Raw genomic sequence first — 72089 nt, forward strand, 5'->3', positions numbered from 1 at the left:
CAAAGGATTCTGAAAAATACTGAGTCATTCAACAGAGCCAGAGATATCTCTCCAAAAGTTGTTTAAATAATTGAATTGTCCCCACTAATTTGAGATGCCACAATTTTCAGCTAATAAAATCTAATATATATTTGGGTCTGCTCCTGTTCTGTTCTTTTCATATTCCCATACCATAACCACTTTAATTTTTATAAAATCATGATATGTTTATTTTCTATTAAGAGTATCTTTCTCCATTCGTGATTATTTTTCTACAAAGTTCCTGGTTACTTTTGCTTATTTATTTCCCCACATGAACTTGAGCCATCAACTTTCCCAAGATGTTAAAAAATTCCTGTTGGTAATTTTTTGGGATTACGTTGAATTTATAGTTTATTTTAGGGAGGGTGGATATGTTAATTCTTATACAAGAACATGATAGAGGCCTAGTTTTTTAAAAAGTTCTGTTGCTACCATGACTCAGCTTGATTTTAGATTTGTAAATATTTGGTTTACCAAAGTATCTTGAAGCGGTTTTTGAAGGTTGTATATTCCTCTCTTGTCTTTAGGAGTTTGATTTTGTTTTTGTTTGCCCTTGTTACCAGTTGCTATATAACAATATATCCCCCAAATAGTGGCCATAAACAACAACCAAATTGTTGTTTGCACACAATTCTGCAATGTGAGGTGAGCTTAGTTGGTCCTGTTTCCTTGATTTTTGGTCTGTTGGACTTAATGGTGGTCACCCATGTGGCTGCATGCAGTTGAGGTGGCTGGAAGTTGGGTTCTGCAGGGACCAGGGGATGGCTGAGCTTCCCTTCCTTTCTCTTTGCCTCAGGGCCTCTCCCCTTCCACCTGATTTCTTCAGCAGAGTAGCTGGACACCATGCACGATAGCTCAGGGATTTCAAAACGGCAAAAGCAGAACCTGCCAGGCCTCTTGTCTTAAGCTTGGACTTGGTACGTCGCTTCTACTATATACTTTTAATTCAGCAGATTGCAGCCAGCTCAAATTCAAGCAGGGCTGGGGTAGGGGACATGCAAAGGACATGAATACTTAGAGGAATTGATGGGTCTACTACACTATTCCCAGTGCACTTTCAATGGGACGATATCTCCAGTACCTACCTAACACAATGTTTGTCTCATACGGGGGATGGGGGGGGGTCCCAGCAAACATTTGTTGACTGAATATTACTGAAGCATCTGGCTAATGCTGCCCATATAAAAAGCACCAGTGGAAATGTAGACGTTCAGGTTCTGAAGTCAAAGTTGAAGCAACTACCTGCAATGTCACACTTAGAGTGGCAGTCTTTGCTTCTCTGATATGATGGGGTCTTTCCATATCAAAGTAGAAGCCATCCTACTTCTCAGAAGTCAACACCTAAAATCTTTTTTTTTTTTGAGTCTATTCAAAACACATATTGAACTAATAAATTGCAGAATTTATAAGAAATTCTCTGAGGGGAGTGGTTAGTGTGGAGGGAGGTCCTCTTCCAGTCTTCCTCTTCCAGAAGAGGCCGTTTCAGGAAAACTTTGAAAGATGGGAGAAGACAATGGTTGACTGGGAGTGCCATGGGCAAGCATTATGAGCTTTAAAAAATGTCAGAGGCACAAAAGGCAGATGAATGAGATGGGGCGGGGGGGGGGGGGGGGGGACAAAGAAAGGAGGGCCAATCTGGGCCAGTGTTTGAATGAGTAGCCCAGGCACTTCCTGCAAAAGTTTGGCAGTGCCTCTGCCAAGGTTGAGCCTTTGATGAGGAGCCTGAGCTCAGAAGAGCATTTCGGCACTGTCACTCCATGCCTAGGGTTCCCTCCCGCTCTGAGGCTTTCGGGTTAGGTTGAGTTTGAGGCATGGGGAGAACATGGCTGTATCTCTTAGGTTCCTGGGTACTCTGGTGCAACAGTGCACCATCTCAATGCCACCACATTTAAAAGTGGCTTCCTTGGGAAGAAACAAGGAAATGGATAGCAATTTGGGTGATCCCCTACTACCTAGAGCTACCCAGTGGAGTAAAAGCAGTGCCTAAGAAGTCGAGTTCCTTGAAGTACACAGTCCCCAGGACGTATCCCACGTAGGAGAACATACTGCCAGGGGCACTGGGCCCCTCACACTGTTCTTTGTGGCTACCCCTTTCAAGATGTATGTGGGGAGAAGTGGCTGGGAAATGGGCAGGAAGCCTCCATTCCTTTCTCTACTTGATCCACCACCACTGAGTAACAGGCAAATTCCTGGAACTGTCCTTACTGATATTTTGTGGCTCTTATTAGGAACCCACTCTTGAGTCATACAACCAGTAAAGCTCACTAAATATTTGCTAAGTGCAGAATCCTAAGCCAGGTCCAGAGAGGAGGAACATCAAGTTCAGAACTGAAAGGAAGTCCCCCAAGCCAATTCGACTCAGCTCCTGGCTTTCAGGGAGATGAACTTTAAATAACCAAGGAAACTAGTTGTTAGGAAATATGCCTTGCTCTCAGCCTCAAGGGCCACTGGAAAAGGATGAAACAACTGGAAAATGAGAATGAATTGACTGGCCCCTGGGAAGAGTGGGTTGAGATACACTGGTTCTGTAGGCGGAGGTGAGAGGCCACTGATTCTTTGCCTCTGCTGGAGAGAGAATAAGAGGAAATGGGTTTGAAGAACAGCATGTGGAACCAAAAATAAACACAAAGAACTGCTGACCATCAGCACTATTAAGTTTGGAAAGCTGAAGGCATTTCAGAGTCTTTAACAAAACAAAAGTATCAGGTATGGTCCTGCCTAAACTCAGCATAAAAAGAGCAATCTCTCCAAAATCTCTCTGTAGGATCAGCAGTTATCTCTGGGTAAAGAGATTATGGGTGGTTACAGTATATTTTAACTATTTGTTAATTGAATGTATCATAATTGTTAATTATCAAGAATTATTATCATGGCTGCACGTGGTGGCACATGCCTGTAATCCTAGCAGATTGGGAGGCTAAGGCAGGAGGATTGCAAGTTCAAAGCCAGCCTTAGCAACTTAGTAAGACCCTGTCTCAAAATTTAAAAATAAAAATAAAAAGGGCTGGGGATGTGGCTCAGTGATTAAGTTCCCCTGGGTTTAATCCTCAGTGCCTATATATATATATATATATATATATATATATATATATATTCATGGCTATTTTCTGTAGCTTTTTCTAATTTCCTATAATGCATTTAATTTAATTAATTTATTTATTTGGGTGTGGGTACAGCGGATTGAACTCAGGGGCACTTGACCACTAAGCCACATCCCAGCCCTAGTTTGTGCTTTATTTAGAGACAGGGTCTCACTGAGTTGCTTAGCTCCTCACTTTTGCTGAGATTGGCTTTGAACTTGCAGTCCTACTGCCTCAGCCTCCCAATCCACTGGGATTTGAGGCATGTGCCCTGCTGTGTTTCATTTTAATAGTAATTTAAGAATATTTATTTTTAAAACTCCCTTCTAGTCTTATATGGCTTCAAAATTTATAGTTCAGTTTTTAATCAAGTCATGCATCCATCACCTGCCTTCATAGTTAAGGATAATCACTTCCAGTGGGATAATCAAGAAAGCCTCCACAAAAGGGATCATTTGAGACACATTTAGCACAAATAGGATTTTGGTTGACAAAGAGCATTTTAGGTAGAAGGTGTGTCATGGCCCAAAGTGTACAGGCAAGAACTGCTTAGCTGGGAAATAGCCAGGCACTGACATGGATGGATTCAGTCAATCAGAAGAATCCCAGTGAGGCCTTGAATGTTATGTTAAATTTTTAAAATTTTATGTGTCAGAAAATGAAGAGTAATTGAAGTTTTTGACCTAAGTGTGTGTCTAATTGCTTGTGGCCCTGTGTCATGTGGAGATATACAAGGAGAATTATGCAGAGACATACCATGACTTCTCTATTCAGATGAATCAACAGAGGTCATCACATATGTGGAAATGAGAACAAAAACAAAACAAAAACAGAAACAAGAAAAAAAACTAAATTAGGGACTGGGGTTGTGGTTCAGTGGTAGAGCGCTTGCCTCCAACGTGCAAGGCCCTGGGTTCGATCCTCAGCACCACATACAAATAATAAATAAATAAATAAAATTTAAAAGGAAAAAAACTAAATTAGTTTTATGAAGTGGTGCATGCCTGTAACCCCAGGGACTTAGGAGCCTGAGGCAAGAGGATGGAGAGTTCAAAACCAGCCCAAGCAACTTCTCAAGGCCCTAAGGAATTAGCAAGATTCTGTTGCAAAATAAACAAATAAATAAATAAAAAGGACTGGGGATGTGGCTCAGTGGTTAAGTGCCCCTGAGTTCAGTCCCCAGCAGCAAAAACAACAGCGGCAACAACAAAAACCCCAAAACATTAGATTTGAATATTTGATAATGATTCAACTACATGTTTTAAAACGTACAATTAGAGAGGAAAGAAAACATTTGATATGATGATTAATTTCACTAGAACTCAGGAAAATGCAAAGAGTAGGATGACATTTTACACGTACTCTACTAGCAAAAATGAACATATTTCACAATGATAGAACAACTAGGCAAAAAGGCAGTGAGAATATAGAACTCAACACCATTAACTGACAGGATCAAGTTGATTTTATAGAACACTATACTCAGCAACAAAGGAACACACATTCATTTCAAGTGGCTGTGGAACATAAATTAAGATAGACTATATCCTGGGCTATAAAATAAACCTTAACAAGTTAAAAAGAATTAGAATTATCCCAATCATATTCTCTGATCACAATGGAATCATAATGGAATCAAATCAGTAACAGAAAGACAGCAGGAAAATCTCCAAACACTTAGACTAAGCACTCTTCTAAACAATTCATGGATAATATAGGTTTCAAGGAAAATTAAACAAACAAACAAACAAAAAACCTTGAACAGAAAGTCTGGAAATAAAAACATAGTATGACTACATAGAAAATCCCAAGGAATCTACAAAAAAATCTCTTAGAACTAGTGAGTGCAGTAAGCTCACAGAATACAAGATAAACCTACAAAAATCAATTACATCTTTAGATGCAACACTGAAATTAAAAATAAAACACCATTTGTAATCAATGGAAAAAAATGATTAGTTGTGGGGCTGAGGTTGTGGCTCAGTTGTAGAGTGAGCGCCTACTATGCTTGAGGCACTGAGTTCGATCCTCAGCACCATATAAATGTAAAATAAAGACATTGTGTCCACTTAAAACTAAAAAAAAAAATAGTTGTAAACCTAATAAAATGAGAGTAGGACTTGTATGCTAAAAGCTATACAATGCTGACAAAGGAAATAAAAGAAATAAATAGAGACATCTATTGTGTTCATGAATTCGAAGACTCAACCTGGTCAGTTCTCCCCAGATTTATATACAGTCTGCATTGCCTAATGATCAGGGTATGTTCTGAGAAATTCAGTGTTAAGTAATTTCATCATTGTGCAAACATCACAGAATGTACTTACACACACTTAGGAGGTCTAGCCTACTACACACATAGGGTACTTTACACACACACACACACACACACACACACACACCTCAAAGATCAAATAGCACATACACATGATTAAATCAACCATAACAGAAAATAATGTGATCAATACAAGATGTATAAGGCTGCTACTGTTAACACAGCACACTGTTATACTGTAAACTTTTTTAATAACTGGAAGAAATGCACTCTAAAATAATGATCAAAAAGTATAGTGTTCCCAGACATCCCACTCCTTAGTATTTTTCCCAAAGATCTAACATCGGCATACTATAGCGGCACAGCCGTTATCAGTGTTTATAACAGCACAGTTCACAAGAGCTAGATCATGGGATCAACCCAGATGCCAGTTAATACATCTATGGATTAAGAAATTTCGGTATATTCATACAATGAAGTTCTGCTCAGCCATTAAAGAGAAATGATGGCATTTGCTGGTAAATGAATGGAAATGGAGAATGTCACGATAAATGAAATTAGCCACACTCAGAAACTCAAAGGTCAAATGTTTTCTCTCATGAGCAGAAGCTAGAGAAAAACAAAGGAAGGAGGAAGAGAAGGATAAGATAACATAAAGAACCAATCAAATGCAGATTAAATTAATTAATGCAAACTAATTAATAGGTCAAAAGGAAGTCTAGTAGAGTAGGGGAAGGAAAACGGGAGGGGGAAGGAGGACAGGAAGAAAAGGGGGAGGGAAAACGGGGGGAATCACAAACTAAAATCTATTTCCATGCATTTATGAGTTTGCCAGGATGAACCCAACTACTATGTATAACTATAAAGCTCTAATAATAACAATAGTATAGTGTTACCAAAACATGGCCATTTATTATCAAGCATTATATGCTACATATAACTGTATGTTGTACTTTTATACAACTAGAAGCACACTAGGTTTGTTTATACCAGATCAACATAGACACATGAGTAATGTCATATGCTGCCATATGATGGCCACAACTCAGTAGGCGATCTTCTTATGCTAATTACATTTTAATCTTAATATCTACATTTGAACAAGTTTTATTAAAGAGGGTCTCCCCGTGATATTATCTCCTATAATCTTACAGGACCACTGTCATATAATGTAGTCTGTTGTTGATCAAAACATCACTAAGTGGTACATGACTATCCATGTTAAACAAAATTCCTGTTAAAATCCCAGAAATATTTTCTGTAGGTATACACGATTGTCCTAAAATTTATATGAAAAGGCAAAGGAACTAGAAAAGCTAAATAATCTTTTAAAAAGAAGAAATCAGACTATCCAATTTAGGCACATTATACAGCTATTGTAATAGAGATTGTAGAGTCTTGGCAGAGAAACAGGCACATCAATCAATGAAACAGAATAGAAAACTCAGACTGCCACAAATTTGGACAACCTGGTTTTTGACAGTAGTGCCAAAGCAACTCAACAGAGGAAAATAGCCTTTCAACAAATGGTGCTTGAGTAGTTTGACATTTATATGTAAAATAAATAAACATCAACCTAATTACCCAGTTATAGGAAAATAAACTTAAAATGGACCTCACATTTAAGTATAAAGGGCAAAAATATAAACCTTTTAGAAGAAAAAAGGAATACACAAGATTTTGGCTTCAATTCCCAGCACCATTGGAGAAAACATCTTCAGGGTATAGTGCTGAGCAAAGAGTTCTTAGATTTGGTACCAAAAGTATAATCCATAAAAGGAAAAACTGATAAATTGTACTTAATCAAAATTAAAAATTTTGCTCCATGAGAGACTTTGTTGAAAGGATGAAAAGGGATGTTACAGAATGGGAAAAGGGTTGAGTTGTGGCTCAGCGGTAGAGCACTCGCCTAGCATGTATGAGGCCCTGGGTTCAATCCTCAGCATCACATATAAATGAATATATAAAATAAAGGTATTGTGTCCATTACAACTAAAAAAAAAATTTTAAAAACACAATGGGAGAAAATATTTGCAAACCATACATCTGACAAAGGACTGGTTCCTAGAATATATAAAGTACTCCTGAAACTCAATAATGAAACAACAACAACAAAAAACCCCAACTACAAAATGTACAAAAGACAGAAGCATTTCATGAAAGAGCATATATGGATGGCAAAGATGAAAAGATATTCAACATCATTAACCACTTGGGAAATGCAAATTAAAACCTTGATGAGATATCACTAAACAACTATCAGAGTGACTAAAACTTTTTTAAAAAAGTGATAACATCAAATGTTTGAGAGCATTCAGAGAAATGGATATCACTCATACATTGCTGGTGAGAATTTAAACAGAGCCTGGAAAACGTGTTGGCAGTTTCTTTAAAAACTATACATTCAACTATTCTATGATCCAGACATTGCACTCCCAGGCATTTATTTCAGAGAAATAAATACTTGTGTTTACACAAAATCCTGTATTATGAATGTTTGTAGTAGTTTTATTTGAAGTAGCCAAGAACTGGGAAACCATTCAAATGTCCTTAACAATAAATGATAAACTTTGTTACATTTATTGTATGGAGAAGTATTCTGAGTGTAAAGAAGCCAATCTCAAAAGGTGATACTGTAAGATTACATTTATATGCAACATTCTTTTTTAAAATATTTTTTTAGTTGTAGTTGGACACAATACCTTTATTTTTTTTTTTTTTAATTTTTATGTGGTGGTGAGGATCGAACCTAATGTCTCACATGTGCTAGGCGAGTGCTCTACTGCTAAGCCACAACCCCAGTCCCACAAGCAGCATTCTTGAAATGACAGAATTACAGAAAGGGAGAAACAGATTGGTGATTGCCCAGGGTTGAAGAATGGGTAGGGCAAGCATGGTTGGAAGTGGTTGTGCCTATTAGAGGGCCACATGAGTGCTCCTTAGGTGATGGAAGGTTCTGTATTTTCACTGTCGATATACTTCCCAGTTTTGATACCAGGCTATAATATTGCAAGATTTTCTATTGGGGAAAACTGAGTACAGGACATACTAGGTCTCAAGGCAAGAAAATCTATGGATATCCTAAAATCACAAAGTTTAATTTTTAAAAAGCAACAAAATGATAATGATGTAGATGTATATTTATTTTCGTTGGAAAGATATTTATGATGCTTTTAAGTGAAAAAGTAAGTTTGAGTATGATTCCATGCACATAAATACACACACACATGCACATGTGCATAGAAAAATGTGAGAAAGCAAGAAATGCCAAAAGATAAGTATTAACCTACTTATCTCTGTGTGGGTGATTGGATTATGGGGAGTCTTTTTCTCCTATAATCTTTTCAATTGATTCTAAATACTATTATATATGACCAAGTATCAAAAATATTAAAAATTATAAAATTAACTAGCTGACTAGCCAGCTAGCTAGCTATTGCCTTAAATGTCACTGACTGTTGAATAACAGGGATGAAATTATTTTTTTATTCTAAAAAAAGCCACAACAAATTACAAATTTTAAAAGATGGCAAGTCCCCCAAATTAAGAAAATTCTATATTATTATTAATTTCTATAATACTTTTCCTTGCATTTCTGAGCTAGTTTTAGATCCTCTCTTTCTAGAGAGACTAAAAAGATAGTTAGACTTTTCACATAGTGAATGAAAATTAGAGTTTAAAAAATATTTGAGGGGGCTGGGGTTGTGGCTCAGAGGTAGAGCTTGCCTTAGCATGCCTGAGGCAATGGGTTCGATCCTTAGCACCACATAAATATAAAATAAAGACATTGTTTCCACCTATAACTAAAAAAAAAAAACAAAAAACAAACAAAAAATATATATATATATATATTTGAGGGATGGAAATGTAGCTTAGTGGTAGAGTGCTTGCATGCATGAGGCCCTGATTTCAATCCCTAACCAATGCAAAAAAAAAAAAAAAATTCAGATAATTTTTTTCAGCCTTACTACATGTTATTTATTAGTAATATCATGTAATTTTCTTAGAGTTGTCAAATTTGGGGAAATCTATTATTTATTTATTTACTTACTTACTTACTTATATGTGGTGCTGAGGATCGAATCTAGTAGTGCCTTACATGTGCTAGGCAAGCACTCTACCACTAAGCCACAACCTCAGCAAAATCTATTAACTTTTAAAAATACATGAGTTGGCATTTTTCAGGGCATTTTATGTCTTCTTTTCCAGTAATTCATCTTAAATCTTATAAATGATAAAACTCATTAAACAATTTGTCACTGATACCCTCATTATAGTGGCTTATTATGAGCTTGGCATTATTGTTACCAATGTCAGTATTTATTTGTGCTTGTACAACCTCATTATTGGATCATCAAACCATTCAAACACCTGTGCACTGCTTCCAATTGATGTTTATCTTTTCCTCTGAATGAACTATTGCTTCAGGTATAGTCTGGGAAATTTGTTATTATAATTTGCCTATGAATGTCAGAAAACTTTCTCATTATTTCAATTGCTTATCCTTATCTGCTTTTCACATTTACTGAATTCTGTATATTTTTTTCAGTTCTTTGAATTTACAAATAAATATAGAGATAATAAAAAATGGTGTTATTCATCTGTGAACAAGTCTGTAATTCTATCTTGTTTATTGAGATGCTCTACAACATATTTTCAAATGGTAAAGTGTCAAATTCAAGCTTTATGAAATGTATCACTCCTGTTAACAAGAAAGAAAAAAACCCCTAAGTTACATTCATAATTGTATAAGCTGTATTGTTGATTTCATTCCTGAAAGAAGAGAATTCTGTTTTGACAAGATGTAAACAAGAACCGAATTCTCTGCTTACAATCCTACATGTGTGATGATGTGAAGAATTTCAAATGTACACCTGCTGGGACTGCACATTTCAAATGTGGTTTCTCCTTCACCACCCACATATTTCTGGCAGTATAGGATATTTTTATGTCTTAGTACAAAATATATTGTTGGCTGGGTGTGGTAGCGCATGCCTGTAATCCCAGCAACTGGGGAGGCTGAGGCAGGAGACCAGTCTGAGCAATTGATTGGTGCCCTAAACAACCTAGTGAAATGCTATCTCGAAATAAAAAAATTTCTGGGGCTGGGGATATATAGCTCAGTTGGTAGAGTGCTTGCCTCACATGCACAAGGCCCTGGGTTCAATCCCCAGCACCACACACACACACACACACAAAAAATGGGGAGGTGGATCGGGATGTGGCTCAGTGATTAAGTGCCCCTGAGTTCAATTCTCGGTACAAACAAATATATATATAGTGTTGGGTGGTTTAGCACAGTGAGTGGTGGGAATATTCCTGGAGGCCATATAACTAGCAAAAATGTGACTTCAGACAGAAGGTACTGGAACCACATGCATATACCCTAATGTGCAAATATGTCTGATTAGCTCTCCTATGCAGGGTCCCCCAAATACCTATAGTAACTCCTACTGAGGAGACTGAGTGAGTGATGAGGTGAAAACAAACAGTAACCGTAACCATGAAGGTTTAAATATCCCATTTTTGCAAATTTTATTAAAATTCATTACCCTGTGCACACATTGCTAGTTCCCTTCTGGGCCATGACAAGGACCTGTCTAAGTGAGACATCGTGAAACTGAAGCTCACTAACTTCCAGCAAATTTGCCTCAGCCTCTGCTCTTGCCAATATCGTCCGAACTCCATCCCCAGTCTCCTGGATTACTGCCATCACCTCCTGTGTCTTCCTTGCCCCTTTCAGTCTATTAACACTTAAACCAGGTCATGTTATATGTCTGCTCAAAAGCCTCCAGTGTTTCTCATCTCACTCTAAGTAAAAGCCACGCAGTCCAGAAGGCTCTGCATGACCTTGCCTCTTATTGTCATTCTGACCTCATTTCTTGGTATCCACACCTTCCTGGATCCACTGCAGACACATGAACCATGAATCTCCTGCAGTTTCCTGAATGGCCAGGCATGCTTCCACTGGGCTTTTGCATTTGCTGTAGGTGCAGCCTGGCCCACTTCTCCCTGATGTTCACCCTACTCCTAACCCCTAGTTCTTGTCCTGGTTTCATATTTCTCCATAAAACATATTTCCCAACCACCTAACACACTACATTTTTTTTTTTTTTTTTGGTCTGTATCCCTCTTCTACAATGTGGGCCTCCCGAAGCATGACTCTTTTCTTCACTATCATATTCTGGCACTTAGAACCACGGCCAACACACAGTGGCTGGCTTCTTTCTAGTAAACACAGTGATCTCTGCCTTCAACTTTTATTCCTTAGCCACACCAGAAGCTGACAAGACCATCTTCTGAGAAAGACCAGTGAGAGTACAATTACCAAAAGGTCAATTTCCCTAAGAGAAAAGCAAAAGTGAACTAGTGACAGAATTTTCTAGCATATGAGTGACTTGCTTTCATAAAGAGCTGACTTCTTGTGAAGTGACTCACCACCAGTGGTATTGACCACTGAACTATAAACCTCCTGTACCTCCTTCTCCTGTCCCCAAAGATGTAATCCAGGGTCATTGTGGTGTTAATAGAAAATTGCCAAATTGTATAATTTCTCTTCTAAGTGTAAGAAAAGAAATATAAATAAAAAAGAAGTAAAAGAGACATTTGAATTTTTTTTCTTGTTTCTCTTTTCTTCTTTGTTTTCATTTTTCTTTCTCCTTCTGACTTAAGAGGGATGAAATGAACCAGAAAATATTGCAGAAAGGCAGGAAAACAGACTGGTAGGACATACTCTTCTTGATCAGAGAAGTGCTGGCATTCCCATGTGGCAAATGAGCGTAGTACCAGGGAAGGGAATAATATGAACATATGTGTATTACTTATGAATATGAAATGTTTGAAGAATGTGAACACAAAACAGTTTTCCAAAAAAGTTTAAAAGACATTACTTAATATTTCAAGAAGAATTCAAAAGAAATTACTTAATATTTCACTATCACAAGAAAAATGCTACCACCTTGGTATAGTTTCTTCCAATCTTTTTTCATATGCATAGATTTTTATACATATGAAAATTTATAAAAATGCTAGGTAAGTGCTCTACCACTGAGTCACAACTTCAGCCCCTTTCTGATTTTTGGTATCTTCATTTTTTTCCCCCTCTCTTTACCTCACTTCAAATGAATCTTCCATATAACAAATTTGTCCGAATTCTTGTAACTTTTAAGGGTATATTCTATACTGTGAGATAATTTGGTAAGCTATTCAACTATAATTGGACATTCATATTACTTACAAAATTTCACTCTTAAAATGTTATGAACTTTTAGTGAATAGAGTATTTTTCTCCTGAGTATATTCAATGATCTTCCTGGGATGATTTTACAGAAGTGGGAAAAGTGAGTCAAATGATGACTTTTATAGTTCTTAAAAGTTATCATACAATTGCTTTCTAATAGATTTGCACTGATTTATAATGATGCCGGCAACCATTTACTAATTTCCAGTAGATATTTTGCCAATTTAATATTTTAAAAGGATTCTTATTTTCACATGCATTTTCTTCTCTATTTTCCTTGATTATTTTCTCTGTTGGGAAATGCCAGTTCATTGTCACTGGTGCAATTTACCTTTGTGGGATTGTCTCAGTATTTTTCTGATTCCTTTTCTTTTTTTATTATTAAATGATGGGAATGACTGAGTATAAAGGCTTTTTTTTTTTAAGCCTCAATGAACATTTATTTATTTATTTATGGTGCTGAGGATCGAACTCACATGCCTCACACGTGCTAGGCAATTGCTCTACCACTGAGCCACAACTTTAGCCCCTTTCTGATTTCTTTTCATGGGCTATATTTAATAGTTTAATCCTTGATCATAAGCACTATATGTTTCCAATTTGTTTTAAATTTCTAATTATGCTGCCACTGAAAACAGTTTAACACTTTACATAGTTTAGATCTTACCAATGTTATTTCTCTATCAAGCATAGTTTTAGAAAATCCTCTCCTTGTCCTAATCCCAGGACATTAATATGGACTTATTTCTCCCTGATTTTTATTTCTGTATCTATTTAATCCACTAATTCTGATGTATGATATGGATATCAAATTGATCTCTTCCATTAAGCATAACATAAGGAGAACCCTCATCCTATATGAAGAGTTCTTTTGTGCTGGGACATAGTCCCAGGAACCAGGGGGAGAGACATGGGAAGGAGTGGCTCCAAAGAACTTAGAATGTGGTGTTGTTCAGCAGGAACAGAAAAGGTAATGGAACGAAGCATGGAAGTTCACTTAAATGTCCAATGGGTTTTTACCTTGCCCTTTCCTTTCATAACCAACACTGGGGAATGAAAGCACTTCTGAACATTATGAAATCTGCAACAGAGGTTTTCTTGTTTTTTTAGAGTCCTTTGAATTTTTCAAGAAAGGCGACTCTCAGTTAACTACTGCAAGCGCTTGTGTGCAGAGCGCTGTGCTAGACACATTGTGTGTTCTGAGATGCAAAAGTAATATCCCAAGGCAACCGTGAGTTAAGTTCAGTGATGAAATAAAACGGAGATGAGAAAAGAAACCTAGGCAGAAAACCCGGGGTACAATGGCTCAGCCCTGCAACCTTGCTAGTGTTGTCTGCAGCACGATGTCTATAGTGCTGCGACCATTCTCTGTCCTCCCTTTGCCTCGCACCTCCTCCTCTGTCCTCGGTTGGCCGAAGCCCCTGTCAGAATCTCCACTAGCTTTCTTGCCAGCAGCCAAGCAGCCAAGTTCATGCAAGCTCCTCTGAAAGTTTTAGCAAAGGGAGGGTCTTAAATCCTGGCGGAGAGCCATGTACACTAGAAATCAGACAGACCGGTCTATTATCCACACACTGCTGGGCCCGGGCCAAAGTGACTCCCACAGAAGGCACTTCTGAATTAGGTCCCACCGGTCCACCCAGATTCGAGGCTATCTTTGTTTCTCGATGCTCACAGCAAGTAGAAGACAAACTTGTAACCACTAGTTTTCCTTTGCTGATTACAATCATCTTGGCTTCTTATTTTTAACAGGTAGGCAAGTGGAGGCAAACACTCCATACCTCTACCCGTGTCCAGTATGGCATGAGAGTGACATCCACACAACTAATCTTGTCACACCTGCCACCTTAATCTGAAAAAAGATCTAGTCCTTTCAAACTTAGCGTGGCGGGCCCACATCCCCGAATCTGTCAAGTGACGTCCAACGCGGCAGATTTGCTTTCAGAAAAGCCTGTCACCATTTCTGCCCCTGCTCACCCTCCACTCAGGGAATTCACCCAAGGTGCCGCCCCGCCTAGTTCTCTGGCCCAGTCGGGAGGGACGAGGTGAAAAAGCATAGGTGCTCTCCGCAGAAAAGCCCTGGGACGCCCGTGGCTTTGGGGTGTGCAGTGGGACTCTGTGAAGCCGGCTGACCCCGCCTCCCGGACTGCGGAAGGAGTGAGAGTGGCTCTCCCAGGTGACAGATCGCCCTGGAGAAAGTCCCCCCCCAGGCTGTGACCCGCGCTAGGGGGTGGCGGGGAGGCGTGGCCCATGCGCAGGAAGATGTCGTGATGAGACTGGGGAAAAAAACCACCAACCCCAAATCCACCCACTTGAGTTTCCCAACTCGAGTTCCTCTAGAGCGTTCGAAGGACCCCAAAGGCTGCGCCGTGCCTCCCTGACCCCCACTCGCCCGGCGTCACCTCTTGTGGGTGGGCTTCGCGTTCCCCCCCTGGGTTTCAGAGCCACCACGTGACTTCCATGAAGCAAGGGGCCGCTGCGGAAAGCCGCGACAGGGGTGGGATTTGGGACCCCGAGGTGCCACAACTGGGCGGGGAGAGGAGGAAATCAGGCGGGGGTGGGAGACAGCGGGGGCGGGGCGGACTTGGGGACGGGAAGGACAGCGTGCTGGGCCTGGGGGAGGGGTGGGGTGGCCTCGCGATCGCGCGGTGCGCGGAGGAGCCGGGAGAGCGGGAAGCCGAGGGGGCGGGGCGGAGGGCCGACGGCCGGCAGGTGCCGGGGTGCGAGGATGCCGAGGGCGCGAGAGCACCGGTAGGCAGTGCCCCGCGTGCAGGGCGCCGCGGGCGGGGCGGGCGGCCGCTGCTCCGCCAGGCTGCTCGGCGGGGCGGGGCGGAGCAGAGGAGCGCCCGGCATGTCGCAAGGGCTCCTGACCGACAGTAGCGTCCTGCAGAGGAGCGTCGCAGCGCCTGGGAATCAGCCGCAGCCGCAGGTAGTGGACGAGGCGCGCAGGGAGGACCTCAGGGGCTCGGGGGCACTGATGCCTAGCTGGGCTAGGGGCGAGGGACGCCGCGGGGAAGCAGGAGGTGGGTGCTGGAGTTTCCGGGTGGTGACCGCTAAGGTGCGGGGGTGTAGGGCGCATCCCCTAGCACCGGACAACTGAGAGTGGGGCGGGAGGTGGGGGAGGACTCTGGGGCCCCCGATGTGTCCGGTCGCCCAGCTCAAGCTCGGTGTCCGCGGCGCCTAGGATAGCTTCAGTGCCTCCGACCGTGAAGACCTGAGGGCGCCTATACCTACACGGGCCCGGCAACCTGCGCTCACCCGCACGTGGGGCATCTGGCGCAGCCCGGGTCCTGCGTGGCGATCAGCTCCCACTCCACTTTTCGCGTGCTTGGCTCTCACCGGTGGCTCCAGGAATGAGCTAGAGCGCCAGGTGGGGGAATTCGGTCCAAAGACTGAATTTGCGGTTCGTCCCCACGTCCCCACGTCCCCACATCCAACCTCCTTGTTGCCGCCCATATGGGGAACAGGATGGTTCAGCTAGCAGTATGCGATAGGGACCCCTCCGCGAGCAGATTTCACCCCAGAGCTGGTGAAAACCCCTTACGCCCATCCAGTCAGTCCTCTGCGTTGTCCCCAGCAACTTTTACAACTGCGCCAGACAGGAAACTGAAATCATGTTTCCCGCCGAGATGGCCATTAGGAGGCATTGCACCCAGCTGCTTTAGGATCTGGATTGAGTCTTTCATTCTTATGGCTGCCCCCTCCCAAGCACCTAGTGTCATCGAGTGACACTAGAATGTCACAGAGATCTGAGTTTGGGTCTCACCTTGGACACGCAGGCTCAGTAATCTTGATAATTTGATGATTCCAAGCCACAGTTAACCCACCTATAAAAAATATAACAATATAACTCAGGGTTTTTATGAGGTCTAAATGAGATATTGTTAACTTCCTGACTTTGCAAACCTTTCTGCCTTAATTAAATGTTCCTGTCAGGTTGGCAGGTGTGACCACATATGATAGGTGAGGGTTACCAGTTTAGAGGGTTAGCTCCCGGAGGGTAGGATGCATGTCAATCCTGTGTGTCCTATGCCTTTTTTATTATGGAGAATAGAAAGACATGATTTAGTGACAAGCACTGTCGGAGATTCAATTAAAAATAGCAACCTCAACAAAGACTAGTAACTGCTGGAGAGCATACTGTGTATAGGGAGTTTTAGGACAAAGTCTAATTGCATGGTACACTAGACCCAAACCTCAGGCCTTTTGGCAGAAAGCAGCAGAGGTCAATGACCCGTTGTTCTGGGCTTGTATTTCTAGTGCCTAGGAGAATGCCTGGCACATGGTAGATGCTCAGTTATATTTATTGAAAGAATGAATGTATCACACTTAATGAGAAAATTGGAAATTCAGAAAATTTAAACCATTTACCCAAGGTCTTATTGATAATACAAAATTAGGATCAGTGAGATTGTAAAGTTTATGCTAAAGTTCCATATTCTACACCACATGTCCCTGCCCTGTGATGTTCAGGATATGTACTACATTTTTACACCATCTCTGTACCCTGCAGCATTGTCTCCAGGCCACTTCTATTTATTATGTATGTTGTTTATTCTTCTCCTTTTATTTTTGCATATGTTGGAAATTCTTACCTTCAGTAATTGGAGAGATGGTGTGTCTTTCTTATTCAGAATATAAGACTAAATAAAACGATAACTGAAAATATCATTATTAGGTGCTTTTGATATTTGCTTTCATTAATAGTAATAATTGAGGAGCTTTCTTTGATCTGTACCCCATTCACCTCTTGTTTTTTAAAACCCTTAAGGGTAATTTTTTTTTCTCCCTTGATATCTTCTCATGGGGTTCTGGAAAGCAAATATTGCTGTTCTTTTTCGTGTTTCCTATAATGAATGAAGTGTCTTTACCATGGTAAGTGTGTTATTCTGCCTGCCTGTTTCACAGTACCTCTTGAAGGATTTGACTCCATTTGGCTGAATCTCATTGATAGCAAGGCTTTCAGGACATATCATGGATTTGATTTTTTATTTACTCTGACCTCCAAAGCAAAATATCAGTCAGGCATTGTTCAAATGAGCACATTGTTAGGGGTGTGCATTGGTAGAGTTATGTAGTTGCAATCAGTTACAAGTATGTAACCATGATTTGCCCGTAGTATCAAAAGTACCTGCTAGTGTGTGATGGTGTAAGAGCTGACACACAGCAAGTTCCAGAGAGCAGATGGCCTCCAGTTTTCCCAGGCTCAGATGAGCAACACTTACACCACAACTCTTCCAGGCCTACGCCTTTGTGGGATAGAGGTTTGTGAACGTTGGTTTGGAGACCAACAGACCTGAGTTCCACTTCCCACTTACCCCCATATTAGCTGTGATACCTGGAGCAAGTTCCTTAACCTATCTGAGTTTCTTATTCCTCATCTTTCTTTTATAGAATCTAGGGCCTCACACATGCTAGGCAAGCCCTTTATTACTTAGCTACAGCTTCAGCCTGCAGCCCTTACCTTCCCCTACCCTAGTACTGAGGATTGAACCCGGGGCCTCACTCATGATAGCAAGCACTCTACCGCTGACCTGTATTCCTAACCTTTTGCAAATGTTATTTTGAGACAGGATCTTGCTAAATTGCCCAGGCTGGCCTTGAACTTGTAATCATCCTACTTCAGCCTTTCAGGTGTGCACCCCCATACTTAGCACCTCCAGCCCTCTTATTGCTCATCTTTTAAATGACAGCCACAGTACACATTTCTCAGGGCGGTCTTGGGGACTAACAGCTAAGCAGAGGCCCAGCATGCAGTGAGTGCCCCTTAAAAGCTATCATTAGCCCACTGATGGAGCAACATCAGTAATAAAGGAAATGCTGGCGCTCGGTGAGTGACATTCAGAGTGAAGAAAGAGGGCAGAGAAAGGCAAGGCAAGGGGCATCGACATCACACCCCCCCAAATGTCATCCCCCAGAGTCCTGAGGATGATGACAGGAAGGTCCGAAGGAGAGAAAAAAACCGAGTTGCTGCTCAGAGAAGTCGGAAGAAGCAGACCCAGAAGGCTGACAAACTCCACGAGGTGAGACTGTGTGGTGGGGCAGAACCATATGAGAGCCATGAGGAGGAGCCACGCTCTGCCCATAACACTGTCCTTGTCACTACTAAATTCTGCACACATCTGATTCTGCTGGGTCTTTCCAGCCCAGTGTTCTGATTCTTTGTTTGTGGACCTCTTCATCTCTCTCCAGTCCACTGGGTGCCTCTCACATTTAAGTTCCTTGCATTATAAAACAAGGCAAAGTGCCCCCTTCTTTTTTTTTTTTTTTAATATGATGCTGAGGATTGAACCCAGGGCCTCTAACATGCTAGGCAAGCGCTCTACCACTGAGCCACAACCCCAGTCCCCCAAAATTCCCCTTCTTGATTCTGATTGCCTTTCAAGTTCTTGCTCCATTTCTTTTCTTCCTTCACTTGTCTGTTTTTTTGTTGTTTTTTTTTTGGGGGGGGTTTGTTTGTTTGGTACTGGGGATTGAACCAGGGGCACTCAACCACTGAGCCACATCCCAGCCCTATTCATTTAGAGACAGGGTCTCACTGAGTTGCTCAGTGCCTCACTTTTGCTGAGGCTGGCTTTGAACTTGCAATCTTGTTGTCTCAGTCTCCTGAGCCGCTGGGATTACAGGTGGATGCCACCGCACCAAGCACACCTCTTCTTCTTAAAAACAATATCCACTTTTAGCTGTGGGTGTAGATCAGTGGTAGAGTGGGTAGAGTGCCTACTTCACACACATGCAAGTTACTGGGTGCCATCTACAGTACTGAAGAAAAAAAAAAGAATAGCTTATGCTTGCTATCTCTGTGCCTTTGGTTTCTATTGATTCCTCTTCTATGATTTCATTCCTGCTTCTCCTTCCTCTACCTAATGCATGTAGACACATATACCCCTGCAGAAGTCGCTGTCCTGGAGGACAATAGGAGCTTCATCCTGTTTTTATCCTCCTTGATCTTGCTGAAACTTTTGACACCTTTCACTCATTCCTTCTTGAAGCTTTCTCCTCTTGCCTCTAAAAGACTGCATTTCCTAGTTATCCTGATCCTCTTCATCTTTTTTTTTTAAATTTCTTTGTTAACTTTTCTATCTTTGTTTTCTTAAATGATGGTGTTGATCAGGGCTTCAGACTCTGCTGTTTCTTAATCTCACACTGGAAGATTTATTTATTTATCTACTAATCTGTTCTTCAGAACATCAGCTTCAAACATTAATAAATGCCCTAGACCCAAACCACACCATTTGCTTAGATGTCTCCAGAGGGTCTGCTGCAGTCTCCTGGGATGAACCACATTCATAATGGAGTGCCAAGTCTGTTCACTCTGAGACTGTCTTCACAGGATCTTCACATTATAGTTAACCAGCTACTTTTCTTATCATTCATATCAGAAGCCTGGTGTCTGAGTCTGTTTTCTGTTGCTATAACTGACTGCCACAGGTTGGGTAATTTATAAAGAATAGTTTATTTGGCTCAAGTTCTAGAGTCTGGGATGTTCAAAAAGCAAGATGCCATTATTGCTTTGCATCTAGTGAGGGCCTTCTTGCTGCATTAAAACATGGCAGAGGGTATCACATGATGACAGGGCAAACAAACCAAAAGAATTTGTTTTATAAAAAGCCATTCTCATGATAACCCATTAATAGATTAATCTTTTCACAGAAGCAAAACCTTCATGATCCTATCACTTCCCAAAGGTCTTACCTCCTAACACTACTGCATATAGGACCAAGTTTCCAATACATGACTTTTCAGTGGGCACATGCAGACCCCAGACTGGGATTTATCTTCAACTATTTCATTTTCCTCAATCCTTAAGCATAAACCCATGGAATCCCATGGCTGGGAATGACAACTGTGCATACCAGGAACTGACCTCAAAAGCACTTGAGATCTATCCAAGGAATTTCCTGGCAGTCTCTGCATGGAGTAGATGTGCTTAATTAAAGATTTTAGCTTCATTATTTCCTGCCAAGCTTTCTCATCATAGATTGATTCAGCAAGAACATTCTGGAAAATTGACAGCACAGACACTCATGTATAATTGAGAAGGAGAAGAAAATTTTTGAAAAAGTCTTCTAGCAGTGCACAGAGAACAAATTCTGAATGCACATATCCCAGAGAGACAAGACACACCAATGTAAATTTATAGTGTGGCAAAGTTACAGATGTCAGATTCTTTCCTGAGTAGCATAGCTGGCCCTATAAAGAGACTAGAGTGTCCAGACTAGGGTCAGGGAAGTCCTTTCCATCCTTTATTCTGTAAAATTTTTACAGAAGAATTGCAATACCCTTTGCCTCCTTTCTTCCTTCCCCCTTGCTCCTGAGGCAATTGTGGTTCTAGCTTCATGTTACCAAATATCCCCCAGAGGGGGCTTGTGGCTCACAGTTAGTGCATGGTCCTTCATTCAGACCATGTATACTGGTCTTAACAGCTGAACAACAAGAGCCCTTGAGAAGTTTCTAGTCCAAGTCAGATGCATTATCAATTGTAAGTCCTGAGTGATTATGTATACAGTGGTGGCTAAGTGTCTTGAACAAGATCTTTCAGGGAGTAGGTCAAGTAGATCTAGTCTACAAATATTTATTAAGCACTCCTGTGGGCAAGACGTTACTTTTGGGTCACAAAAAGAAGAAGATCTCATTCCTCTCCTTGGGAATTGCAAGATTTCCCACTGAAAGCATGTTATTATTTTTTTTTTTTTACTGTTGCTGTAACAAATCCTTACAAATGTGGTGACTTAAAACAACAAATTTACTATCTTAGAGTTTTGGTAGTTGGACCTTTTGAGATGCTTGTCCCTGAGCTAAAAGCCAGATGTCATCAGGGCTGCATTCTTTCTGGAAGCTCTGGTGAAGATCTGTTTCCTTGCTTTTTCCAGCTTCTAGAGGCTTCCATGATCCTCAGGTTGTGATCCCCTTCCATCTTCAACTTTGACCCTCATGATCACATTATACCTGCCTAGGTAATCCAGGACAATCTCTCACTTTACTCTGCTTAATTGCATCTGCAAAGTCCCCTCTGCTATGTGAGGCGACACAGACACAGGTTCCAGAGATCCAGATATGGACATCTTTGAGGGGCCATTATTCCATCTACCACAGAAGGTAGAATGAATATTCATAAAGCTTATTGGCTGGAGATGTAGCTCAGTGGTAGGACACTTGCCTAGCATTTGAGAGGTCCGGGTTCCATCTCCAGCACTGAAAAAAAGAAAGAAGAATATTCATTTGGCTCTATTACATTGTCAAAAAAAGACCCCCAGATGAAGCATGGGTTCTCTCTCAATCTCTAACATTGTTGGATTTGATAATCAAGTGAACCAGGTGTCTGGGAACCACATTTACCCCTTTATATTCCCTCTTTTTTAGTTCTTTAATTTAATTTTCTTATTTGTTTTAATTAGTTACACAGGACAGGAGAATGCATTTACGCACTTTGATATATCATACATACATGGGATATAATTTCTCATTTTTCTGAGTGTACGTGTTGCAGAAGCATATTGGTCATGCATTCACATTTACACATAAAGTAATAATGTCTGTTTTATTCTACAATCCTTTCTGTCCCCACATCCCCTCCCATCACTTCCCTCTACCTAATCTAAGGTAACTCTATTCTTTTCTAGTGCCACCCCATTGTGAATTAGCATCTTCATATTAGAGAAGACATTTGGCCTTTGGTTTTTTGGTATTGGCTTATTTCGCTTAGCATAATATTTTCCAACTCCATCCATTTACTGGCAAATACCATAATTTTCATTCTTCTTTAAAGCTGAATAATATCCATTGAGTATATATACCACATTTTCTTTATCCAACCATCTACTGAAGGACACCTAGGTTGATTCCATAGTTTAGCTATTGTGAATTGAGCTGCTATTTTCTGGTTCCTCTTGAACCATGAGGCCTTCCATGGGCCCCCTTGCCTTTCCTCTTACCCATAGACTCTGTTGCCTCACAGTTTTGCTTCTGTCCTTTCCAGAACTGGTGTGGCTTGATCTGGAGCCCAGTCCCTACAGGAAAGAACACCCCCTTCTCCTCTTCCTCAGTGTGGCCTGAGGCATACGTCAGAATATACACCACTGGCCGATCACCTCAGCAAGGCAGCCCTGTTGAGAAACACAGTGTCAAAGTCAGGACAGTGGCTCCCTCTATATACAGACCCCAAAACTACCCCTTACCTTACCTCAGTAGCTACACACAAAGAAGGTATCAGGGGGTAAGCAACTAGCTTAGGAAAGTAAAAATGCATCCCAAACTTTTACTGAATGAGAGGAACATTACCTCTGGACCAAAAGGTTCCTCATGAAAAATCCCTTCCCTGTGGATTCCCAGCCTCCTACTAGGAAGGCTTCATGATTACAGGAATCCCTTTTCTGTATGGCCAGCAGTTTAGTGGTAGGACTTTAAACGACTAAATCTACATACTAGAGGTGAAGATGACTATAGAAAGAATGTGGTGAAGAATTACTAGGCTCCAAGTGACCTGAGGGCAGAATACTTAGCACACTTATGTGGGTCACAGCAGAAATCCCCTGGAGACACCTGGGGCTCCCAGGTAACATCCAGGAAGGAGTCAATGAGAGCAAAACCCACCAGATCACTGGGAGGTTTTCAGGGGCTCAGGAAGCTGCTTGGTCCCTGCTAAAGATAGTAGTCCTGCAAAAGGACTTTCCTCATTGGCTCCCCTATCTCAGCACTGTGTGGAATTCCTAATGTCAAAGTAGCTCAGACTCTTCACTTGCCTTTCTTGAATACCTCCATGGGTAATAATCAGAGCCTGCTTTGTTTAAAATTCCCACTTTTCTCTTCTGTTCACCTTACTCACACACCCAGTTATTTTTGAGCCCCTGTCACCTCTAGCAACCTGAAAACATTCCTTCGGCTTCCACTGTTTTGAGTTTCTTGGCCATTTCCCTCTGCTTCCAGTTCTCCATCTTGAAAGCCAGATGATTCCATCAAAGTGAGATAGGCCAGGGGAACCCGGGGAGAGAAGAGCTGGGCTCACTTCTCAGAGTGTCCCCCAGGCCATGGGTCAGTGGCTGGCAGTTGGACTGTGGCAATGAGAAGCAGTTCCCAGCAGGTGTCTGTGACCCTCTCTGTTCACCGTTTTCAAATCATCCCTTCACTGCGCTTACGCCTCTTGTGGGCTTTTGACCTCCATCCATCTCTGAACATCTGGCGCACACCGGAATCCACATTCACAAGTGGAACCCAAGTGATGGGCCAGGCTCTCTGAGAGGAGCTGGAAGGTGGCTCAGAAATGGGTCAGATTGGTTTGACCAGGCACCCAAACATGTCAGACTGAGAAAGAATTTTGAGTCAGAAAAGGAAGGCAGCAATGCCATCCCCGAGAGCCCTAAATGTCACAAAACTGACAAAGTACTTGGGCAATACCGTTGTGGTATGTGTTGCCATGGTTTTTTCAGACATTGCATGTTTTAAGAGAATGTTTCATGTCAGTACCCAGTTGGTTCAGAAACTGATTATGACACTAATTTTTACAGTCCTTGCTGATGACACAGCATCTGCTGGGAAGTGCATCAGCTTAAGGCTTGGGAAGGGGTAAATTGTAAAGTCCTGAAATCTCATGGCCTCTTACTTCTGGTAACCACCACAGGGGAATTCAGGCCCAGCCGCTGCCAACCAAGAGCAAAATTGCTGATGCTGCCTGAGAGTTGCAGTTGACCTGGACATAGGCATCTGATCCCAAGTCTATGTGACCTTGGACATGTCACTGTGCCTCGCAGAGCTTCAGTTGGCTCACTTATGAAAACTGGGTTTGTGTTTGGCTGTATCCTCCTGGTGGTCTTTTCCTACCCCTCCTTTCTTTCACACCAGAATTATTATCTTTGGTCCTCGGTACCCACATCAGCTTCTCTACCAATCTCAATTCCATCTTCTCCCTTAGAAGACTGAACCCTGGCAACCTCCAGACAGTTCCCCACTCGACCTCTTTGAGTTTTTTTCAGCCTCAATACTGTTGACATTTGGAGATAGACAATTTCTTGTTTGGGGGGCTGTCCTGTGCACCGTAGGACACAGAGCAACATCTGCCTCAACCCACTGGATGCATATCACCTCCCTCCCCTATCTGTGAAAAAACAAAACTGTCTGCAGACATCAGCAAATTTTCTCAGATGTCCTCAACTGGGGACTGCCAAAATTGCCCCAGCTGAGAACCACTGCCTTAGGCAGCTTAATTTCTGAGGCAGAACTGGGATTTGCAGTGATTTCACTGCCTCTAATTTTAGGTCTCTGCTCTGAAGCTATGACCTGGCAAATTCCCAGGGTGGCAGCACAGTGACCTGAAACCTCCCTCCCGCAACAGGTTCACAGGTCACCAGGATTCAAGCTAGACGGATCATCTCTTTGGAAATCACATGAGTTTAATGTTTTCTTCTCATTCCTTATTTATGTTAAATCTAGTCATCTCTTCTTTGCTGAAGCGGGTTTTCATTCTTTCCCTTTTCTTTCCGTTCAGTCTTCTTGGCCCCTTCTTCCTCCCTTTCTCAGCTTCTCTTCATTTTTATAGAATTGGTCTCACCTGAAGAAATTCACTGCTTCTCTCCTTATTCCCTCAGCTCAGTAAAAGTCCCTCAGCAGATTTATGAGTAAAACCTAAATCCCAGAAGAGAAAGTCCCTGTGGAGAAGGCAGACGAGGGGCCTGCTTGGTGGCTTGTGACAGGCAGCTCTGAAGACTTTCCGAGCAGAGGTTTGGGGAACGTAGTAGTGGTACCTCAGGAAGGTGTTAGGCCTCAGGGCTTCTTGTGGCTTCCAGAGACAAAGCTCAGAAACTCAGAGAGAAAAAAAAAATAACCGTAAAATGGCAGTTTTGAGATATTCTGCCTGAGGAAGAAAACTACCTGTTCTTTGGAATCTAGTTAAAATGTTATCTCATTGGAACCATTCAGATCTACCATCAACTTTACTTGAAGGTGAAGGGCAGTTCCAGTCACAGAGTAGAGTGTGTGTGGCCTGTGTGTGTGTGAGTGTGTGGTGTGTGTGTGTGAGTGTGCGGCGTGTGTGTGTGTGTGTGTGTGTTTATGGGCATGTGCAACCTCTTTCATCTCTCTGATGCATGCAAGCTCCCTGTGATGCCACAGTCTCTATTCCTGTCTTTTCATCCAGACCCTCGCCTTGCCCATGAAGGGCTTGTTGCTGAGTTTATAGACTGAATTCTGACTCCAGGTCTGGAGCTGGTCAGAGGTCAGAAAAGATCACAAAGAACTGGGGATGGTGGGCAAGGAGAGGGACTGAAGGCAGAATGGGCCCAATGTGCTAGTAAAGCCAAACTGACTCTGAGAAGCCTGGTTCAGGAGCAGGGAGAATGAAGCCTGCTGTCCTGGGCAGTATTTTGGAACACCCTGCAAATCTTTCCATAATGGGCAGGAGGTGGAGGAATGGCTGAGATGATCTCCGTGCCACTCCTCTGGGGCCCTGGGTTCTGAAAGGGAGGCAGGTACTCAATGGGGAGGAAGGGAGGGAAGGGCAAGAGAAGACAGAGGATAAGGTTTAAGGAGTTGCTGAGCTTCTAGATGCTGGCTCTGTGGTGCATGGAGTGGAGGTAGAGAAGAGGGTAGCAGAAGATCCTAGGTGTTAAGCATTTCTGATCTTTGAGGAGAGATTTTATTTACTATAAGAGAGATTGAAGATGATACAAGACCTGAATAGAACTCATAATAAAAGATGTAGGTTTTATAGAAGCTGCAATTAGAGAAACCTTCCTGGAGGTAGTGGGCCTATATGGGAAAAAGAGGAAGGTGGTCCACTTGAGGAGAACCTCATGAGCAAAGGGGCAGGGATGAGAACTTGCAGTTTTCTTTAGGGGCTATCAGATAAGACTTCCTTAGTGATACTTTTCTTAAAGATCACTATCAAGAAAGAAGTGTGATGGGTAATAAGAGGGGGTCCCCAGCTCAGAATCTGCCTGGGGCAACAAAGCCTAATCATACAAATCAAGCTACATGTGAATGAAAACTACTTTGTAGCAAAATTTAAATACAGTTGTCAGCCTTGAGATAGTTGCTGTTAGCATACTGGAGGGTTCTGTCATGAGTTGGTGTTGGAGAACTTAGTGATGACTTGGATGAAGAAAAGAAAGAACTGCTTATCAAGTTATTGGATGGCTTAAAATGGTCCATGAGATGAAACAATTATGATTCCAATAGATTTTGCTTGGCTCAAAGAAGCTCAAATGCACAGAATGAAATTCAGGGGAGAAAGATGTAAAGCTGTACCCTTCAGGTCCAGAATATCAATCATCACCCAAGTAGAGACAGAAAAACAGCACATGCTGACGGAGCTCTCTGAAAGCTCGTGGAGAATCCCCAGCATCTTAGGTCTGGTGCACAGGAGGCCTCTGCCAGGAATTTTCCCTTTGCATGATCCCCAGAATCATGCACTGCATTCAAGGAGTAATGTTTTCTCAGAGATTCTGGCAACTTGGAATGTGTGTCAGGGATGATGTCCAGGAGAGCAGAGGCATTGGTAGTCCTGCCACAAGAAACTCAGAGAACCTGAGACAGTTGGGCTCAGAGAATACCTAAGGGGAAGTGGTGTGGGGCTGTCCCTACCATTTCAAGAACTGCAATGTTGAAAAAAAGTATTAGATTTACTCTATGTGGTTCCATTAGGTGGAACCCAGCCCAATAGGTGGGTTTGAAGAAGAGGGAGATTTGGGATTACTACAACAAACAGCTTTTTCTAATAGAGCTGCTCAGAAATGACAAGGGCTATCCTTTGAAGGTGGGACTGCCCAGCCCAAGATAGATGCGGGGGCTAGTTACCTATGGAAGGTTTCTACATTGTGTGGGTTGTGCAAAGGGTACTCTTTGATTCCCTGCAGTTCTAAGCCTCTGTGAACTCTGATATGGTGGAAACAACAGAATAGTGCCGGAGCAAAACCACATGCATTCATGCTTTGATTTGGGCAATCAGCAAACATTTGCTACCTTCTGAGTCTGTTCTGGGTGCTGGGGGTAGGTGCTGGGGGTGTAGTGCGAATCCAGCAAAGACCTTCAGAAAGCAGATCAGCCAGCCTTGGAGGGGACTGACACAAAAGGATCTAAGGGAACTTTCTGAAGTGGTGGAAATGTGTTATTGATCAACATGGGCATATACATTTGTCAACACTCATTGAAATACACATTTAAAATAGATGCATTTTATTTTTTATAAATGTTTCTTTGATGGGACTCAGTAGCTCCCCCTACAGTTCCAGTTATTCAGGAGGCCGAGGCAGGAGGATGGCTTGAGCCCAGGAGATCACTACAGGCATCAGCAACAAATTCCGCAGTGGAATCACCAGGTTGCCTAAGAGGGGGGGAACCCCTGCTGGTCAGGAGCAGAGCAAGCCAAATCTCCTTAACGGAGGAGTAGTGGGATACTGGAACAGCCCCGGCAACATAGTGAAACCCCTCTCTCAAAAACATGAAATTAAAAAAACATAGTTAATTGATTGATTAAATGAATTATTCCTCACTAGAGTTGCTTGGAAAAAAAAAAAAAAGCTCTGATCCTTTCATCCTAGAAGGAGGAGAAGAAAACATAAGCCAACATACCGTTAGCCAATAAATGTGAACGGTGGAGGGGACAGGGGTCCAGGATAAGGCTTTTTCCGGCAGGAGGTGAGCTTCGCTGTGCGCTTTAGAGCTGCTGGGAGGCCAGAGGAAGGGAATGCAGTCTCAGAACCCAGTTGCCTATTGCCTTTCCTCGACAGGAGTACGAGTGCCTGGAGCAGGAAAACACCATGCTGCGGAAGGAGATCGGGAAGCTGACGGAGGAGCTGCGGCACCTGAGCGAGGCGCTGAAGGAGCACGAGAAGATGTGCCCACTGCTGCTCTGCCCCATGAACTTTGTGCAGGTGCCTCGGCCGGACCCAGTGGCCAGCTGTCTACCGCGATGAAGCCCGAGGACGCTCCTCCTCTGCTGAGCGAGGAGCCTTGATCATTTCCACACCTGGGGGAAGAGGTTCCCTCTGCGTCTGCGTGCAGGGTCACCTGTGGCCAGGAGCTCCAGGGCCAGTCGTGGCCTTCGCAGCCTGGCTCAGGGTGGCAACCTGTAGGCACCTGACTCTTCGTCCTGGAGCAGCAAGCAGAAAGGCCACCAGCTGAAAGGCCACCCTCAGGACTCACTTATCTGCTTTGGCAGCTAGTAGGTTTCTGCAGGATCATTTCCTCTAGAATTGGGATAATAATAAAGATGGATATAGTCTCTCCTTTCTCCAAGTTGTTGGAATTTAGGAGCACAGTACAGTTCCTCTTTCTGGGGTGGTCATCTTCCCCGTGTCCTTTCATAGCTCTTGGGTCTCGTTTCCCTCTCCCGTTCATCTCCTCCAAAGCCACATCCATGATAGTTGGCGGAGGCACCCTTGTGGGGGCTGTGGCAAAGCATAAATGGGCAGGATTTCGCTGCACCCCTGCGTCTTCAGAAGTCATTGACCCAGCTGGCCCTACATCTTGGCCAGCTCACACCCATGCTAGACTGTCATGTAAGATTTTCCATTCCAGGACTTTTTTTCCCAACTGCTGTGTCTATTCCCAGGTCACCTTTCCCTTCTGTAAGTAGGTATAGGATCAGAGGACAAACTTACTTTATATTAGCCTGAATCCCTGGAAAAGGAAATCTGTCTCCTTATTTATGATGGGGAGGAATTTATGATGGGAGATGAGAAGAGGAATATTTTTTTTTCTTTTTGATACTGGGGATTGAATCCAGGAGCACTTTACTACTGAGCGATCTCCTTAGTCCTTTTTTTTTTTTTTTTTTTTTTTTAATTTTGAGACAGAGTCTTGCTAAGTTGCTGAGTCTAACCTCATGTGATCCTCCTGCCTCAGCCTCCTGGAGGAGCTGGGATTCCAGGAATGTGCTACCATGCCAGGCAAGGAACAATTTTCTCTCATAAGTTCTGTCCAACTCTATTCTCTTAGGAAAGGTTAGAACCAAGCCAACCCAGAAAATCTGGGAAGGTGGTCCCCGACCTTCTTCAAGGGGGATGTGGAGGGTGGAGCTATCCTGTCATAACCAGAACAAGAAATGAGAACAGAAAGGAAAATGCTTTGTTATAAATGTAGATGGTTACAAAAGTAGAAAGGGAGAAAAACACCTTGCAGACCCTCCCAAGGTAAAGGACTTGCTAGCTCCAGACATAGAGGTTATCAACACCCCCTCCTCTCCTGGGAGGCTCCCCCTTCTGGTGGAGGTCTGCCTGGTCACCTTTAACTTGCATAAGCTCAAGGCTGCAAAATCCCCTCTTTACGCATTGGAAGGCTGGTGCCAGAGAACAGGGCTAATGCTTACTGGAAGCACCAACCAAAACTTCCTGAATTCGACTGTTTCAGGTGCATGGTGCATGTTTTTAGTACAAGAGACACGAAAGTCATCCAGTCTATCCCTTCACTCTGCAGATGAGGGATGCAGGTGCATCGAGGGAAAGGGACTTGCTCAAGGCCGTTCATGGAGAGCTGCAGAACCAGGCTGAGAACACTGGTGGTCTGACTGCTGAGCTAATAGAGTCAGGCTGAGTTGTGCAAAAAGGATGTGAGTCAGGGCGGATCCTGTTCCGCTGGTGTTCAAATGTGGCATGTGTTGGCTCAAGGCTGGCCAGGACCGTACAGTCCAGGTGAACAACCCATCTGGGTAAAGTGGACTCAGCCGGGTCCCAGGGGCCAATGTGGCTGTGAGAATGGACACATAAAGCTAGCATTGTGCAGCAAACATTTTTCTACTGCTGTTTCAACTCCAGCACTGGCAGGCCCTGCAGGAAGCACTGGCTGTCAACTTTGGTTGGTAGGATTTGCCTGTTCTTGAGGATCCCTCTAGCTGACCTGATTTCTAAAACTCATCTGTTCTGACTGCTGACCTGCTCTGATCCCTTCTGTCACTGCTGTTCGACTGGCTACTCTCCCACTTCACAGCTAACCCCAGGTGTCCATGCTCCCATGGGACTGATTTTTCTTGAGCCCTGTGACCTGTGTCCCCAAGACCTTGGAGTCTCCCCACCAGCTCTTATATTTTGACTGGAGATTTAGGGAGGAGAGTGTGCACAGAGGATGGGTGAGGGCTGCATCCTGGAGATGACAGTGCATGATTCTCCTCCCATGGCCACCACAGTCCACTGGCAGAACTCAGTCACATGGAGTTTGGCTAAGTGCTAGGGGGCTGGGGGAAGGAACTGGTTTTGGTGATTCTCAGTCTCTGGCATAAGATCTAGCCTTCACTTCCACCATTTCCCAGAGATTCTCCACTTGGAGGTCACCAGTAAGCTCTGATTTCTAAGCCTAATGGCCATAGCTCAACCTTTATCTCTTTCACTTCCCAACAGCCAATACTGGTGGCTCCTACCGTCCTTCCTCTTTCTCCCCCTACTTCTTCTCAGGATAAAGGGGCTCCTTTTCTTGTACCCTCAGTCACTATCCCTATGCTGCTAACTGCTACCTCTGTACCCAGAACCCAGGTCTTTCTCCTAAGGACAGACTGTACATCCAGATCCCCAGGAAGTGCCTCTCACAGAGTGTCTCACAGTGTGTCCTGCTCAACATGTTCTAAGCTCTGACAGGGATTCACCATCTTCCCTTCAAAGATGCTTCTCAGGTTGTTTTTATATAACAAAAGCCTCCATCATCCAGCTGCTCAGAAATTGATTTATTCCTTCAGTCCCCAAATTAATCTACAAGCCCTGTCAATATCCCCCAAATCCACCCACTTAGCTCTAATATGCTAATTGCTTTGTCTGCTCTCAAGAACTTTACTCAAATTAGCTGCTGAACTTCGGTGACTTCCTCCCTCTCTGGCTGTGTTTTCATTGAAGTTGAACTTGAATTTAGGAAGGACCAAGACTGCCTCCACTTTTGATGTTAGAACCGTACATTGAGAAGCAGTGAACCAAAAATAGATTAACTTAGGGTGCTGGGGGTCAAGTGCCCTCCAAGATAACTGGAGATGGACAGTCGTTTCAAAACCCAAATGTTCCCTGAAAAAGTAACAATTCCATATACACCTGAGAAACTATTTTCTAGGAGAGACAAGAGATGTGGACAAGTTGAAGGGAGGGAAGAAGGTAGTGGGGGACCCTTGTGCTGAGGGTTGTATTTTCTTGGTTCCATGCACACTGCTGCTTGTTCCAAACATCTGAATGAAGCCCCAGAGTGTCTGTCTGCTGGGTTGGGGTGAGGGGAGGCATTGAGACAGGTCCTCTCAGCATAGAAAGTGTTGCAGAGGGAGGAAGCCCCTCCTTCACACCCACACAGCCACACCACTTCCTGTCCGCTATCCTGCCCCGTTTTGCACCAGCCTAGCCTTGAAGCTTGGGGTTTCCATCACTAAACTGGGGCCCCAAATTTTGACCCCAAACCTTGGTTAACAATGATGACTCTAACAGACTGGAAAGCGAGAGACTAAAAGCCCCTCTCTTCTTTCCCATCACTGCTGGGGTCTCCACAAACCCACGTATATTTACTGACACCAGGCTGTGGGCTTTGCCCCAGAAAGAGCTAGAAGAAAAGGGGCAGCCCTAACTCTCACTGACAGGCCTTCCCTCCCTCAGTACCCAGGAAGTCCTGTCAGAGTCATCCCTTGTGCAAGAAGGAGGCTTGTAAGAGAGACCCAGGGAGCAAAAGCAAGAAGGGAGAATGGAAAGGAGGAAGGAAGGGTAACAGAAAGAGAAGACGGTAGTGGGGACCCTTGTGCTCTGAACCTCATCATCCCTTCTCCTGAAGATGTTATGCTGAATCAGGGGCGCTGTGTCGTAGGAAGCCCCTCAGTAATGAACTTTTCTAGACTGCCCATCCTGATGAAATTGTCCCACCCTATCTCTCTCGGTGGGGAGACGGGTGTGGTCACCACTGCCATCACAAACATCATCATCATTAGCATGGCCCATACCAAACGTCAGTACTTAGCAGGTGGTGGTGTGCTTGGTGTGGACACGCTTGACTGGCTCATACCCTGAGTCCTGGCTGTGTTCAGGAAAGCCTCTGCCCCTTGAGACAGTTCACCAGCACTTTGGGGTGTTCTAGCATGACCCTTTCTGGTACAATATTCTTCAGAAGATCAGAAATGTCATCACAGATCAGAACTGAAGACTACTAACCCAGAATTTTGACCACAGCCCTGAGGGAAAGTGCTAGGGAGAGTCCAGTGTTTGCATCCTGAAAGACCAGACATGCTCTTGGAAGTTCCCTGATTTCCCTGAACAATCTGCTACCTAATCCATCCATACGTTATCAAGATTTCTGGAACAGGTTTTGCAATTGTCTTGGATAGGGTCTATCACCTTCTCTGCTCTGAATCTGCCTGGTACCATCTGATCTTGGGAAGTCTAGTTCTTGAGCACTGGAGCACTGGTTGCCCAGAAGCCTAGAAAGCAGGATCCGAATTTGTGAGAATTCACGGAGCTTCATAGAAGTCTTTCCTCCAGGCCAGTGGCAAGGCAAAAAAGAACCTTCCAGAATGTCGCAAACCCGCAGAAGGCTCAATTCACCAGGCAGTACTTTTTGAAATTGAGAAAGCAAGTAAGTTTGAGAAACACCGGTGATGGCCAGTGTCCTGAGGTTAGAGAATGGGAAGAACAAGTGAATGTACTTCACCCACAGCTCTTCAACGGTCCCAGCAAATACGTGAATGAACTATTAGTTAGTGTCTAATCATTTTTATTCGCAACGCCCCATTCTAATAATTAATTTCTTAGGCAAAAACAAATGAATAGATTTTCATAAAAATAAATACTAAAATAACATTTCTAGATATAAACAAAATTAACTATTACTTATTTATAATTTTCAAATTAACTACTGGTCAAACAACTAGTGGTTAAATACCTATTGTGAGGAGAGGAGGGAGTAAGATCAGAAAGGGAAAAACACCCCCATACACACACCTTAAGGAGTCCCTTAGCAGAGAACTTCTGAACTCTCCACCCCCAGGTCTGTCTCAGTCTGAGCAGAGGAAATCTAATGATTTACTGTTAATGATTTACATGGTCCATTGTTCCTACCGTCCTTCATATGGGTCGGCATATGGGTCGGTGTGCCTGTTGTAAATTAGGAATTCCCATAAATCAGTGGTAAAGTTGCTTAAGAAAGGCCTCGTCGTCATCGTAATGATGAATGTGAAAATAGATCCTTCATGACAAAGGACACGTGAGACCAAAAATACAGGACACAAATCTCTTTAATTGTATTTTGAATTCCACTGAAATATTGTAAATACCATTGCCACATTTTTATTTGTTCTACAACGATGACTATTTACATCCTTAATATTTACTTAAAACTACCTGATTTATTGTGTACACACAGAGGTGTTGGATACACAAATCATCAGTAGTCCTGGTCAGGGCAGGAATGGATGGACTTCAGAGAATTTGGTAGGTTGGCCTTGCAGGGGACAAGTTCAAGGGGAAACTCTGCTTGTCCAGAACACAGGTTATCTGACCATAGACTTTCAGTGTCCTTTAGCTATAGGATAACTCTGTAAATTGTAACTGATTGATAACAATACAAAATAATTCTTATCTGTATACATGCAAATGATGTACTGCCCATAAACAGGTCAATTTACTCTCCTCCCTTCACCTTCCCCAGAAAAACCAACTTGTCTCCCTTTGCCCATTCATTTCTGCATACTAAGTGTGTAAATGTGCCTGTCCCTCAGATTCTCTTTTGAACTGGTTATAACTGCCTGGTTCCCTTGTTGATGAATGATCTTCAATAAATAAAAACATGGATACCTACACATTTTCTATCTGAAAAGAGCCAAGATTTTGCCTCCTTTTTTTCTTAAATTTATTTTAAACAATGTCAAAATGATCTCAGTGACATTAGTAGATCATAATTTACTCCCATGTGTAAAGAAACACCCAGAAAAAAAAACAGGCAGTGTTATTTTTATTTTTTTTTAAATTTTTTTTGAGTACTAGGGATTGAACTCAGGGACACTCAACCACTGTACCACATCCCCAGCCCTATTTTGTATTTTATTTAGAGACAGGGTCTCACTGAGTTGCTTTGTGCCTCACTGTTGCTGAGGCTGGCTTTGAACTCTATGATCCTCCTGCCTCAGCCTCCGAAGCTGCTGGGATTACAGGTGTGCGACACCACACCTGGCTCAGGCAGTGTTATTGATGATGAGTGACATTTCCATGAGCAGAGGTCTCAGGGCCAACTTACCTGTTCTGCTCTCCTGGGGAATGGTACCTTGAATCAGGTCCTCAAATGTGCTGTTCATCCCCCTCATTTTCTCTCCAACTCCTAAGTGTCCTTCAGGTCACAGGTTAAATGTTACTTTCACCAAAGGCTTCTTATCCCCTGGCAAATCTGATGAGAAGCTTTCCCCCTGTGCTTCCCATGACTCTGCCTGTGAGTCATGATGTGCATCCTATGTCATCCTATCCATTGTCATTGCTCATGAAAATGAATGCATACCAAAATAACTGGAGGGCCGGGGTTGTGGCTCCGTGGTAGAGCGCTCGCCTAACACGTGTGAGGCACTGGGTTTGATCCTCAGCACCACATTAAAAACAAGTGAACAAAATAAAGGTTCAGTGTCCACCTACAACTAAAAAAGTGAAAGAAAGAAAATGACAGGCTCCCCATGTGGAAGATTCCATAGTACCTTGAGGCACCTGCTCTGTGGTCTGCTTCAGAAAACTTGGACTTAACGGAAATCTTTGTGCAAATGTTTCCCTTTCTTCTTCTCCCAGGGACATAACACCTGTTCTCCTTATTATATATATATTCATTCTCACTAACCCCTGTCTCACCTTTTCTTTTTCTTAATTTTCTCTTTGTCTTGTTTCCCTCCTCTATTCTATCCTCTTTAATCAACTGCAGAACACATAACCGACCAGTATTCATGAACAAATCCTTCGAAGGCAGCAAGATCCCAACCTTTGGCTGCTTTCCCAGTGACCAGAGAGGATGCATGGCCCTCAAAAGGGAGCCAACAACTCCCAGAGGCCAACCTGAGGGTGACCCTGAAGCCAATGGGCATGCATCTTCTCTCCTCCAATGAAGATGGGCATTTGCACTCTGCTGAGTCATCTGACCCCCCACAGAAAATTCAGAAAGTAAAAGCACAAGAGGTGCTCCGGGGGCCCAGAGCAGACTGAGCAAATCTGTGCACTTACCCAGGCCAATTCTCTACATTTATAAGAAGAAAGATGATGCATATCAGAAATATCGGGACCCCGCTTTCAAACCTGGATTTCAGAATGGCTCTGCGGTACACCTCCCTTTCACCCCAGGTCCCTGCAAATGCGGTTGGTGGTTACTGACAGCCCTTTGCCTCCAGCTCATGGGGTGAGAAAATATGGAATCCTGTGTCTTTAAGAACTGAAACCTTCTAGAAACAGGATTTGATACCCTGTAGGAGACAGGAGACTTCCCTTTTGCTGTTCAAGTTTCATCTTCAATTATCAGGAACTGAGCGGGGGGCAACAGGACTCGGAGCTGCAGCAGTGCAGGCCTGCGAAGCTGCTGCTCTCTGGAGATGAATACACTCTTCTTTCTCTTTGAATGTACCTCACCACAGTGAAAAATACGTTTAAGAAAGTCCCTGGTTGACTCTGCACGTCCCATGGGTTCGCTAGAAGAGGGGAGCACCAGGTCTCATCCCAGATGCCTGCCCGTCCTGTCAATCTCTGGAGCTCCCCGTATCTGGAGCACCCTCTGTGTGCCTGGGGCCCAGTCCCAGTCTGTGCTGGGTGAGGGCAAGCTCATCTACGGCACAGGCACAGTCGAGGACCCTCTGTTGGAAGGATTTGCATTTCACATGGTTCAAGCTGTTCCTTTTATAGCTGGAGCAGTTGGGACCCAAGATGCCAGAGGTATGCCCCTCCGGACAGTCACTGTGCACAGGGTCAGGGATCCCAGGACCCTGACTGCCTGTGCTGTGGTTTTTCCTGCCATTCCATGCAGTCACCCCGGCACGGCTTGACACCAGGTGTTCCAGATGTGGTCCTGCTGGAGACCACACCCATCGTCCATTCTCTACCCTTCTCTTCCCATGTGCCTGCCCCGATGGCTGGATTCCAAATGGCATTTGTGGGAGGCACCCGCAGGAGACTAGGAGGTGGAAGGAGGGAGCAGTCTGTGGGGTGTTTCTTGCTTTCCTTTCCCTGCCTTGCAGCGGCCACATTCTTCCAGGACCACGGCTTCTCCTGGAGCCCAGCCCGTTTCCATCGGCCCCAGGAATCCCATCCTCGCCCTCCACCCCTCCAGGCCCACATGTGGTAATAGCTCCCGACTGTTGACAGCCTCCTGTGTTCCACATCCCTTCTTGGGTCCCTAACTGGCCCACATCTCTCTAAATCATCCCTTCATCAAAACCTCTATAGTCCCCAGGTTCCCTGAGTACCACTGATGTTGACCTTCGTCGGATCTTATTGGGAATACCTTCTTCCCTGGCCTATCTCACCCTCTGGTCTCTCCACCCACCTCCAGATTATCTGTCTAGAAGTCAAATCTGATTGTGTCTCTCCCCTGCTTAAAAATCTTCTGTGGCTGTGGTGCTAAAAACCAACCCTGCCTGGCCAAAGAACCCCATCTGGTCTATCCTATTCTCCCAGCACAAATCTGGAAGACCAAGGGAATGAAGCCAACCGTGGGAGGAGACAAGACAGGATGGAGGCGTAAGGGGATGGGCATTAAGGATGTAGGGGTTCCTGCCGCCGAGTCCAGGAGGGGAGACTGACAATGCAGGCCCTCCTGGCCCAGGACCTGTGAGGTTCCACCCAGGGCTTCCATGAGACTCTCTCCTGAGCAGTTCCACAGGCAGGGACCTCATCTGACTAAGTGGGATGTATTTTAGTTCCTTGTAATCAGCGAAGCCTGAGCAGTCAATCTCTTTCCTCAACATCTCCATCTGGTAAGTTCTTAGTCATCTTTGAACTTCCAGCTCAGACATTATCTCCTTTGAGAAGCTTCCCTTGAGTCACCCAATCACAGCTCTCCTTTCTTCCTCTGTGTGTTGTAGAACCCTGTGTGTCTCTGTCACGGGAGTGGTCTCATTGTATTCTATTTTAGATTTACTGTACTCTTTCAAAAGTTCTACATAAATTTCACGTAGCTTGTCAACATCTAAAAATCCCTCTTTTTTAAAACAGGATTACTTCTACAGATGAACTTGGGGAGAGATGATATCTTGATGGGACTGAGTCTTCTGATCCAAGGACGTGATACCTCTGTTCGTTTACTGAAATATTCTTTAGTTTGTTCAGTCATGTTTTGTAATACACAGAGTAGAGGTTTTCACAGATTTCATGAAATGTGTCCTTCAGTGTGTTATGCTTTTCTTGATGTTGTTGTAAATGGGATTTATAAGGTTTTAATTTTTCACCTGTTCTTTGCTGGTATGTTTGTGGTATTCGTCTATTTTCTGTTGCTATAACAAAGTACCTGACGCTAGGTACTTGATAGAGAAAAAAAGACTGGACTTGATAGAGAAAACAAGATTTGGACTGGGTTGTAGCTCAGTGATAGAGTGTGTACTTAGCATGTGCAAGGTCCTAGGTTCAATCTCCAGCACCAAAAATGAAAAAGAGAGAGAGCCAGGCATGGCGGCACATGCTTATAATCCCAGTGGCTTGGGAGGCTGAGGAAGGAAGATCACAAGTTCAAAGCCAGTCTCAACAAGTTAGTGAGGCTCTCAGCAACCTAGTGAAACCCTGTGTCAAAATAAAACACAGGGGCTGGGGTTATGGCTCAGCAGTAGAGCACTCGCCTCACACATGCCAGGTCCTGGGTTCATGGCACAGGCATCTGCTCTGACAAGGGCCCCCGGCCCATGGCATCACAGTGGCAGGAGCACATGTAAGAGCAATCTCATGGCAAGATAAGAAGCTAGAGAGACTGAGGTGGGACCAGAATTGCTCTTTTTTATAGCAACCCATTCTTGAGGGACCTAACTAGGGTCCTTCAAGATTTAGGTTAATTTCTTCCCAGGGCAGTTCCGCAGTGACCCAGTCACCTTTCCCCAAGCTCCTACTCTTCAAGGTCCCGCACCTCCCAGCATGGCCACTCTGAGGACCAGGCTTCCAACACGAGCCCTGGAGAGACACCTGCAAACCATGTCCTAATCAGAGCATTTTGTAGATGGACCTCCTGTCCTTTAACCTGGCTAAAGTCACTTGTCAATGCCAGCAGGTTTGGGGTTCTTTCGTTCGTTTTTTAGATTCCATACGACTTTCTGTGCACAAAATGATGCTGCCTCGAAACAGAAAAAAAAGGTTTGCTTTTTTATTTCCAAACTGGAAGCATTTTATTTCCTTGTCTTGCCTCATATGTTGCTGGGTTCCAGTATGATATTTAGTAGATGGGCTGCTCTCTATCTTACAACGAAAAGCATCTGGTCGCTCACTGTTGATAACGTGCTTAATTATAGTTTTTTCCAGCATCATCTTTTATTGGTTGAAGAAGTTTTCTTTTATTCTTAGTTTATTGAGAGTTTTTTTTAATCATGAAAGGAACATTGAATTCTGTATTTATTGAGATGATTATTTGATTTTATCCTTTACTCTATTAATGTGATGAATTACATTGATTTTTGAATGCAGAATCAATCTTCCTTACCTAGGATAAACTCCATTTGGTCATGTACTATGTATCATTCTCTTTGATATTGCTGGATTCAATTTACCATTTAAAAAAAAAATTTTGTTACAAGAGATTGTACCCAGGTAAAATTAACATGTTCCCAGCTTGTTTTTATTTTGAGACAATATCTCACTAAATTGTTTAGGGCCTTGCTAAATTGCTGAGGCTGCCTTTGAACTTGTGATCCTCTTACCTCAGCCTCCTGAGTTGCTGGGATTACAGGAGTGTGCCACAGCACCTGGCTCAATTTGCCAATATTTTGCTAAGAATTTCCACATCTATATTCTTCAAATTTTGGCGTGAAGGTTTATTTTAAAAACTAAACTGGGATTCTTTTTTTTTTTTTTTTCTGGTGCTGGGGATTGAACCCAGGGCCTTATGCATGCAAAGCAAGTACTCTACCAATTGAGCCCCTTAAACTATTCCTAATTAAATATATACATAATATATATAGATAGTGCTAGAAAGCTTATGGAACAATTAGATAAGTTTCAGCTATAAACAACAAAAATCTTCCCCTAAATATTTGTACATAAAACAAGATATATAATTTTTCTTATAAAAGCAACCTAGGAGGTTGGAAGTCAAGCCGGTAGGGCCATTCCACTGTGTCATTAGAACATTTTATTTTTCTGTTTATTCTTAAGGTCACCTCATATTCCAGGATGACTGCTGGAGATCCATCCATTAAGTTTGCATTCCAGGCCAACAGCAGGCAAAAGGAGAAGAAAAGAAAAAGGGTTATCTCTTCTTCACTTTTACAGAGGCTTTTCCAGAAAAGCCACATGAATTACCCTTGACTTGTATTTCATTGGCATCATTTTATTATATGACCATCCATCCAGTTGCTAGGAAGAATTAACTAAGTATATTGCCTAGGATTCTGTTACTAAGGAGACAGGGAGATGGCTGTAAATCTGCTGAGCAACAGAAACTGGGATCCCAAAAGAGCACATATAATATGATTTCATTTATATGAAATTTTAGAAAAACTAAATCTAATTTAGAGTGACAGAAAACACATCATTGTTTGCAGATCAGGATTTAATATGACGGGGAATAAGTATTGTGCTTATATGGGAGGGCAAATTCGCCAAAATTCTTCCAAATGCACACTTAAAAAGGACGTCTTTTTGTATTTAAGCTATCAAGTAGACCTCAATATAGTTGATTTCTGTAAGTACAGGAAGTCCTAGCACTATAATAAAACTACTTGAAATTTTTATTCATTTCCTTCAAGTCTTCTTTTATTTGCTTATCTTAGTTGAAATTGAAATGCATATACTCAGTTTGATTCTTTTTCACTTTATGTCATAAAAATTTTCCATCTTGCAAAAACCAAAAAAAAAATTTTTCATCTTGCTTCATTAATCTTCATAATCATTTCAAAAGACTGAATAATTATTTGGGAATTTCAAATACAACAATAGATGCAGTTATAAAAAATTCCGAAGTACTGAACAATACACAGTAAAACTAATTCTTACTAGGCCCCCAATTCTGGCCCTTAAAGTTCCTTACTTAGAAGCTGTGAATAGTCCAGTTTCTATTATATACAACTAGAAGTATTATATGCACATAAAGGAATATATGTGAAGATCTTTTCCTCTCCTTTAGACACAGGAGATAATACTAGATACTTGCTTTTTCACATAATGCATTTTAATATCCTCTACATTCACACATCCAGGCAGACATCGTTCTTTTTTACCTACTGCATAATATTTCATTGTATGGATGTACTATAATTTATTGAACCAATACTGATAAACACAAAGAGTTTTCTTGGTTTCTTTTTTCCTAGTACATATTCTACAAGAAGTTATGCTGAATTTTTGACTCAGCTACCAGGTTAGTAAATGCATGCATTCCAAAGGAAGTGCATGCAAAATTTACCACAAAAGAGGCTTAGAGCTGGTTCCAGGGCTATTGGGATCTCTCAGCAACACTGAGAATATAAAAGGGTACAGCCAGAGGAGTCTCTTAAAGGATTTGTGAGGGATTCCTCCTTCCCCTAAAGTCAGAAGAGAGGAATTCAACAGGACTCTCAGAACAGTACTCCCATGCTCTTCCCAACCTGGAGGCCAGCTGCCAAGGTCATGGTGGGTGCCCCTACCTGTACCATGTGTCCCTGCAGGCCTCAGGTTGACCTGCCCCCAGCCTCAACAAGGTCCAGCAGTGGCTGCCCTAAGAACATGACTGCATGTTCAGAGAGAACCAGCCCCTGCGAGCATCCCTGAGAAAAAAAGCAAAACTCGGAAAGTTAAGTTAGTCTCCATGAACATCCAACAGGTGCTTCTTGATTTTGATGCAAATGGAAGTGTGGAGGTCTGGCTGAACTGCAGTTCCCGGCCCAGAAGACCCCAGCAGGAGGCTGTGCGGTTCTGTAAGCCCCCAGTGATGTCAACGTTGCTGGCTGGGACCAGACTTTGAGCGCACAGGACTCAATACATTCCAAAGCCAAAGACATTGTTAAGAAGTCATTCATTGAGGTCATCTCATTAATATGCAACAATTGAGGTAGGGAGGGCGGTTTGAGTTTTTGAAAAAGTGAATTATTTAAATGTTGTAAAGCCCTAGGACTTCTATTTCTTTCAAGGATGTGTGTTATCAATGACAGGAGTGCCAGTGATGGGGAGAGACGGATATGAGTGGTGGCAATAATATGAGATATGAGGGAATAATCCTACAAAATGGGTCCATTCTGCTGACCCCCACCCCTGCTTTATTTTCCAAGAAGCAATTTACCTGCAGCTCTGCTTGGCCTAAGTGGACAGGACATGTCACATTCCTCAGCAAACAACCTGTTTATCTGCAAGGGAAATGCAGACAGGAAATAGCATTGATAAGAGTTACTCTGAAGGGAGAGATTTTGTGAACTTTTTCATAGACCGGATCCCCACACTCAGGGAGATAAGGATAATTCCTCCTAACCATAAAATCTGCAAGAATTTATGGCTAAGAATCCAATTAGAACCCATTAGCATGGGCCAAAGTGACATAGAATTGTCATGGCAGTGGGGACTTGAAAGTCTGATGTCACCCTGCTGTCAGTCAAAAGTCAAGAGGTGGACTTAAGAGTGACTCTCTGAAAACTTCTCTGGGATCCCCAATAAAACTGGGGTGCAGGAGAGGCACATTGTCCCTTGCTCTCTGAAAGGACCCATTCTCTCCCTTAAGAGTGTCCCCTTTCCCTTTTTGCTATTCCTTCAATAAACTCGTGCCTATTACTCTCAGCAACATGTCTGAAACATTTCCGACTGATTGCAAGAATCAGAGTTTGAAGGAGGGGGATCTTCTCACTGCCTCAGTTTCCCAGAAGGTGCCATCCCTGTTACAACAGAAGGTTGACAGGAAGAGGATCCCAGGAATCTGCTTCAATCAAGAATAAGACTTATTGAGAGTTCCAGTCTGTTTTTCCGCTAAAAGTTAAGGCCCCCCAAAACTTGGAAATGCCCGACTCTCTCCCAGGCTGGTCTAGACACCCATGTGGGCCATTTTTAGGATTTTTTTCCCTAGCTCTTCTTCAGTGTGTTCTCATGTATACACTGAATAATGGAGCAAATAATTGAATCTGTTTGCTTACAGATTAGTCCCCTCGTAGGTGTACAAAAGTAAACTTCTGTCCCATCTCTAAGTTGTCAAAAGTCTGCGAGTTATCCCGACAGTGACACCTCCCCAAGTCTTAAGCTAGGATCGTCACAAGTTTCCTTCGGAGACCCCTCAGGCCCAAGGATTTCCCGGGTTGGATGTGTGTTGAGCAATCATTCTCTATGCCCTGCAAGGACAGCCTGAGTATTATCACCTTCCCGGTCTGGGCTGAGTGGGGGTGGAGCGCAGGAAGATTGGCAGAGAAGGCTGAGAAGCTGAAGCTGCCTTTGGAAGCCGCTGGGTGAATTACTGCCTGGTTTCTCCCTGAGTCATCAGGCAGGGGTGAGGCTGCAGGAGTGGGGTTTTCCTGCCAGGGTTTGGGCTCTCTGTGGGTGTGAGAGGACTCACAGGGCTCTGGCAACCAGTCCCACAGCTCCCATCCTATTTGCATGATGATTTACATGGCTGTGTCTTAGTGGCCCCTGGGCAGGCATTTTTCTAGGGTGTTAGGCAGATCCATGTCCTCTGGACACCGTATTCAGTGAGGGATTTGGGGGGAATGAGGAAGGAGCAGGGACCATATCTGGGACTGTTTCCTCATCTCTGCATTTCCACCAGGTTTGCCAGTTGTTTAAGGCAGCCCTGAGTGTGAAGCTGGAGCAGCTAGCTAGGGTCCACCTACAGTGGACTTCAGGTGGGGCCTGGCCTTGGGAGGGGGAGGACCTAATGAGAAATAGTGAACACAGGCTTGGTTTTCAAGGAAGCAACAGTTTGAGACAGAGACAGAAGCAAAGGACGATTCTCTGTTAATCTGTGCCAAAGAGCTTCAGGGGCACAAGGGCACATGGATGGTGGCCATGTAGAAAGCAGGGGTGCTATGGCCCTGTGGGGGCTCAGAGATAAACCAGCCATACTCTCAGGGTCCCAATTTCTTCCTTGTATAGTGAGACTGATACCTACCCTGCATGTCAACTTGAAGATTAGATAAGAATGTAGATAAGGAGAATGAAGAAAGCCTAGAATAGGCATAAATAATCATTATTGCTAATAATATGAAACTATGGACCAACCAAGATGCTACCTAGAATATTTAGCTTCCTGCCTATGTTTTTTTTTTTAATATTTACTTTTTAGTTGTAGTTGCACACAATGCCTTTATTTTATTTATTTATTTTTTTGTGGTACTGAGGATTGAACCCAGGGCCTCACTCCTGCTAGGCAAGCGCTCTACTGCTGAGCCACAACCCCAGCCCATTCCTGGCCATGTTTTCTACTGTGAGGAAGACTTGTCCTAAGCTTCCTCATTCCTTCAATTCTTGGATTTTCTTTAGGAACCACAACATCAATGTGTGCCTGGACAAAGTGTAAGGTGACACTTGTGGCCCCTAGCAGGGGACACTTGGCTGCAGCTGTAGAGCTGCTCAAGGTAAAACCTGGGACTTCAGCCTCTGGAGCTGAATGTCTCATCCCCCAGCTAGAAGGCTGTAAGGTTAACAGACTGGGTCTGCTTTGCAAAGTAGAGAGAGCACAGAGCCAAAATGAGTTCAGATTTCAGTTCTGCCCCCAGATGTATGACCTTGAGAATGATATTTAATCTCTGTGTGCTCTCATGTCTTGATCTGTCAATTGTAGGTAATAATAGTATTTGCATTGTTGGGTGGTTTAAGAATCCAAGGAGTTAACACACATACAATACTTGGGACAGTGCCTGGCGGAGTTAACATGAGGCAAATGTTAATTATTCTTATTTAGTAGAGATCTTTGGCTGTGAAATTTTGAGTTTTAGCTTGCTTTCTCTCTCTCTTTTTTTTTGGGGGGGGTACTGAAGATTGAACCGAGGGGCACTTAACCACTGAGCCACATTCCCAGCCCTTTTTGTATTTTATTTTGAGACAGAGCCTCAGTAAGTTGCTGAGGCTGGCTTTGAACTTGTGCTTCTCCCTCCTCAGCCTCCTGAGCCAGTGGGATTACAGGTGTGCACCACCACACCCAGAGGTTGTTATCTCTTTTTGATAGGTTTTTAAAGGGAAGTGGCTGGAATGTGTAGGGTGATAGGAGAAGATGTGTGACCCAAGAGCTGAGGATGCCTGGTGTTGGGGACAGGCAGAGACTACACTTCCTGTGGAAAGCAAAGAATAAACATGGTGGCAGGATGCTGGTCCAAAGTCAAGCAATTCCTCCAAATTACTCACATTAAATTTCTAGAAGCATCCACAGAGAGCTCAAGGCCCCGTCCAGAACATCATCTCATTCCTCAGATGGAAGATGGATGTGTCTACATGACCCTCCTCTGAACTGTGCCCACAAGCTGCGGCCTGGGCCTCCTAACCCAGTTCCCCCTTGTGCATCTTGGTACATGAATCTCACCCAGGGGATGTCTGACTTTTCCTAAGACTGTTTTTCATTCCATCTGTTTATTGTTTTATTTATTTTTGTTTTTAAATTTTGTTGCAGCATGTGTTTTTGTAGTCAACCTAAGGTTATTCCTGGAATAGACAGAGAACAAATAAGTAAACTAGTCTCTCCAGTGATTGACTCTTCTTGAAGTTTTTTTTTATGACAAAAGTTAAAAATTAATTTTTGTCAGAGGGGCCCCTTTTCCTTCTGGCCTCTTGAGACATCTCATCAAGCTGTAGTTCTGTGGAGCTATCAGTATTTGTAAACTATCAGTCCTCTCCATGGCAACCACACTGTGATGCTTGGTGGATTGTTTTGATGTGAGAATAAGGAAGTGAGAGGGTTTCTTTTGACCTTTTGGACCATTTCCTTGTCACTGGTGGACATTAGTGGCTCAAGAATGGATAGGAGTTAATCACTAACAGGAAAGAACAATGAACAAAAACAAAAGTCCCATTTACCCTTGGATAATATAAGACAATCATTTGTGAGCTTAAGTAAGAGTTGGGCTTTAATGGCTACTGAGAGAATGAAAACAAGCAATAGTTAAATGTGGGTCTTTGGAGGGAAATTAGAAGAATAAAGTTCAAATGTAATTTTGAAATGGAATGTTAATAATCTTCCCCCCCCATACAGTAAATTCCCTGTTCCTTGAATTGTTTCCCCTTTCTCATCCCCTTCCTCTGTGTTGAACCCTCTTTCTCTGCAAACCCCAGCTCCTTCATGAAGCCTCATGTGACCTACCTAGTCCACACCCTGTAGCACTTTATTAAACACAGTCTGCTCAATCTTAGGGCAGAGGTCTGGCTCCCTCTGAGGGGCTGACGTGGAGTCCAAGCCATGTTGCAGACTGTGGTCTCCCTCCACAAGGAACCCAATACTTGCTGTTGCTGTTCTCTTTCTACCCAGAGCCCTCTTCTAAAAAAAAATTTAAATTTATATGGCTGTGTTGCTGGAAAGGCAAATATATTAGGATTATATATCAAAATAGTTTCTTTTAACCTAAAATTTATTTTTTTATGGTTTTAAAAGAAATTAAAATATTTCCATAAGCTCCTTAAAGTATTATGAACACTTAGCACTATGCACACCTATAAGGATACCACTATATGATACTATATATGTGGACTTGGGCAATTTACTTAATTTTTCTGGGTTTAATTTTCTAATTTTTAACATGGGTATAATAAAAGAGCCCATTTCACAGGATTAAATGTCAGTTATTACTTGTTTGTATTGCAAAGTTAAAAATAGGAAAACTCAAAGGATAAAAATCTTAATTTCTTCTTATGCTCTGATCCAACATCACTCTAGTTTTTTTTTTTTTCTTTCAGTTTATTTTTGGCAAAAACAGACTTTCTATTTCAAAGGGAAAGCACTACAAAAAAAAAAAAAATCAAATTAAATCAAGAGTTCTTCCAAGACCTCCAAGGACTCTTGCCAAACATCAGCTTGACAAATTCACAGCAAATGAATCAGACACATTTGGTTTAGATTTCCTTCTCCAAGTCCCGAAAGAGAAGAATCCTGTGCTAGCCCCACTCTGCCAGCTAAGCAAGAGGCTAGGGTGTCCCCTGGCCCTTCCATCCTTTCCTCTGGGCTCAACTTATATTTCTCATTTTTGACTCTGTTCTCCCCCAGAGCATAGAAGTCACTAAGGGTCCCTGATTGGAAACCAGATAGTAATCAGGGCTCCCTGTCTTGGTGTTGCTTATCTCTTACTCCTTGACCTCCGTTCTATTCATACCCAGCTGTAGGCAGGTAGAATTTCTAAGAAAGATTTCCGGGTGGAGGTGGTAGGTTTGTTTTCTGTGGATAATGTTTTCCAGGAACTCAGTTTGTTTCCCGAGAGATGTCACACATTGGAATGGTCCCTGTGTGGCTGCCAGGGGAACTCTGGAATGACTCAAGTGAGGACCTGAACCAGGAAAGGGTGGGTTAGAGCCTAAAATCACACCCTCCTCCCACTCGGTCACACTGCATCCGTTTTTTTCAATGCCAGCTTCGGCAGCCCCACCCCCACCACCAGGAAGCCTTCCTAGATGAACCAGAAGCACTTTTTACCCTATGCTGGCCTCACACCTCCCATACACTCATTTGCATATGTGGTTAGCTTTTTAATGATATCTGAGTGATCTGTGCAGAGCTTCAGCAGGGCCCTCTGATGAAAGTTAATGAGTTGGATGGCAGCTTCCTGAAAGATCTGAGATTCAACATGAGTAAGTGCCCCTGAGCCATTATGTCAGGGTGTCAAGTCAACATACATCCCATGATTGTGCACTTACAACAAAGCCTTCCTAGACACTGGGGTCATACAAGATAGAGAGATGTTGAGGAAAGACCTGACTCTTATAAATGGAAAAGTTAGAAAAGACATGAATAAAATCCCTTAAGAAACTCTACAACTCTAAAACCGATTTGTTCACCTGTGGGGTCAGACGTACCCTGTTAACCTGGGTCAGGATAAGGTTCTAGAGCCAGGTTCTCCTCTGCCCAAGTAGGCCTCAGCATGGATCAGTCTCTCTTATATCCTGAGTGAAAATAAAACATATTGCTAGAGTATCAACCCCCTCCACCATATCCCTGCCCCCACCCCCAAAGCTGCTCCTTGACCTAGAGAAGAACAAAGCCACTCACAGCTCTAGCAATTCAAAACTAGGCACCATCTGCTTTTTGTAGAGAAGCAGAAGGGTTCACTTAACAATTATCAGGTCTGTGCAAGAACTACCACTAGAGGAAAGACGAGATGAAAGCAGAATTGCAACCCGAGGTTTGGGGTCAGATACTACAGCCAACTCATTACCACATACCAGTCCAGGGCCTGTGGTGGGTGCGTTAGTGTACAAACATTCCAGAGACTGCCTTCCTTGATGGGACCTCCTATATGAGAAGTCAGCCACCAACAAACACAAGGCTGTCCTATTAAGTGTCAAATGACTGATACACCCAAGGTCAGAGAAAAAGAAATAATAACGGTAATATTTATTGAGCACTTGCTATGTATCAAAGCGCCATTTTAAGGTATTTAAAGGTATTTCATTTATTTAACTTGAAGGTATTTAGTTTCTCCAACAATCCAAGGGATTGTATTAGTATTAGTCCCATTTGATGGAGAGAAATGTGAGACTCAAAGAGGTTGAAGAACTTGCTCGGTGTCTCACACCTTTGATGGTAAATCCAGAAGTTGAACTTGAATCTTTGCTGTTTAGTTGGGCCATACCTAAAGTGGTGAGCGTGCTCAAATTGTACAGTGATATAGAGCAGAGGGCTGGGACTGGCTGGCTGGGCTGGGGAGGAGCCACGGGAAAAGAGGAAGGGAGGGCCGGGCAGGGAGAAGCAGCTCTCCCCGGCTGCCTGGGAGCCGCCCCGGGCTCCAGCTCTCCTTGTTGCTGCGGCCTCCATCATGAGCGGGGCCACTGGTGGAGCACCCGCAGAGAGCGGAGACAGGTCCTTGGGGAGTGGGGAGCGCCCTCAGCAACTGTGGTCGGAGTCCTCAGATCGGCTCTTTTGAAAGGTTGCAGGGTCCGGATGCGCTCCGGGGTCCTGGTCCTGGGTCCCGAGAGAGGGTGTCGGCAGGACCGGGAGTCGCTTGGATCACAGCGCCATCTTGTGGCCACTGACTGGCCTCTCAGCGCTTTCTGCTCTGCGGAAAGGCCACAGGGTTTCTACTCAGGGCTTGGGGCGCAGACCCCACCTGCGAGTGGGTTCCGTGAGCATTCTCCTGCGGTAGGGAGCCCAGAGGAGAAGAAGCATGGATGCTGGATCTCAGGTCAGGATCAGATTTACCTGGTTTAGGAAACTCTGTTCCCCCATGCCCTCCTGGCTTCTCATGGGATAGCTTAAAAGGAGCAATCATCCTCAGAGTGGGCAGGCCAGAGCCCTGCCCACTTGCTTAGAAGCATTCGTCCCTAAGCCTCTTTAGGCATCAATGTTCTTATCTGTGTGGAATATGCTGCAAATTCTCTAGAACAATACCTTCAAGTAATAGGAACTCAGCCACACATCGATAATGCATCATCATGGTCAGGAAATAGGACGGGCCTCTGGGCTGCTGAAATTCCTGCTTGGCAGATGGCAGGTGCCCTGGGAATATGGCAAACTACTAATGCCTTCTGAGCTGCAGTTCAACAGGGTGACAGTCCCAGTGCTAAATAGTTTTCTATTTTCATAAATGATAATACTCCAGCTGGTCTCACAAACCATGGAATAATTGCTGGCTGTTCCACCAACAGAGGAGAATGCTCCATTATCACCAGCAACCCTTGCCTGCCACTTCTGTCCTTCTTGGAACAAATCCCCCCAACACCTGGGAGGCATCAGTAAGGGTGAAAGGGCAGCAGTGCAGGACTGCACAGGCCTGGGGTTCCCTTACCAGGTGAGGAGCTGGGGGCAGCCACTCACTTCTCCATAGTCCATGTTTCTCTTCTGTAAATCAGGGACATTAACCTCACCTCCTTAGGCCGTTATAGAATTGATGAGGTTTTTCATGTAAAATGCTCTGCACAGTGGTTTTCGTGTGCATCTGCATAATTTGGTCACTTCTTCAAGTACTAGTTGCTGGGCTTCACCCTGAGTTTCTGAATCAGTTCGTCTGGAGTGGAGCTGAAGGATTTGCATTTCTAATGTGCATCTCAGGAGATGATGATATTGATACAATCTGTCCAGGGAGGAAACTTTGAGAAGAACTAATCTAGCACCTACTAGATTTTCAACTAATATTTATTGTCATTCCCCAGCCACCCAAGTCAAAAAGAAAAAGGAGACGTTAGGGAATATATATCCCCAAATTCAGTCAAATGAAAGCTGCGAACCTAACATCCAGCCAGTCACACCAACAGTCCAATGTTAATAAATGTTAATTAAATGTCTTCTTTCCATTTCTTCCATACGCTGCATTGAACAGAACTTCACTCAAACACACCATTAGATGCTCAGAATAATCTTGTGACATGTATAATGACCCCTAGCTTACAAATGAGAAAGACACTTTCAGAAAAGTAAGTGACCCCAGGACCCAGGGCATAGACTCAGTTGGAGTCTCCCGACTGACCGGGGCCCTCTCAAGCTGCCTCTGAGATACTGAGTATGCTGTGGAGGCTGGTGGTACTGTGAATCAGTTGGGCCCTGCCCTCTTCAGGCTTCTATCTTAACCAATTTCTTGTCTGAGCACATTCTCTTAACCCATTCAACTGGCTTTGGGGTCAACAACAGGCTGGTCTTTCCCTGCCAGGCTTACCGACTGCCTCTCTTCTCATCCAGGAGACACTTGGTCCTTTTAGAGCCTAGTTATATCCTGACCTCTAGCTCTTTGTCTGGGCCCCAAAGTCCACAGCAAAGGACAAGATTCTCAGGGTCTGGAATAGCATGAGGAGGCCCACCCTTCACAAGCAGATTCGACTCAGGCCCTCTAGACCTCAGAAGAATGCTCCCTTCCCCAACCCCGGCATGTAAGAGGCCACACAGAGACCCAGACTTAGCCATGCCTTAATGGTGATCTAGAAGAAACTGCCTCCCTTCCTGCCCAGAGCTCACCTTCTGCCCTTCCTGGGTAGGGAGAGGGGAAGAACACTAACTCTGGGTGGACTCTGAAACTCCAGGGTTCCCTTCCTTGGGACCTTCCTTCAGACCCCAGATCTGTTTGGGTTTTTATGGTTGGTGGAACAAAAACAGGGCCTTTAGAGCAAAAAGACCTGATACGAAAAACCACACCATGTTTGGGCTACCAGAATATTTCATGATTTTTAGGAAGTCTTCTAACTTCTCTGTGTTACTTTCTTTATCAGCAAAATCAGCACAGGAGGATCTGCCTTCCAGACTGCTATTTGGCTTGAGTGACATCTATGTTTTAAAAATAGGTACACTCTTGAGCAGTGTCTTAGACCATTTGGGCTGCTAGAACAAAATACTACAGACTGTAGGCTTAGAAACAACAGAAAGTTATTTCTTATAGGTCTAGAGAATAGGAAATCCAAGATCATAATGCTGGCAGATTCAGAGTCTCGTGAGGACTGCCCTCTCCCTGTGACCTCACACAATGAAGGCCTGAGGAGTCTCTGATCTGTTTTATAAGGGCATGGATTTCATTTCCTAATCTCCTCCACCTTCTCATACCACCAAGGTTAGGATTTCAACATACAGAGGGGAATAGACATTCATACCATAACAAAGTTTTTTAAAACTCCATTTTCCTTCCTTTGACATTTACCAGGCAACTACTACTATGAACTTGTCCCTGGGGGTACCCAGGTGGGTAAGTCAAAGTCCCTAGGATAGGAGCTTCCACTCCATGCCTTGCCCTACTTGGACAGAGGAAGGCCAAAGACTGTCTGGTTTCGGGAGCTGGGACAGAAGGCGAGGCTGCTGGTCTAAGGGACGGGTGCCCAGTGTGTGAACTCTGCAGCCAGGGTGACTAAAACTTGCCCCATGCCAGCTGGGCTTGAGTCAGAGCTAATGGTTTTTGTAGCTTTGCCTTGGAGGTGCAGAGAGCCCCATGACTCACCGAGGTGCTGGCCAGAGAGGCTGGAGTCTCTTGCACCCAACAGCCTCCCTGATCTCAGCACCTTTCCTTATAGGTCCCTTCATTCTCCACTCTATAAACACTGGCCAGGAACCCAGGGTGTGCTGGGCTCTGGGAATAGAGGCCTTCAGTGAGGGAAAAAAGACTTGAAGGGGGACAGACTTAAGAAGCGGTGCTCTCTGCCCACCTTCTGAGATCTAGAGGGCTTGAGTCGAGTCTGCTTGTGAAGGGTGGGCCTCCTCATGTATTCCAGACCCTGAGAACCTTGTCCTTTGCTGTGGACTTTGGGGCCCAGGCAAACAGCTAGAGGTCAGGATATAACTCTGGGGCCTAAATGGAGTGGGAGGAGGGGAGAAAGGGCTTTCCTGCAAGTTCCCAAGTCTCATTGCTCTTCTGGGATCACAGGAAAGAATAGTGAGGAAGTTCCTGAGGTTGGCCAGGCTGGACAGGGTTCCTGAAGGGATGTGGGATGAAGGAGGAGGAGGCACCACCCCTGGGGGACCAGAGAGAGGGCTCCTCAGACAGAGCTGGCCTGCAGGGGAGAGCACTGAATTGGTTTTATTTTAAGTGTTTTTGTTTAGGAGATAAAAAGAGAATCAAGAAGCACAGGTTGGGGGGTTGGTGGATAAAAGTGAGGACTGGGAAAGTGTGGAAGGCCCCTGGGCCCCTTCCTCAGGCCTTTATTTCTCACTTCTTTGCCTCCACCTCCTGTCTCTTCTCCTCCACCATCTCCTCGAGGGTTCCCCTTCTCAGACTCTTGTCCAAAGCACCTGGGGAATAATTGAAAAGTACAGTTACCCCTGGACCTGTTTCTTCCACCTTCCATCCCACCTCTCTGTCCACTGTCCAGATTTTGTTTTGAAGTCCTGCCTCATGACTTACAACCTGAAAAGAAGTCCTGATGGTGGCGGGGAGCAGAGCCTGGGCTTAGAGGGTAGGAGGAGCAAGTGGTCTCCTTCACGCTCAGGGAAGGGTTACCCTGCACTGCCTAGTGAGTGAGCCACTGTGGTGGGTTGTCAACCCCAACTCGGAACCCTGCAGATCCTGTGGAATAGGGGAACTGCTCTTAGCGGTCTGCTGAAAGGCTGATGCGAGGTGACAATTTGGTGACTTGCCTAAGGATACTCAGCAAAGATTAGTACTTCTCTGCCCTTTCTCCTTATCCAAAGTTCCTTGGGGGCAGTCCCAGCCACTCTAAAAGACCTACTTTGTCATCTCTGTATTACTTTGGGTTGTGTCACTTTCCTCTTTGGGTACCTCCAGTGGTCATTATTACTACAATGACTATACACTGCTCTCTGGGTGCTCCAGATCCACACCTGGCTGTTCTCTTCTCTGGCCTTTCCCTCACCCTACTTTTCTTTCTGGAAGGGACATAACTGCCCCACTACCCTCTTGCAAGAACAGACTTGCAGGGTCTACTCTGGATTAAAAAAAAAAAAAAAAAAATGTACTTGCTGCTGCCTTCAATCCACCTGGTCCTTTCTCCTCTGATTTCTCTTAATGTCAGCCCTCTCAAAAGGATCATTAAAAATCCACCTTAAGCCAGGTGCGGTGGCGCACGCCTGTAATCCCAGCACCTCCGGAGACTAAGACAGGAGGATCATCAGTTCAAAGCCAGTCTCAGCAACAGCAAAGTGCTAAGCAACTCAGTGAGACCCTGTCTCTAAATAAAATACAAAATAGGCCTGGGGATGTGGCTCAGTGGTCAAGTGACCCTGAGTTCAATCCCCAGTACCTTTCCCCCCAAAAAAATTCACCTTAAAGAGCATACGAGGAGTTTTGTCTCCCAGGAGCATTTACATTGCATCTCCAATTGTGGAATTTGGAGCACTGACTTCCGGTAAAGGAATTGTGATTTGGGGCAGGAAGCACCATTCTGAAGAAATCAAAGCACACTGACACCTCTGCAGCCAGCTGCTGTCCTTGACCACAGTTCTCACTGGGTTTGGTTCACTCTTTTGAAGTTTTGTAAAGCACTACAGTTCATTGCCAGTCTTTCCCCAAGCTCATTTTGACTCAGGCACAGCTGCAAGAAAAACTGTGAAAAAAAAAAAAAAAAACTAAGAAAGAAAAAAGAAAAACTGTGAAGTGGCATAAAAAAGAACAGGACATGAAACCAACCAGAAACAACCAGGAGTATTCACCCATGAGAGGAGGAGGCGCTTGCCCTCAGTGGGGACACTGGAGATTCCAGAGACCCTGGGAGGCTGTGAATGGAGCCCAGGGTAAAGGTGCTGATTTGTTCTTTCGTCCATGATTCTCAAGCGCCAGGCTCCAGGCTCCATCCACATGGCTTCCCACCAGTGCCCCCTGCCTTGGGCGTTCAGATTTTCCAGATCTCTTTCTCCAACAACATAATTATTTTTGGAAAACTGTGAAATTCAACAATCAATTTATCAGAATGTTTCAGCTACAAATAATAAACTACTTAGCATAAGATAACTAGACGATAAGGGCTAACTCAGCACAGAAAACCCGCAGATCAGAGGGAGGTGATTCCAGGATTGGTATGGTGGTTCTGAGAGATCACTGAGGGCATGAGCATGTCCATAATCTCTTTCCGCCTTCTTCAGGGCTGCCCCTGTCTTCCCTCTTGGTAGCAAAATGGCTACAATGGCTCCAAGTTCCACGTGGCAATATCTCAAGCAGAAGGAAAAGGAGCAGAGACACAATCTGTGAGGAAAATATTTTCTAGAAGCTTCCAGCAGCTTCCCCTCAGGTCTCTTTGGCCAAAATTGGATCCCAGGCCAAACTTTAGATCCATTACTAGACAAGGGGAGGGGACTGGTGAAGAGACATGATTCACATACTGTGCCAGGTAGATATTTGAACAAATGAAAACGTGGGGTTCTGTAAGCAAGAAAGGGAAAGGGAAGCCACTCTTGGGTGGGTTACCGACAGGGCCTGTCTCAGACAGGGAGAATGCTTTCAGAAGCAAGAAACTAACACTGTGTCCGGTTGTTGTAAACAGGAAGGAAGTTTATTGAAAGGGACATATGGAGTGAGTCTGGAGGAAACAGGCAGGAAGACACAGGAAGCACAATAAATACCTCTGGGCCAGAACAGCCAGCTTGAATTCTTCATTACCCAGAAGAATTCTGGTGCCTCTGGGCTGTGTCACTTGTTCAAGATTAAAGTCCTGACAGAAGTGTGGTAGTGGCCCAGGGTGGGATTCACACCTATAACCTGGATACCTGGGTGCAGAGAGGAGGACTTGGCCTTTTCAGACCCCAAAGTGGCCACCAACCAAGACCTCATACCACAGGAGATCCCCCTCCACTAGGAAAGAGCAGCTGGAGGCAGCACGGCTGAAACAGAGCCAGGCAACAAAGCCAGCCCGGCGAATATCGGGGATTTTTTTTTTTTTTAATTAAGCTGGGGACTGAATCCAGGGATGCTCTACCACTGAGCTACATCCTCAGTCCTTTTTACTTTTTTTTCAAACAAAGTCTTGCTAAATTTCCCAGGATGGCCTTAAACTTGTGATCCTTCTGCTTCATCCTCCCCCGACACCCAGGCACTGGGATTACAGCTGTGTGCTACCTTACCTGGCTACTATCCAGAAATTTGAAAAGCCTTTTTTAAGCCTGTGGCTTGGAAACAAACAAAAAAACAAACAAACAAACAGTATTTGGGGAGACAGTGGTTGAGCTTATCCGTGTCCCCATGCTTAATTACCAGGAAGCAAGAGCAAGGTCATGACTCTCTGCTTCATATCATTTTGCAAGTCTATTAACTTGTATAAATTTAACTTGATTACAACAGGAACATTTGTTTTATCAGCCAAATTTGCGGTGCGTTGAGCTGTTTACAACTTCAAGAAATTTTAATAGTTTTTTTTTTAAAGACAACATCAGAGGGAACATTGTCTCCAGAGGCTACCTCCCAGGGGTGGTCCCTGAGGGAGGCCCCCAGAAAGACACTGATGGGAGCAGAGTCAGATTTGGATATGGCTGAATAGGCTGGGCAAGGAGAAGCCAGTGTCTTGGATTCTGCAAGTTGTTTTATTCAAGCAAAACTTGAAAAAAAAAAAAAAAAAAAAAAAACAACTTACCTGGTCATATACACCACTTCCGATTAAAATGAATCGAACGTATATTCACACATCAGTCCCATCAGCCTCGAACCCAGGGACCTATAGTGGGGCGGGTCCAGGGTGGTAGCTATAGGGATGAGGTAGTGCAGCTCATGGCCAGTTGTGCGCATGCGCACACACAGGGCACGCAGCGCAGGTGTACAAGGCTACCCTCTTGGCAACGTGAGGGGAGACCCAAGCTGGTGCCAGGCCAGTGAGCCTTGAAAGCTCTAAGCTAGCTGCTCCTGACTTTAGAAAGAATAAAGACACAGTTTCTGTTGAGGTGGACTTTTAAAAAGCTTTATTTATTTTTATATGGTGCTGAGAATCCAATCCAGTGCTCACACATAACTAGGCAAGCGCTCCACTGCTGAGCCACAACCCCAGACCTTGAGGTGGATTTTAATTGGTCCTAAGTGACATCTATGATGGAGACTTCAGGGTAGAGCTCAAATCTTACACTTATTGACAGCAAAAGTTCCTACCCTGAACCTCGAAGGAGCCATCATGTGAGAAATGTCAACTCCTCGCCTACAACTGTTACAATTCAAGCAGGTCATATATGTAAGTTCCTTCCTTTGGTACACACCGAACAGTGACAGAGAACCCAATAATGGCAATTATTGCACTGCCTAAAAAATATCTGTTAGATATAGCATCCACATAGTTTAATATTCACTATTTTAAATGAACAATGCATGAGAGGAATGCAGTGTCAATACCTGGCCTATTTTTAAACTAGTGTAAACCCTAGTCATACCTTCCAATATTTGCTTTTTAAACCAAGTAGCAGTTGTTTTGGTCCTTGAGCTTCAAGAGATCCTGGTCTTTATTTTCAATTGTCTGTTAGGTCAATTCTGTTTACTAGGTGAGTGTTAATAAAAACTATATGAGCCTGAAAGAATTTTCAACCAGATTTAGTCTTGTCTTTCATCTTGATTGGGTTAATTCCAGATGCTAAAATAATTCAGTCTACAATTCTTCTAGGAAAGGAAGAATTTGCCTTAATAAAATGTTTACTCAACTGAAACTCTGAGTTGTCAAATCTCCAGACTGGAAACTTCTCAAGGAAAGAACCTTATCTTCTTCCTGTCATGTAAACTTTCTAAGGTGCTTGGCAGCACTCTGTACCCTGTAGAGTACTGAGTCGCTTTTTGTTTGATGTTGCTGATGAGACCTAAAAAAAAAATACTCCCTAAAATTCTACTATTAAAATGTAGAAAAACTGAAAAAAAATTCTCTTATGAATTAAACTCATTCTTGAATAGTCACATCCAGTCACTGTGAAATTTTAATCATCTTCTTTAAAACAACAACAAATTTTCCCATGTTATCAGGTCCACTTAATAACTCCCTAAGCCATTCCTGGAGGAATCTTCAGAGGCTCCTCCTTCCAAAAGAGGAATTGACCTTTGGTGATCAGACCACCAGGCTGGAGACAGCTCTGGAGCCTTGGACATGATGAAAAGGAAGTAGGAGGATAGGGAGGAGGCTGCCCTCTCCTTTCTGCCATCTGGTCCCTCTGTACCTCAGTCTCCTTCAGCCCAAATCTTCCTGCTGATCTCATACACCTTCACTCAGTGTGCTCACTGCATCCTCCCTCTTCCTCCCTGGCCAGATCACAGACTCTTCCTTGCCCAGGTGTGACAGCTGTGTTCATCTGCCTGCCAAACCCAGCCTGGCCTCTGGAGCACCGTGCTCAGGATAACCTTTCCTGACAATCTGCCCTATTAGACCTTGAGCCCCATCTCTCTGTCCCACCATCATGGAGGCAAGGTGTCCCTTGCCCCTCAATCAATCCCCATTCTTCTTCCCTTGGTGGTTTCTTTCTCCCAGCTCAAGGTTCACACTAGCTGCTTGTGTGATTTCAGGTGTGGTGTGTGGGGCACATGGAGGGGTTGGGAAGGTAAAAGTGGTCTATGCTCCATGCATGACATCCCTTCCACTGCTGAGATGATGACGCACCTCCTACCGAAATAACTGCCTTAATCCATTCAAGAGGGCACAGAACCCTCACAGCCTACTCACCTCCTACAGGTCCCACCTCTAAATATGGCTCCATTGGTGTTGATATTTGTGCATTTGCTGCAGAAATATGTGTTTGATTATGAGGTGCTGCTGCAGACCACCCTCGGGTGTTTATAGGCAAGCAAATGGGCATACCCACTCACACTCACACACTCCCCCCCCCTCTCTCTCACCACCCCCCCACACAAATAGTATTGCCTTTATAAACTCCAAAGAAATCTGAATTTGAAACATATTTGGCCCCAGGGTTTTGGATGAATATGGAGATCATATATCCTAGTTTGCTTAGGATTTATCCTTCAGTTTTTTTGTTTTTGGGTTTTTCTGGGGGGTTACTGGGGATTGAACTCAGGGGCACTCAACCACTGAGCCACATCCCCAGCCCTATCTTTTGTATTTTATTTAGAGACAGGGTCTCACTGAGTTGTTTAGTGCCTCGCTTTTTGCTGAGGCTGGCTTTGAACTTGTGATCCTCCTGTCTCAGTCTCCCAGGCCCCTGGGATTACAGGCGAGCACCACCGCACCTCACTACCCTTCAGTTTTGGTGAAATTACTGATAACCCTCCACCCACTTTCACTTTCAAAATTGAGCAGTTTCGATGATAAATTGTATGGTGAAAGTGGACAAGGGATTGTCCCCTTTGGTTCCTGTGGCTGAGCAATGACCCCCTGCCCTGTCCACCTTGACTCTGTTCTTCATGAAGCAGCAGCTTCATTCCAGCTGCGCTAGGTGGTCACGGGAAGCAGTGAGCACTAAATCAACCGGGGCTGTTGCTCTGAAACAGGAAAATGACTAACACGTTCTGAAAGATGACGGGCTTACAGGCTTTTCCTTCTTTATTTCTGGTGAATTTAAAAATAATTCTGGGGCTGGGGCTGGGGCTCAGCGGTAGAGTCCTCGCCTAGCACGTGCGAGGCCCTGGGTTCGATCCTCAGTACCACATAAAAATAAATAAATAAGATAAAGGTATTGTGTCCAACTACAACTAATAAATAAATAAATATAAAAAAATAAAAATAGTTCTGGCTGATGCCTCTTTGCAGCCAAATCCCATCTGTCCCCTCTCCCTTTTCCATAGTAGAAGTAAGTATAAGGAAACAGCAGATGAGAACAAAGGCTTGGTCCTTCCTTCTTTCCTTCCTTCCTTTGTTCCTTCCTTCCTTTGTTCCTTCCTTCCTTCAATGGGACCTTGCTGTTGTCCAGGCTGGCCTCAAGCTCATGGACTCCTGAAATCCAACTGCCTCCACCTCCCAAGTAGCAGACTTTGCAGGTGCATCACCATGCCTGGCTGATTTGAGGTTTCTTCATATTCCATAGTCGGGGTCTCAATTCCTCAGAAATAGGTGCCAGTGTTTGCTAGAACAGGGCCAACCCTAAGCAACACTGTAGAAGGCCCCTTTCTGTTATCCCTTCCCCCTCTTATTCCCTCAGCATCCTTGCTTGATTTACCCTCTTCCTCTTTCCCACCAATCAGCAAACTGGTGTCCCAAACATGGATCATCACCACTTGAGAAAACACATTGCTGAGCTCTGACCCTAGGAGAGTGATTCAGGAGTCTGCAGCCAGATCCAGGTATCTGTATTTTTAACTACCCTGTTGATCCCCAAGAGCCAACTAGTTTTTGAAATACTGGCAGAGTGCAGTGGGCAAAGGCTTTGCAATCACACAAAGCTGAGTTCATATCTAAGTTCTGCTGATGTGACCATGACCTATTCTAAGCTTCTCTGAGTCTCAACTTGCCCATCTGTAAAATGTAAACATTGAATACAGTGGCAGAGCCGGGGTTAACTCCTGTAATCCCAGAGGCTCAGGAGGCTGAGGCAGGAGGACTGTGAGTTCAGAGCTAGCCTAAGGAACTCAACAAGATCTTGTCTTTAAATAAAATACAAAAAAAGGCTGAGGGTGTGGATCAGTGATTAAGCACTCCTTGGTTCACTCCCTGGTACAAAAACAAATTGCATAAAATAATGTATTGAAATATCTGGAAACTGTGATTGGCAGATAGTAAGGACTCAATAAATGAGTTTCCATCAAGTCCTACAGCACAATAATGTACAATTGATTAGTAAGAGTTGTGATTACCCTTCCAGAGAGCTCAGCAGTTACAAAGTGTCAAGGCCAATAGCTAACTGTCTAGCATAGAACCTCTGTGGAAAAGTTTGGTGAGAAAAGAAGAGAGCTTCCTAGCTCCTGAAAATTATTCTGGTAAGATTTCCTAACTCAATAGAAAATTTTACAAGCCTTTAGGTAACTCTTCCTTCTTTCTTCCTATCAATAATTCTTTGTCTCCTCTTCTAAAAATGACGTTGAGCTATTTCTGCCATGCTTAAACTATGGTCAATATTAGTTTATATTTGGTAGAATGGCAGTCATGTGACTGTGAACGAATGACTTTAACTCTCAGCATTAGTTTCCTCATTTGTATGATGGGAATAATGCATATTGATGGGATCATTGTGAAACTTCTGAAAAGAGATAGTATTCAAAATGTGCTTGAGATGCCATGTGTACTTCCCATTTAAATGAACAGAAGAACACAATTTCCTTCCTGTGGGCAACCCTACATATTGACTAGCTGAAACTTGGCCCTTGGCAACCTTTCTCTTTGGTTAGGGGAACACAAATTAGTACATACAAGGACCCATCACCTGGGAGTAGAGGGTTCAGGGGAGTGAGGATGTGGTCCCTGCATCTTGGAGGAATTCGTCTTAAGGTCTTTTCACAGCATGTGTTAAGGGTTTTCTGTTTTACCTAAATGGCCAGGAGCAGCTCTTCTCTAGTTACCTGAAGGAAAGTACCAGAATAAAATGATTTCCTTTGTAGAACCAAGAATTTAGGTTAATACAAGTAAAAACATTCTGATGGAACTAGAAGTCTCTTTCTTGGAAAAAATTTTGGAAGAATCTTTCCTTCCCTTGAGATCTTTAAGAAAAGATTAGTCTCTGCCTTTTGGGGTTATTCAGCCCATCTATCTCTGTTTGGGGTCAGAAGAAAGGACTGTGGCTTCTAGGGTCACCTTATTCTCTTTTTCTTTTTGGAGAGGTCTTTTTCTCCCTGCTTCAGGAAATAAGACGCCTAACTCATTGTGCCTGAGTGGCTATGCCCCAGAGCTATCCTCTGAGGTCTTCCTTATAGGAATATCCAGATCTCCTAGCCACCAGGCCTGGGGCCAGAACATTCTGTTCCTTTGATCAACCATACCCAAGAGGGCTGAATGCCGACATGGGAAATGGGATGTAAATAAAATGCTAGTTTCCAAAAAGGCAGTAACGCTGGGTACTGAGCTCTTCAGCATGTTCCACTGGGTGATTTTGACAGGACTTGGAGATGAACCAGAGCTCAGAGCTAGGAGAGGAGACGGGGGAACTTTGGCAACCAGATGCTCAGAGATGGACATGGAACCCCAACAGTGGGCCTTCCTCTAATGACTTCCAGCCACATCTCCCACACCAGCTGAAAGCCACTCTATTTTAAAATTTCTCTTGGGAAGTAGATTCCAAAATTTCCCCAAGTCTTCCCGTCAGGGGAGCCTCTGATTTCCAGTAAATCCAGGGTCACATAGTTTTCTATATTCATTTGCATTTAGTTTGAATACATTAGCATGCCACCCAGTCCTGGCCTCTGAGTCAAGGCAAGCCAGGGAGTGAATGCAAATAAGCTCAAGTCTTTGTGCCCCTGGGAAGTGACAGAGGGAGGCAGGCCCAGTCCCAGAGAGAGCCACAGCTCTGACTTTTTGGCAAGAGATTTTTGTCATCCCCTTAGCCTGCAGATCCACTAGTGGATCAGGGGGTCCTCTGTTTTCTGGACTCTAGGAACCTAGGAGAGGGATTAGAATCACATGATGGGTGTGGAAATTGTGCTTGGGGAGACAGAAGTTGGGGTGAGGAGGGATCCTGAGGTCTGAGTAGAGAACAGAAGGGAGAAAGGAAAGAGTCAAGGAATTGGAGTAGACAGTGGGGAAAAAGGGAAAGAGCTGGGGGTGAGGGTCGAGCAGATATGGAAGGCGAGGGGTTGAGTATCTGACTAGAGATCAAGGCAGTCCATGGGAAGAGGAGGCCCGGAGAAGGAAAAGAAGAGAGATAGGAGAGGGAAGAGGAGTAAAAGCCGGGGGTAAGTAGAGGCAAGTTGATGGGTAAGCATTGCCAGGCTGCCAGAGAACAGAGAGGGGTGTGATTATAGAGGAAGTTAATGGTCAAAGTTAGAGAGTGGGTGGCCAGCTGGGGTGCCCAGGGCCAGGCAGGTATTAGACTGGGGTTTTTTGCTGGGTCTTAGTCACCCCATGGGTCTGTCCTGGGACTGTCTAGAGTGTCACAAAAAAGTTTGAAAATGCAGATCATTGATTTAAAAGGGACTTCAGGGGCAATAGATAGGTAGTAAGATGCGATTCTGGGTTGATTTTCCAGAAGAGGGAACAACTGCTATATTCATATAAGCAGCTCATTCTCCCAGTGGCCAAGACACTATATTTGTAGGCCTGAGAGAAAGGTGGTGCTAGGGCAGAAGGGAGGTAGTCCCCACAGCCTGAGGACAGGGTGGTTATCTATTGCAGCACCCCATGCTCTGAGACATGGAGTTTACTGACTACTGACTGTAGACTGGCCACATGCCACAATGTAGGCCAGACAGCTCCTAAGGCCATGCTCTCTACAGAGTCAGCCAGTGATGGGGACAGGAGTATGGACTCCAGTGTAAATCCCTTTGGATTTAATTTTGGCTTCACCAAGGAGGGCCTAGGATAAGTTCTAATTCTTCTGTGCCTCTGTTTCCTCATCTGTAAAATGGGAATAATAATGCCTATTTCTCAGTTGTAGCGCAAGAACAAAACACCAGAATCCCTATGGAGTTTTTAGAACAGTAGCCAGCAGAGAGGAAGCACTCAATGGATACTACTAATGTTAGACATCGTGGCCCCAAATAAGAGGCATTGAAAAGCTTGCAGAGCTCGGAGAGAAACACAGATGGGCTCCCAACTTCTTGGCTCTGTGCCCAGTGTAGCAGCTGCTCTTATAATTTCAACTCAAGTTGCTGCAGCCACAGCAGCGGGCTATGTGGATGAGGGCCAGGCATGGGTGCTGGCCAACCACAGACTGGGAAATGGCAGCATAAACCGATGATGTTTCTTCCGGTTCAATAATTTGTTTTTCCTTTTCAGAATCCACCCTCCCCAAAAAGAGGAGTCTAAGGAAAAGAAACCGCCCCTCTCTTTTCTTGGCAGAAGGGAATACAGGGTTGCAGGCAGGGGCCCAGCAAGAAGAAAGGCATGGGACCCTTCACAGTTTGTTCTGTCATTCTCCGAAGGCAGCTCCTTCAGTAGGAGTCTTGAATCTGTGGATAGGAAGGACTAAATGTCATTAGTGGTGTCTCTCCCTGTTCTGAGCCTCCCACTCAGACAGTGGGGGGCTGCTGGAGAGAGTCCTGGAGAAGAGGATGTATGGACGGATCGAATGCCACAGGACGGATCAGTCACAGTACTGCCCAGCTGCACCATGCTTGTCTTACAACAAGCATTTCTGGAGCCCCCAATATTTGCCAAGCTCTCAACCTTCCAGGGACCCAGAAACAATAAGACATGGCCGCCCTCCTGAAGGAGGTTACAGCCATACCAATTAAAATGATGCTCGCTAGCCTTTCTTATCCACAGAGTCCTCTGTGTCACACTCAGCCTATTTGCACAGCTGCTATCTTGTGGCTGGAAGGAACGAACTGGTGAATTTTAAAAAGTTCTCAAAGGCTCCTTCGTGGATCATTCTCTGTATTATTAACTATTCAGACCCCACGGTAACGTGCCAGCCCCCAGTTGTTCCTCCTGCCCTTGCTCTTTCCTTTACAATCCAGCTGTTGATGCTGTGGGACATTTGGTGGCTCAGCTTGGGATCCTTACTCTGGGCCCTAGTTTCCTCGTGTTTGGAGGTGTTATCCCAAGAAATAAATTTTAGTATAATAGAGTTTCTGTCTCTTGGGATCAGTCATAGAATTATGTCTTGGTGGCTCATATGATCCCAGGTTTATCCTCAGTCTGACTTCAGTGGTCGTCAGCTAAATTCACCCTCCCTGGATGCTTGGATGTTTCAAAACTGGTCTATAAGCTGTATGTTGATGTCAGAATTCAGCAAATCCTTGGACTTCAGGATCATTAAAAAAAAAAAAAAAAAAAAAAAAAGTAGCTACATCTGAGATCAGTGGTGTGGCCAGAGGGGCACTGTTCCTCTCTACTTGCTCCATCCACAAGCCACTCATCCATCTCTAAAGAATGGCACTGGGGCCAGAGATGGAACAGGCCTCTCTGTCATGGAGGCCTGCCAGCCTTGGTTTTGGCCCTTTGACCAAGAGTCCTAAGGACACTGAGATGGTGAGGTGATGAATTGAAAACAGAGAAATAAGCAGCTTTAGTTTCAGGCAGACAGAAATGGAAAGGAAGCTGTGGATATTCTTTAAGACGCTATAGGTTATGATTTATGCTCTGCTAACTAGAACTCTGCTATTTACTTGAAGTAGGACTTTGGGAAAGTCCCTCCTCTTGGCCTCAACTTCCTCATATGTAAAGTACATCTGGGATCAGTCAACACCCTTCAACAACCAGGCTTGACGTGCTAGAGTCTAGGTGTCCTAAGAATCTCTCTAACTCCCAGGGATCAAAGAGTTTGACAACAGGTGGGAAGAGGTGGGGAGGAAGGGACTAAGAAACATCCAGTGGGAGTCCTTGTGAATTTAGTTACCTGACAGCATGGGGCAAAGAGGGGAAAGAGAAAATAAAGTGAAGAGTGAAGTGAGTGAAGTGAAGCTTGTAGGACAGAGAGAGATAAGGACAGGGAAAGTGTAAATCATAGAGGTGGCTGACCTGGCTTAGTGCTCTGTCCACCATGGCCAAGATTACTTTGTTAGGTAGGGGATGGGTAGTGGGTGTGTGGCAAACTGTATTTTCCAAAGAGAGTCATGATCATATTATCTTTTACGTGTTATTTTTTTAAATGTGATCTTTCTATTTCCCTATCAAGAGGAATGCAGTCCAACCTTATGACTCTTACGACTTAAAGAACTCAGGAAATGTGACGGAAATTATTCCAGGTGAATTTGAGGCTTGGTCAGAAGCAGCATCCCCTTGGTTATCTTGGGACTACCTGAAACCATTGTGCTGGAGAGGCTGAGTCTACCTTCTAGGCCTTTCCCTTGAGGGTCCAGAAATGAATGATGCAGACCAGCCCATGATCCAACTAAGTACTACTGAGCAACCTCACTTTATACTCCATGGAGAAGAAGAATCATCCCGCTGAGCCCTGCCCAAATTCCTGATGTAGAAGAATCCTTGAGATATAAGAAAACAATTGTTGCTGTAAATCACAAAGTTTTGGAGTAAAATTTACAGCACCATTAGTAACCATTTTAGGATTCATTATCGCCATAGAACTAAACTCAATAACTCTCTACCTTAAAATTAAAATGTACTCAAAGGCATCAAAATTTTCAAACCTTCTAGGTTATTTCCCTACTGTTATCCACCGCTCAAACCCCTCAACCTCATCATAAGTCAAAAACTTTCATCGACTCTACTAGACCTAGTTTGATTAGAAAAAGCTATCCCCAAACTTACTGCTAACCTCCATTCTACAGCCTCTATTAAAACCTCAAACCAAAAAGGCCTCATCAAACTATATTTTCTATAATTTCCTAACCTCAACACTTCTAGCAATCATAACCGTACTCTATTTCCGAGTGTAATTTCAATTACAATGAAAATACTAACAAACAATGATCAACCAGCTACAACCATTAATCAACTTGCATAACTATATATAGCTGCCACTCCCATTGAATCCTCACGAATTAACCCTAACTCATCCCCTTCAAACATCATTCAGTTCTCTGAGTCCTCAAACTCGATTACAACCTCTACCTCATCATACAGTACTATAAAATATAACAATTAAGAACTCCACTAAAAATCCTAATAGTAAAACCCCTCAAATAACTACATTTGATCCTCACGTCTCTGGATTTTCTTCCGTTGCTATAGCCGTAGTATAACCAAACACCACTAATATACTTCCTAAGTAAATTAAAAATACTATTAAATCTAAAAAAGACCCTCCAAAATATAGTACAACCCCACACTCAATTCCTCCACTAACAATCAATCCTAACCCTCCATAAATGGTTTGTTATCAAATAAAATGTATCAGAACAGGATAGCAGAAGTTTAAAAAACAAACAAAAAAACCATTGTTTCAAATAGTGATAAAAATTGTTTAGAATATATGTGATATTTTGAAACTAGTTTGGAAGCCAACTTTTAATTTTGTCCATAAGGGGCATTATAACAAAATTGCCATACTCTATAGGTACGCACACATGCGCACACACATTTGTATTGGTGCTGGGAATTGAACTTAGGGTCTTGAGCGTCGTATATTTGAAAAAACACATTTCATCATAAGAAGAAGATAAAAGCCATTATCTTCAACCTTGTAGCTCAGTGGTAGAGCACCGTCCTAGGTTTGGTCCTCAGCACCAAAAAGAAGGAGGAAGAGGAGGAAGAGGAGGAGGAGGAGGAGGAGGAGAAAAGAAAGAAAAATGCAAGCCATTATCTTCCCCCATAAAGACCAAAATGCAAGAGATAAACAACATCGAGTGTCAGAAAGGATGTGGAACAACCAGAAAGAACACTTATTCGTTCCTTGTAGGAGTGTAAATGGCATATGGAAAAATAGTTTTGCAGTATCTACTGAAGCTGAAAGTACACGTATCATTAATTCCTTTCCTAAGTATATACCCAATAGGTATTAATGAACATTTTTCCATTTTATAAAAAATGTTCATAGCAGTACAATTTGTTTTAGTTGTTGATGAACCTTTATTTTATTCATTTATTTATATATGATGCTGAGGATTGAACCCAGTGCCTCATACATGTGAGGCAAGCAACTGTACCCCTGAGCCACAACCCCAGCCTGCATAATATTCTTAATAGCTCCAAACTGGAAACCAAACAAAAATATCCATCAACGATAGAATGAATAGAAGAATTGTAGTACTCTCACACAATCGATAGAACTTTCCAGAAAAATCATGGACACATCTCATAAACATGATGTTGAGGGAAACCAGAGTCAAAAGCATACTTTACTTTGTAATTTCATTTATATAAAGTTGAAAAGAAAGTGAAATTGGGGCTGGGGTTGTGACTCAGGGATAGCGCCCTTGCCTAGCACGTGTGAGGCCCTGGGTTCGATTCTCAGCACCACATAAAAATAAGTAAACAAAATAAAGGTATTGTGTCCAACTACAACTAAAAAATAAATATTAAAGAAAGAAGAAAGCAAAATTAAACTATGGTGTTAGAAGTTAGGACACTGGTTGTCCTTAGGGGTAGAGATTGAAGGAGAATGTGAGGGGGAGTTTGGATGTTCTGATTTTTTTTTTTTTTTAACCAGAGGCTCATTTTGTGTTCATTTTTTGAAATAACATTGAGTGGTGTACTCAGGACTCATGCACTTTCCTGCATGTATGTTATGCTGCAAAATAAAACATTAAAGAACAAATTTATCTTTATGAAGTTTTATGAAGAGTTTGTCCCTTTTTTTCTGACTTCTGCTAGAATCAGTGCACACTGCATTATGTCAGTGGGGGGAAAAAAGCAGAGTAGCACCGTCCTTATGTGTATGCCTGTCTGAAAAGATGCTTCCTAGCCTTTTAGAGACCATGGCACATGTAGAAAATGACAACATTGGAACGGCACATTGGGGCACCGGATGAGGCTCCTGGCAATCAACACCTACTGACCTCATCCCTCAGCTGTCCCCAGGATGAAGGGTGCCAATACCTCGGCATACCTGTGGGATAGCTCCTACTTAGTGTGGGGGAAGACATGGCCTCCATCATGCATTTCAAATTCTCTAAATTGGCAAAGAGGAAGAGTCTGGGCTTCCTTTGCCCTTCTGCTCTGGAGAACCCAGCTGTGTAAACTCCTCACTCCTGGATTATAGTTCTCACGTATAGTATTGAAGATTGAGGGGTTCCGGAGAGGCATGCAGCATTCTGGGCCTCTCCTCTATGTCATGATCTTTTCTTCTATCCTTGTTTTCCACCAAAATTCATTCCCCTTCCCATTGCTCATACCCTGAGGACATTACACATTATTCCCAGGACATGCTGCACTTGCCCCTCATCTACGAACATGCCCTAATCTCCCAAACCCTTTTCTTTGTCATGCCATTGTCTGTGCCAAGAGTGATCAGCCTGTCATCTCTCTGCTCAGACCTCCTCTTCCCCATGAAGCCTTCTTCTACACACTTCCCTGAGGGCCACCACCCCACCTTGGTTTGTATTACTGTGTGTGTGTGTTGGGGGAGGCACTTGATAACTGTTTCTTAAATGACGTATAGGCTAACCTCATTCCCACCTCTGTTCTGGGTGGTTACTCATTGTCCCCTTGAGTCAGAATCCCTGTCTTCTTAGGGGTCCTACCTGTCTTATGGCTGATCCATGTGCTGCCACCACACTGCCAGGGGGTAGGACCTTGCTGCAAGCTGCATGAGACACATCCTCTTTACCAGCTCCCACCTCTGGCCATCTGATGCAGGCTAGGTTGTCCCTGAGGGATGGGCTGATGATCAGTGAATCAGCGTTAGGCAAATTGTGGTGTGACAAAGGGAAAGGATGACTGTGACTCAGTCTGGGTCCTGGCTCCCCTCATTCAAGCACCAACCTGCAGGAACAGAACATGGCCACAAGGGGCTCTACTGAGCAAATCATGCTCAGCAGAGAAGGGCCAGGTGGGAGAGCTTCAGGACAGCTCTTGGCACATGGACAAGGAAACCCACTCCCTGGGTCTCTCCTCTCAGAGATCTCCAATGCTAAAGCTCTGCAGACCCTCACTCTGCTCAGTCTGCTTAATCTTTATGTTTTACCTCTTACCTGTCTGGAAGCTGTTGTTTTATACCCTAGCACATTTCCCCTCACTTTCCCCTGCCCCTCTTTTCTTGCTGTCCCCAAGACCAACAGTCATCCTAGGAGGAAGACACCTGTATGCCACAGTCTTGGCTGGGCACAGAATCATGAGCCACCACACACCTTGTAGATTCAAACAGCAATTCTTTATTCCCGAACTCACACCGGCCTCTACACACATTCTGGGGAAATACCAGTTCTGCCGCCGCCCAATTCACCTACTCCACGAGGCTTTCTTTTCCAAAACTTTCTGAATCTCACAGAACTCAACTGGAACTCAAGGATCAAGCGTGCCTGAGGCAGCAGGATACGCCCTATTCCCCCCGCAGGGTACACCTTAAACCTGGAACTTCCCTAAACCCAAGTTGTCTTAAACCGGAATGCCTTAAACCCAAATTATCCTAAACCTGCAGGATACACCCTAAACCTGGATCCACCCTGGTCCTTGAGCAGGGTCACCTTTCTCAAACACACATGCAATGTCACAGCGAATTTCCAAGGCAAGTCCATTTAACATGGGGTACGCTGGCAAGGAAATTTCGATGCGTCATTCCTATTTGGCAATGGCCCTCAGCACCTGTACTTGTGTTAGTTCTGCCTCCTTTAGAAGAGCACATGCCTACACCAGGAGCAACCTGTTTTTTAGACATGGCAAGGACAGTTGTACTGTTTCATATCTCTACACTCCTGACTCTGTCCCCTGGTCTCCTGGGTTCTGGGCTTCCTAACTCTGGACAGGATTCCTGAAGCATCCTCTGCCTCCAGATAATCCTTTGCCCATCAACAGTCCACCCTGGAGCCACAGAGATCTCACTCCCATCAGGCAGCCTTTAGTGGTTCCCAAAATTCTGGACATTTACATGGCCCGGGGCCCCCAAGACCCACTGCCTGATTCTCCAGCCTTTTATCTTTCCTCTCTCCTTGCCCTCCATCCAGAAAGGCTGAAATATTTGTACTTTGCACACATTCTTTTCTGTGGACTGATGATCTCGCCCCACCCCTCCCCTGACACCTCCTCCACCCTTACCCTTGCTCTTTATTTCTTACCTGGCAGAGCCCCATTCATTCGTCAACACTTCCAGTTCCTCTGTGAAGCCTTTCCTGACCCATAACTCCATCTCAATCCCCAGAATCCCTTGGATGAATGGATCTTTCATTATACCTGTCACTCATTGTGTCTGTCAATAATTAAAATAGCGACTCACATGCCTGCCTCCCCCCTCTTTTATTTCCAGGACTGAGGACTGAACTGAGGGCCTTGCGCATGCTAGACAAGTGTTCTGCCACTGAGCTAAATCCCCAACTCCTTGCCCTGTCTTTTTCACCCGTTCTTTACAGCTGAGTGGGACTCAGTATGTGGTAGGTGCTGCGTGAAAGGTGTTGCACTGGAGTGACTCCATCTCTGCACCTTGACCAAGTCCTTTAAATGCTCTGAACCCAGTGGCTGCTCTGCCAGATGGAGTGATATGAGAATCAGAAGACAGCACATATATTAAATAACTTTATAAATGACTAAGTGTTATGTGAATGTTTTTGTTGCATTTTTGTCTTCCAGACTAGTGTTTACCTACACTTGCCTGTGTGGAAATCATCAGATTAAAGGAATGAGATGTGATCTTTTTTGTAATTTCTCCACCTTTCCAGTCAAAGGAAAAGCTGGTTAGGAGTAAACCATTAATTCGTCTCCCTTGCAGGCCCCCAGTCTTCTCTGGAGCTCTGGGTTAATGATTCCAATGTTGTTTTCTTCACAGGGCCAATTAGTGTCTAATCTTTGGCATGTTCCCTGCTTTCTTAAGAATAACTTGACTCACTTCAATAATTCCTCAGCCTGGGGTCAGGAACCTTGTTTTGAAGGAGGAAATGGTGGATGTGAATAGTCTTGAATTGTCTTCCCTTCTTGACAGGGTCCATTCCATGTCCACTATTCCCTATAAGGACCAAAAAGACCTCTCCCCACCAAAAAGTTGAAGTCTGCAACTACCCTCAGAAGTAGCTTTAGGAATTAGCTGTGGAAATTCTAGCAATTGTGGCCTAACTCACAACTTCCTTCCTGTGAGGTTTGAGGATTTGTTTTTGGAATTCCAGGAGAAAGAATTCTGGTCCTGACTTTCAAGAGTTACTTTGGGGGTGGGGGTGGGGGTGGGGTGGGGTGGGGTGAGAGGTATGGGGGCAGGGACTGGGCTGCGTGGAGCCATAGCTCCAGGCAGGAGTGGTCCCTGGTGGAGAGCAAGGCCTGGAATTCCAGGCGGGAGGTCTGTTTACAGCTGTAGTGAGGGCAGCCGAGGCTGGGGATAGAGGTCTGTGAGCCAGACACAGCTTAAGGGTGGTCTGGACACTCTTTAAATAAGGCCATCTAGGGGTTGTGAGCTCACTAAAGTTCAAACACCAACTCACAGTTGCTCACGACCAGGAGTCTCCCCAGCCCCCATCCCTTCCTCCTCTTAATCCAGTAAATTCCATGCTCACCTCTGTAGAGTTTTGGCAAGTCTCAGGTTCTTGTGGTGCCCCTGTCTCTTGGGACTTATTCACTTTGCCTGCACCTCATGAATCCGATACATCTCTGCATAAAAAAGTGGGTTAGGGAAACACTGTTCTGCAAATGTCCCACTAAGTGACAAAGCAAGCTACCTTCTTGAGCCAACAGTATTCTCATTTGTAAAATAGGGACATCATTCCTTTTCCTAACAGCCAATCCCAGCCCTTATACATGTCATTTAAAATATGAATCTTAACAAAAGAGGCTCCCATGCCACTTTGGGACATATCACAGAAAAGTGAAAGCACCAAAGAAAGGAATTAAGACATATCTGGGGCAATAACAACTTTATTACATCTGCCACCGTGATTTTAGGGCACCCCCCTCGCTAAAGATATACAATTCTCAGTGGGTTGTGGTGGCTCATGTCTGTGATTCCAGCAGCTCTGGAGGCTGAGACAGGAGGATCGCAAGTTTGAGGGCAGCCTCAGCAACATAGCAAGGCTCTAGCAACTTAATGAAACCCTGTCTCAAAATAAAAAACCAAAAAGGGCTGGGGTTGTGGCTCAGTGGTTAAGCATTCCAGGTTCAATTCCTGGTAAGTCTTATGCCTGCCTCCTTGTTCCCACCTCTTGCTTTGCCACCATAAAGAAAAATATCATTCAGGTTCATGTGTTTACCATACCCTTTTGTCTACATTTTTACCAAACATGTATGCAATACATTATTTGATCTTGTTTCTTAACTCTTTTTTTAGGTGTAGATGGACACAACACAATGTCTTTATTGTTATGTGGTGCTAAGGATCGAACCCGGTTCCACCCGTGCTAGGCGAGTGCTCTACCGCTGAG

General features: G+C 44.0%; 1 protein-coding gene across 1 annotated transcript; it reads left to right on the forward strand.

The window, feature by feature from the left end:
- The first annotated feature begins 15253 nt into the window (after positions 1-15253).
- BATF3 (basic leucine zipper ATF-like transcription factor 3) lies at positions 15254-28833 on the forward strand. Its single transcript, XM_081300291.1, has 3 exons — positions 15254-15542; positions 18532-18636; positions 28333-28833. The coding sequence occupies exons 1-3, from the start codon at positions 15465-15467 to the stop codon at positions 28516-28518; spliced, it is 369 nt and encodes a 122-aa protein (XP_081156417.1). The 5' UTR covers positions 15254-15464; the 3' UTR covers positions 28519-28833.
- The last annotated feature ends 43256 nt before the right edge of the window (positions 28834-72089 follow it).

Source organism: Spermophilus citellus (assembly GCF_964194105.1).
Source record: "Spermophilus citellus genome assembly, chromosome: 6".
Classification (NCBI taxonomy): domain Eukaryota; kingdom Metazoa; phylum Chordata; class Mammalia; order Rodentia; family Sciuridae; genus Spermophilus; species Spermophilus citellus.

Excerpts from the sequence above, each read along its gene's own strand:
- BATF3 (XM_081300291.1), top strand. The coding sequence starts at position 15,465 with ATGTCGCAAGGGCTCCTGACCGACAGTAGCGTCCTGCAGAGGAGCGTC. Across the intron at positions 15,543-18,531 it reads GGAATCAGCCGCAGCCGCAG|AGTCCTGAGGATGATGACAG; the intron begins GTAGTGGACGAG and ends GTCATCCCCCAG. Across the intron at positions 18,637-28,332 it reads AGGCTGACAAACTCCACGAG|GAGTACGAGTGCCTGGAGCA; the intron begins GTGAGACTGTGT and ends TTTCCTCGACAG.